The sequence below is a fragment of the Equus przewalskii genome, chromosome 19 (assembly GCF_037783145.1).
Source record: "Equus przewalskii isolate Varuska chromosome 19, EquPr2, whole genome shotgun sequence".
Lineage (NCBI taxonomy): Eukaryota > Metazoa > Chordata > Mammalia > Perissodactyla > Equidae > Equus > Equus przewalskii.
In genome coordinates, this window is record NC_091849.1 from 50966661 (window position 1) to 51032947 (window position 66287).

At 44.2% G+C, this 66287-nt stretch overlaps 1 protein-coding gene across 1 annotated transcript; it reads right to left on the reverse strand.

The window, feature by feature from the left end:
- Nucleotides 1-23259: 23259 nt before the first annotated feature.
- Nucleotides 23260-48699, reverse strand: GCM1 (glial cells missing transcription factor 1). Its single transcript, XM_070584800.1, has 6 exons — nucleotides 48563-48699; nucleotides 39683-39893; nucleotides 29232-29484; nucleotides 27767-27879; nucleotides 26575-26703; nucleotides 23260-24841 (listed from the first exon to the last, which is right to left on the reverse strand). Exons 2-6 carry the CDS (start codon nucleotides 39755-39757, stop codon nucleotides 24104-24106), a joined length of 1308 nt encoding a protein of 435 aa, XP_070440901.1. The 5' UTR covers nucleotides 39758-39893; nucleotides 48563-48699; the 3' UTR covers nucleotides 23260-24103.
- Nucleotides 48700-66287: the final 17588 nt, after the last annotated feature.

Below are 66287 nucleotides of genomic sequence, written 5' to 3' on the forward strand. Positions count from 1 at the left end.
CCTCCTCGTCCACTCTTGCATTTTCCTCCCCAGTCCCCTCTTAGGCCTGAGTAGAGGGCAAGGGAGAAGCGCTTGGGGCCTTGGAGGCAGGGGGTGCAGGGCTGAGGATTCACCTCAGTCCTCCCTCTGGCTCCATAGTAACCACTCAGCCTTGTGGTGTTTATCTTTTGACTATTTATTATGTGCATCTATCAAAAATGGGATTATATTGTACATAATGCTTTGTAAGCTTTCTTTTCCCACGTAGTAATACCAGGTACATCATTTCATTATTCTTAAAAACTACGTGGTCCAACCTTAATCTCCTCCTTAGATAGTTCCACTTTCTGATTTAATGCCAGTATAAATGTTTCTGGAATGAACATTCCTGTGGCTAAATCTTCACACACATCCTTAATTATTTCCTTAGGATGTTTCCAAGAAGTGGAATTGCTGAATCAAAGTGAATGTTTTTATCTTAACCATTTTTTTGTTAACATGTACACTATAGAAAAACTGGAAAATAGATGAGCACAAAGAAGCAAATGTAAGTCACCTGTGGGCAGCTCACCAAACTGAATCCACTGCTCACCTTCTGGCGTCAATCCTTCTGACCTCTCTCTATGTGCAATTTTTCATTCCTACGGTGAAACACTTCCAGTTCTGCCTCCTTTAGCTGATGTTCTCATGCCCCAGATCTTACAACCTGGCCCATCGTTTCCCCAGTGATGGGTGCTGCCAGCCACAGCTCTAGGTAACTTGACTGTGACACCGTAACATGGGCTAGGGCTCACTGGGGCTTCTGTGGCTACAAAGAGTCTACTGGGGGTCAGAGCAGAAGCTGGGGCGATGCAGTGGGTCTCTGTCTCACACTGATCATCCATCAGTCAACGTGACCGGTTGAGATAGCCACCTACATCCAAAAAGTGATTTCCATCTTTGGTTATATATGGTGAATGAAACCTGCACATTCATCTCCCCTCTGTCCTGAAACCCCGCTGAAAGGACAGAAAAGAAATAACAGGGCTTAAGTCCTCAAAGACAAGAGCAGGAGAGGCCTGATAGTATAGTGGACAACAGAGGTTAGGATTTGGGAAGTAGAAAGCAGATTGGCAAGTGACACAGTGGTTTGAGCATGGATCTGGGTGGAAGTGCTGGATCCACAACTTTGTGACTTTGAGCAAGTCACACTCTCCATGTCACAGCAATAAATTGGAGGGGGGCTGACCCCGTGGTCGAGTGGTTAAGTTTGCACGCTCTGCTTCAGCGGCCCAGGGTTTCGCTGGTTCAGATCCGGGTGCAGACATGACACCACTCTCTGGGCCATGCCGAGGCGGCGTCCCGCATAGCACAGCCAGAGGCATCACAACTAGAATATGCAACTATGTCCTGGGGGCCTTTGGGGAGAAGAATTAAAAAAAAAAAGATTGGCAACAGTTGTTAGTTCAGATGCCAATCTTTAAAATAAAAAATTAAATAAATAAATAAATTGGAGGAAATAATAGTACCTACCCACAGAGTCACGAGGAGTAAATGACACACTCCATGCTAATTGCTTAAGACAATGCCCCCTGATGGAGTTGGTGCTCAACAAATAGCAGCCATTATATGGATTATTACTATTAGTGCTGCTGTTGTTCCAGAGAGACTCGAGACCTCAGCCGGAAGCAGGGGGAGCTAAAAAAAAGCAAATCAACTCAGCTGACCTCCAACTGGAGGTAACGAACCACACTGAACGGTGAGACTCCCCAGGAAGGACCCCCAGTCAGCCCCCAGAACTTACGTGCATCAGGCAGGAAAGAGGAGGCTTCCTCTCTAGGAAAACAGCCCCTCCCCTCAAATAAAGACCTACAGATACTGACACTGAGGCGTCCCATGCGCCACCTCTCAGTCAACACGCCCCTCCCACCCACATGCTCCAGTCAACGTCTAGTGCCTCAATGCTTGAATAGCAACAATGGACAAGCAAGGAACACCAGGCATGTGGGGTGAAAGTCTCTCTAACACGGAAGACAGAATTAACCTTATTAAATAAATAGAGACAACGAAGGCAGAGGAAACAGAAAAATGAAGGTAGAAGAAAATTTTAAAAACAAAGTTAATGTATCTTCAGAGAGATGAAAGAAAGAAATATATCCACGAAACAAGAAAGCGACTATAAACAGAAACCATCGGAAGGCAGATCTTTTGGCTATTACAAATATGATAGCTAAAAAATTTTAAAATTTCAGGCCAAACGTAGATAGTCAAAGCTGGAAATTACCTTAGAAATCATTGCTTAACGAGCCATCTCAGTGTGGAGGTGAGGAAACGGGGCTCCAGAGAGGTGCAGTGGTTTGCCTGAGGTGGTAAAACTAGGACCCTGAAAACTACAGAAAAGAATTCCTACCAAGGGCCCAGCAGGAGGAAGCATTCAGTCAAGTTTAGTCTAAATACTGCTCATTAAGAGTTTACTTGCAAATAACATTTCAATAAAGCTGTTTAAAATTTTTAAGAGCTTATATGTAGGTGTGGAGCAAAAGGTTGTATTTATGCTTGCAACACATAGGTGTTATTGTCTCCAGTTTATAAATAAGAAAATTGACATTGAGTTTAAATAAACTTGCTCAAGCTTACCCTGGTTACCGAGTGATGGAGCAGGGCTGACTCCAGAACCCTTGCCTGTAGCCAGAGCCAGGAGGCCAGTTCTGAAGGAATCCCATGAAACTCAAAGATGTTATCATTCCCACTGGAGGTAAACCGATGGCTTAGACCAGCCCTGCCCAGGAGACATATAACTTGAACTACATATATGATTTTAAGTTTTCTAGAGCCACATTAACAAAAACTGAAAAGAAACAGGTAAAATTAATTTTATTAATATACTTTAATCCGATGTATCCAAAATAGCATCATGTCAACGTGTAATCAACATAAACAGGCATTCATGGGATTTTTTTACACTCCTTTTTAATATTCTAAATCTTGGAAATCTGGAGAGTAATTTATACTTACAGCACATCTGAATTCGGACTAGATATATTTCAATATTTCAGGCGCTCGATAGCCACCCGTGGCGAGTGGCCACCGTAATGGACGTGCACATCACGAGAAAGCGAGAGCGATGGGTGGTTTCTGCTGAGGTCCACCCTCTCGATTTCTCAACCTTTGCAACTGGCTACAGGGCCCGTCCGCCAAGCGCGGAGCTAATTAATTCCCGCTTCAACGCAGGCTCAGCACCTCTGTCACACATTCCCTGACTCCACCAGAAAGTGCCCCTTGTCTGTTTCCCCACATTCCCTCTACCCCAGCAGTTATCACACTCTGTTCTAATGCTGTGTTTACACGTCATTGATGCTCCAGCAAACTCTGGGTTCTTTGAGGACAGGACCATTCCTTGTAAATTCCTGACTGCCAAGCACCTCCGTGTTGAGAACATGAAATAAAATAATCCCTAGGAAGCTCGGGACGCGTTCCACGGGCCTGGGGACCAGCTTTATTGACAGACACGAATGAAGGCACGCTCTTGCCGCTAGGTGGCACTGTTGCTCCTCTTTTATTTTTGCTTTTATTCCCTGTAGCCAGTGCTGGGGGATCTGACGTTTCACATTCACAGGAAAAAAGGAGCGCCCCAGATCTTTCTGATTGGCCTGCACAGCTGCAGATGATCGGATCTAACACTTAAGGTGTGACTCCAAAACGCAATGTCATCTCTGTGACAGAGCTCTGACTCCTGCCAGGCCAAACTCCTCAACAACCAGCCAAGGAATCCCAGCTTTCTTGGCCAGAGTTTATCTGGCCAATTTGTCTTAGCTGTTTGAGGAAACTGAATATCCTGCTTTGGAATGAATAGGAAAGGGATCCTGAAACAAGTCACCTGCAGGGGGTGGGGGAGAGGGGAAGGGGCGGAAGAAGAGGCAGCCTGTCCCCATTTGACAGCAAATGGCCCGATTTGTGACTACTTTATACTCGGGAGGCCTCGAGCCCCTCTCCCCATAGTCTTGCGCCGGGTACAGAGGTTTGATGCATGACTAGTGAAGCTACAGAAAGCGTCCATATCTGCACCTTCTTCCTGGGAGTCCGATAGACTTCTGGCTGTGGAACTGAGATTCCCAAAAGCACGCCACACCATTCTAAGAATGTCGGCTGACACGAGACACTATGTGTGTGTGCGCGTGTGTGTGCGCGCGTGTGTGCAGTAGACTGAGAGGACAGAGTGTGGAAATTTCATCAGCAGCACAGGCTTCTTTCTGACAAAATGGCTGTTCTGCACAGACTAACTTCTTTGAACACCGGAAACATATGCAGCCCAATTGACTGTGTGCAGGCCAAAGGAACACTAAGTTGAAACCTGCTGTTTAAGCAAGGTGACCACATAGTTAGTTTACAGTCAAAATCGGGACACTTTTCAGTGGAAAGAGGAGTGTGTTTTGTAGTTACACTGGGACAACAAGCATAAGCTGGGACTGTCCTAGGCAAGTTAAGATGAACGGTCATCTATAAACCAGGCGTTATCAATGTCCTACAACCAGCTTTTCATCAGACTTCACTTGGAATGGAGGTTATGTCTTCTGTTCTGGCTGCTCTTCTTCCTCCTGACAGAAAAGAAGAAAATGCCTTCAGAGTTCTCCAGTGGGTGAAGTGGAACTGCCGTTGGACGCCGCCGATTTCCCTCAGAACGCTCACCCACGTCTGCATTTGCCCACCAGAGGCCTTGGTGCCAGGAATCACCAACAGCTTGAAAGTGTATGTCAGGTTCTACCTTGCTCATATCTGTTCTTGATTTCAGAATGATTTTGCTGACGTCTCGCTAATTGCTTCCGGGCCAGGACTGTATTCCCAGGTTAATATCGACAGTCGCCAGGAGAGAGCTTCCCCTCGCCTTACGACCCACATACCCTTGAAGTGTCCGGCTGGGAGCCAAGTTTCTCCCCTGCCCTGTTCCTTCTTCCGTCCCGTCTTTGAGACGCCGCCTCTGTACGACCGCTAAGGGGTGGCTTTATCTGTAGCCCTATGATGTGAGGAGCTAGCTGCCTGGTGTGGTGCAAAGAGCACCTGTTGGATCAAAGGACATGAGCTCAGACCACCTGGCACAGAGTCTGACACGTAGTAGATGCTGGATAAACACAAGCCAATTCCCAATCAGACCTTCATGGTTAACACTTGCAGTGGAGGGGAGGCCTCTGTGGCCTTCTCCACCGACAGCCTGTCAGAGGAGGAGTTCCTTGCCTGGCTGCCCCTGCTGCAAGCCTACAGTAGTAGACGCCAGTACCATTTGGAGCAAGCGAGAGCCACAAACACGGGAGTTTCTACAGATGAAGGGTCTTTCAGTTCTGCATCCTTCAAACTTTCAACATGATTCCTTTGAGTCTTTGGGACCTGGCTCAAGTAAGGCAAGAAAGGATTGTATTTGCCTAGACATAAAGGAGTAAGGCCTTCCCTAACTCAGAACTTGAAGGGAAAAGTAAGGAAGTAGCAAAAAACAGTGGAAAGACACTGCTTGGGAGTCAGTCAGCCCTGGCTTTGAGCTCCCACCCTCACTAGCACTTATTATCACAGTCAGAGCCACCTGATACCTAGAGCCTTATTTGCAAACTAGGAATGATGATACCTACCAGCACAGTTGCTGTGACAATAAAATACTACAGAGGTGAAGCCCCTCATGTAACAGGCCGTCTATATGTGGAAACTCTCATTACGTAGGATTACCTAAAAGAACAGTAACACTCAGGTGGGGGAAGGTAGCTCTGTGACTGGGAGCCCCCAGAAAGAAGCTTCTAAAATCATAAACCTTGGAAAAACAAAAAAACCCTAAGACCATACTTGTGACCTATCTTAACTGGGTAGTTTATACCAGAAATCCCCTAATAGTAGGCAGGTTACCTTATGTCAAATCAACAACAGGGCTTGATCAATTGGTGGGGGCTACCTGAAGTTATGGTTGAGAAAGATGCTGATGTTGAGTCTGAACTCAGTAGGGAAGTGCGCCGTGGCTGATTGATTAGTAATGCCTGCTCTGGGTGAAGGACTGGGGAACACATGATGACCCTCTGTTCCTCACGGACCATTGGATAAGACTACTCTTAACACAAGCAAGAATCTGGAAGTCTAGAGCATCACTCAGGCTTTGGGTAGCTTGGGGAAAAAAATGGAAGGCAGTGGTGCTCCCAAGACTGATACACTAGAAAAGGTGTGGAGATCATGGGAAATCTTTGGTGGCATATGAGGCAAATTTCAATGATTTCCTAATTCTACCCTGGAGCAGCCCAGGAAGAGGAGCCAGAAATGCCTGACAAATTACCTGAAAGAGTCAAGAGAAAATTGGGAAACTTTAAAAAGTTCACAGAACCAAGGTAAAGAGCAGGAAGAGAGGGGAAGCACAAAAGAATACATACAAGGTAAAATTCAAGCAAATGCCAACCTTGTCCTTGGGAACATTAAAAAGCCTAAGTTTATAAACAGTCAAAGTAGTCAAGAGCAAGAAAGGCTTGAATTTCCCCACATTTAATGCCCCTTCCAAAATCCAGTGGCCTCCTCTAATTGTTGAATGATGTCTCAGTGCATTTATTCTGAGGACTCCAATCCTGAGAAGAATTGAGAAAAAGTGCAGTCTGGGTCGTCCTTAATTATAGAGAACAAATGATGACCTTTTTAAGAGTCACAGAGACTATAAGTAGCAAATCCCTGTTCCCAGCCCTGTGCTCCCCCTGCCGCAACTCAGCAAGAAATAGAAGCACAATCACGTGCAGTAAAGGGATGTGTCAGTCAACAACAGGCCACATATATGACAGTGGTCCCATAAGACTAGTACCATACAGCCTAGGTGTGTAGTAGGTTGTACCATCTAGGTTTGTGTAAGTCCACTCAAGAGGATGGCACGATGATGAAATCATCTAACGATGCATTTCTCAAAACATGTCCCAATTGTTAAGCGACTCGTGACTGTATTTGAAGCAGAAATAGTAGTCTCAAAGCAGACCTGAGTTAGGAAGGATAATCCTGAAGAACCTGGAAGAGTCAGGAGAAACAGAAAGATCAAGAAATTTTGTTTTAAGAAGGAACAAGTTTTGGAACAGGCTTTTCTTCTTCTACTGAGACTGTCATTAAGCAGATTTCTCTGAGTGTGAGGACAGTGGCCCACATGGCTGCCATATTGTTTGTACTCCTCAGGGTCAGCCATCATGGAGGGACCATGGTACAGCTCTCTCCCTAATCTTTCTGGGACAGGCAATGTTCTTTTGCCTTTTCTTCCTACATTTTCCAATGATACAGAAGACTGGGAAGTACCTATGAATTTTTCAAATTTTTTGGCAACTGTTATTGAAAACAAAAGTTTACAGATCCTGGCTCAATTCGAAAAGATGTAGGTTCTAGATTCATTTCTTTCCTGTATTATTTTTCAGAGAATATATATTTCAATACCTTTTTTCTGATTATAGAATTAATATATCCATCTTGGAAAACGCAGAGAGGCATTCAAAGAAATTAGCATTTACCCATAAACCTTCCACCAGAGATAACCACTGTTCACATTTGTCAGCCTATTATCTGTCATTGACTAAGAGTACTCTGGCCATCCTGTCCATACGTGCTGTGGGACACTAGTATGTTGGGATGATGTCCTTTGTGTCTCCTTGCCAGTTATTCACCAGGAGCAGGACTGACAGGGTTTGGAATGGAGGAAGTGAGGGGGAATAATAGGGATCAGCACAGTGGTGAGAAATGGCGTGATGGAAAGTGAATGTTTGTGTGCAAACGGTAAATTGAATGCATTATGAATGTAGATGTGATAACACTAATTGTTGGGCGGGGGAATCATCTGATGAAGATTCGGCTTCTCTGATGTATCCTGGCAGGTGTTTCACCAGCTAGAACCACTGTCTTTCACCGTTTGAGAAACATTGTCTTTCAAAGCCTAGTTTCCTTGTTTGTATAGTGGGGAGACCTCTGTTTACATCAGGTAAATTGTGTGAAGTTCCCTGCAAACTAGAGGTAAAACAATTATTTCAAAGCCTACTTATTGGGACACACACAGACAGGGCCTTTAAACCTTAACCATGGGCTCTGCCCCTCTGCCCCGCTGCTAGACCAAGTTTCTCTAAGTGGGCAGTGACCGCCCAGTTTACTGTGATGGGTGGGGACCATGGGGAAATCCAGAGGGAGAAGGACTCTGGGCAAATCAGAGGCTGTCCTAAGATTAGCTCCTCTTCCTGATCATTGAAATATTCCCTGGAATTCTCTGCTCAGTCCTGGGAAGATGTGGTCAAGGGGATAAATTGCTGGAATGGTTCGGGCACGTCCAGAAAACAGTAGGTACACTGACCAGGAGATGAGGCGATGCTTTACAGAAAGATCACCCCTTGGCAGTTAGTGGCTACTCAGAAGCGAAACTATCTCTTTTCAGTTACCCCAATCACAGCCTTTCATAAACGCCTCAGTTGGAGTTGGTCCCATATGTGGACAGAGGAACCAACCAGACTTTCAGGACTCAGGCAACTGACTGAGGGATGGCTGTCTTTCAATGAGGAGCCAGAGAAGCAGGGTGGTTCCTCACTTACCAGCCATGTGGATTTTAACTCATTTCTCCCAGTTTCCCCACCTCTTGGTTTGTCAACCTTGGCACTGTTGACATTTGAGGCTAGATAATTCTTTGTTTTGAGGTGAAGAAGGCTTTCCTGTCCCTTGTAGGATGTTCAGCAGCATCCTCGGTCTCTCCTCACTAGATGCCAGTAGCAATCCCCTCCCAGTTGTGACAACCAAAAATTTCTCCAGACATTGCTAAATATCTCCTGAGGGGCAACACCACCCCTGTCTTTGGCCTTTTGAGGACCACTGAGATATCCTGAAGGAGGGAGAACCACCCAGAAGGCTTGGACAAGTTACCCAGCAGATGAAGAGATGGATTCAGAGACAGCCTGTTTTGCGGGCTCAAACCCCCTCATCACCAAGGCCCAGCTAAAACTTGGCTCACATGTCCTTAAATATATTACCCTAGGTTTGACTTTGGCTCAAATGACAAGTTCCTTGTCACCACTGAACTGGCCCAAACACTTAGATTCTCTGAAATCTCTCTGTACCGCTTTCCTATCTTCCTTGGTTCTAGGAGAGTTTTCTGCATCTTGATCTGCCAGCCGCAAACTGGCACTAGCCCTGTGTGCACCTGCTTTACCTGTCATTGAAAGGTTTCAATCGTCTTCATCCAAGACCATTCCCACCGATGGCTATTTTTTGTCTCCCGATCAGTTTTATCCTCCGCTGTTGTGTTAGTTTTCTATTACTAGTGCAATGAATTACTGCAAATTTAGTGGCTTAAGACAACACAAATATATTACCTTACAGATCCGGAGGTTAGAAGTTTGACGTGGGTCTCACTGAGCTAAAATCAAGGCGTCTGCAGGGCGGAGCTCCTTCTGGATGCCCTAGGGGCGAATCCATTCCCTGGCCTTTTCCAGTTTCTAGAGGCTGCCCACATTCCTTGGTTCATAGCCCCCTTCCTCCTTTTTCAAAGCCAGCAACACTGCATCTCTCTGAGCACTCTTCCTTCGTCATACCGCCCTCTCTCTGACCACAGCTGGCAAAGGTTCTCCACTTTTAAGGACCAATGTGATTAAATTGGGCCCACCTGGGTAACCCGGTTTTGTCTTCCCATCTCAAGGTCCTTAACTTCATCACATCTGCAAAGTGCTTTTTGCCATGTAAGGTTTGGTCACAGGTCCTGGGGATTGGGATGTGGACATGTTTGGGGGCCATCTTTCTGCCTACCACAGCCATGAAACTACAGGCTATGTCAACATCACTCCAACTCTATGCCTCCATTCCTCGGGAGCTGAGTGCAGGTTACCGGCTCAGAGTTTTTGGCAAGCAGCGTCACTAGGTGGCTATCAGCCTGTGCGCAATACCAGCACTTTCACCCATGATCATCCTGGCCGGCATCACACATTGAGTCTACCTTCCTTCAGGCACCTGGAGATGAGTTTTGCCACTTCCACCAGCCCCCAACCCCCTTCCTCTGGCTGATCCAGAAATAGGGAACTCCAGGCCTGCCCCTCAAGGAGGAGGATCTAAAGGTAGGCCATTCCCATCCTCTCTCCAGCACCCATAACAGCCCAGATGGCTCAGGACCAACTGGTGTCACCTCCTGTCAGCAAACACTGTGTGGAGAGGGTTATGCCAATCCCCCTGCCACATCCACACGCATCTCCTCCACCATCCCTTCCATTCTCCGCTCATCCCAAGACACCGAGGGCTGTAGACTGGCTTATGAAAAATGTGGATAACAGTAAGCAACCCACACATTAACTCACTGAATCCTCACAACAGCCCTGTGAAGTAGGGGCTGCTGTCCTTTCTTATAGGAGAGGAAACTGAGGCAGGGAGTGTTCAGTAACTTGCCCAGGCAGTGGTGGTGATGGGACTCACACCCAGGCAGGCTGGCTCCGAGCCTGTGCCTGGTCCCTGTGCTACAGTGCCTCTCCTAATGGAGACTGTCACACTGTCATTGGGAATTGAAGTGCATTCTCCTGCCTGGATGTCTTCGCGCTTTTAAAGAGCACGGAGAGGAGCATCTTGTGTGGCATGGAAGAACAAACCCAACCAAGGTAGAGGCGTTCCCATCGGGAGCCCCACAACAAAGATTTGTTCTGCTTCCGCCCTTTAGTGGATGAAGGTTTTTAGGCAAATAACGGACCATTTCTGAACCTCCATTTCCTCATCCAGAGAATAGGGGTGACAGTAACAATACTGCGCTCATAGGGTTGTGGTGAGGATCATTTGACGTGAAACGATCTGGTACAAGGTACTCTGATTGTTTGAGCATGGACTGCATGCTTGTTGAGGATGAATTTGGGACAGAGCCCTTGCTGGCCCTCACATCACACCACGAGGCAGCACTTGTTCTTTGGCACATAAAGCCCCCTGTTTCTTTTCATTCATTGCCACCACCTAGGTCAGGACCTTGCCACCTCTTGCTTGAACCTATACAGCAGGCTCCTATCAGACACCCTGCCTCTATTCCTGCCCCTTCTGATCTAAACACCACCCCAGATTAGTCTCACTGAGCCACAACCTTGCTCTGTTCTTCCGGAGTCGTGACCTTCTGTGGCCTTGCTCTCTCTGGCAGGGGTCTGCCTCAAATGAGCCAGGAGGGTCAGTTGTGCGGACAGACTGGACCCCGTGTGTCTCATCACAAAGGGAATCAGCTACTAAGCTCCCGCTGATTGTCTCCATGAGGACAGATCTTCCCATTTCTAAAGGGAAGATGGAAACCTGGGTTTTATGGGAGATGTCTATATTTTTTAAAACTGGCTCAAATTAAAAAACAAAACAAAACACACTATACAGACCAAACAAAAGCCATCTACAGGATGAATGGGATTGGCCCGTGTTTGACCTTTGCTGTACAGCCTAAACCTAGTCATGAGTTTTGCCTTCTAGGCTCCGACCGATTGAACAATGACCTACCTTTCCAGTCTCCCTTCCTGCTCTGGTCCTTGGCTAGCCAAGAATAGTTCTGGTTCCCAGGACACCCGAGGCACCTCCCCGCCCAGACACTTTTGCTCTGCCGTCTCTGGAATGTCCATTCTCTCAGCTCCCCCAACTCCACCTCGAGAGTTCTACCGGTCTTCCCAGAGGTCTTCCCTAATTTATTCCAGCCAACGAATAATTAAATAATTACATACAATCTACTCCCACTGGGCCTCCAGGGCACTCTCAAAGGCTACATTTCATCTCTGTTGTACTTTCTACCACATCCCGGCATGCACCATACATCATAAGGCTTCAGAGAAAAGTTGTGATGCTAAATTACAAGCAACTGTGTGCAGAGCCCTTTCCCAGCTTCCCGCCTCCAGCCCCAGAATCTGCCTTGTAGGTGCCAGATGAACGTCAAGATTTCTTGAAAGCTTTTGCTTTAAGGGACCAAACTGAGTTTATCCCAGTCAGGCTAAACTCAAATCTGGAAGACTAGGGCTGAGTGATTCACTGGGCAAAATTCCACCTTCTCTGCTCAGCCCCTCCGTAGGGCCAACATCTCTTCCCCACGTCCTTGGTCACTCAGGGTCTCAGGCCAGGGGAGCCGAATGAACAGAGCACCCTCACCCCTCTGGAGAAGTGGATCCAGGTGCTGGCCTTGCTGACTGGGGGAGATGCCAGCACCACTGGGAGCAGGTAGAGACGCCCTGAGGGAGCAGCGCCTGGATTTGGCTAATCCAAATTACTGCTGATAGCACCCTTAAAACATTAGAGACCAGAGGCACCTTATAGACATTAAGATCAAAGCGGGAAATTGAAGCCCAAAGAAGTATGGCTTGCCCAAACAAGGCAGGGCGTGCCCTAGATAGGATCCAGGACATGGAACTCCAGCTTTAAGGACTGTTTTCCATGAAGCCGTAGATTTGCCACTATCATTTGAAATGTTCTGATAAAAACCCAGCTGAGATATCACAAGGCCACGTTTTCAAAAATTCCATTCTATAGCTGTGCAAAAAAGGGCTTCTAATTTGTCTTGTCCTTCCTGCCTTCGCGAATGTAGCAAGCAGAGTACAACATTCTCTGGTCCAGCCATCCTCAGCTTGGTGCATTTCCTTAGCAGAAGGAGGATGAGTGGTATGTGTCTGTGTGTGCATCCACACCTTTCACACTCCTGCAAAACATGTCACAGGAGCGGACGAAATGAGAAAACTCTCACAGGTATTTTGCTGCGATGTGTCTTGACCTGCTCTCCATCATAGCTTGCCATTCCCTGGGAACATTCAAATGAGGAAGAGCTACCATTTAAGGCAAGAAAAAAAATTTTTTTACACTTAGGTATTTTTTTCAAAACCAAAGATGATACTGTTCCCTTCTCACGTCCATCCTGAGAATGTCTGCTGCAGAGTAAGTCGATGTAGGAAGAGGCCTCCTGATGCTCAGACCAGAGCATTATCTTCATTTTGCAGATGGGGAATGGAGGCTCCAAGCAGCTCAGAATCATTCATCCCTTAATTTGCAGTCAAACAAATGGGTCAGGCACTGAGCTAAGTTCTGGAGATACAACAGTGAGCGAGACAGACATGGTCCTTGCCCTCAAATTGCTTCCAGCCTAGCAGGAAAGAGGCTGTCGATAAGCTATATGAAATTGAAAGGAAACAATATGCCACCCCAAAGTATGCCACTTTGGTGTAAGGATTGTTTTGAGCTGAATGCAACTGAGAAACAAAGACTGCAGAAAAGGCTCTCTATCTTCCCTCTACTTGCCTAAAAGCAGGATGTAAATTTCCCATCATGAAGGTATCGCCCTCCCCTCTCTTGTCCAAGGAAGGGCAGAACGACTCCTGATCACTGGAGAGGACTCTGGACTCATCAGTTCAAAGATGGCACTGTGAGGAAGCTACATAACAACCTTCCTAAGACAACCCTTACCTTCTATTTGTTTTCCCATATATTTACCTTCCCAAAATTACCACCCCTAGAAGCTCCAAACCTTTTCCTACATCTTGTCACTTTTCTACAAATGTGTTTTCCTTTGTAGAAGCCTGTGGGTCTGACCGCTTCTTTGGGGGTTTCTTTTCACTTCTGTGAAGCCCATCATACGCACGTGAAATAAACCTTTTTATGCTGTTAATCTGTCTTTGGCAGTTTAATTTCCAAAGCCCCAGCCAAAGACCTGAGAGAGTAGAGAAAGTTCCACCCCCCCAAAGAAAAAAAGTCCTGTGCCCTTTCTACTGCTCCATGATGCTGAAACCACACTCCTGCGTCAGCGGTGAATGGGATTCCCCAGGTCAGTTGCTCAGTCCTCAATCCTTATCAGCTCCCTTTACCCAAACTTGACCTTGTCACACCCTGGCCGTTTCCGTAAAACATGATTTATTTTGTGAGGCCAGGCCAGAGATCTTGATCTTCTTGGCCAGCATTTCATGGGTTTCTCACCAGCATCTTGCAGGGTCAATAGCCCAAAGCAAGCTGCCAGGCCCACATCATCAATGTTGTGATGATGTGGCTCAGCCAGAGAAACCAGAAGCCAGAGAGAGAGACAGCTTCAAAGAGTTTCTTGTTTGCGTTACAATTACGTAGCCATGCAAACAACGCCAGGCTTTGACGGTGTCTAAGAAATGCCAAGCATTTCTAGGGAAGCTATCATTTAAAGTCAGCCTGTTGACCTCTGTTCATCCAAAGCATGTTTTCACATCCAGGCCCAGAATTCTTCACCCCAGCCCAAGTGCCATGTCTCCATCCTATGGTTAAGCCCTGGCAGCATTTGCTACCACAGAACCAATAAAATCCAGCAGGAGAAACCACTACTACTCTGATGAAACAGGCTGATGGAGACAAAAAGACAACTACATCCAAAGGCATGTGTGTCTGTGTTGGAACTTTGGGGACACCATGAAATATGGCAAAAGGGGCTTTACCAGGCGCAAAGGGCAGAGCTTCAATAAATGTCACTGGATGGTGTGAGTGCCCAGTCGTAGTCCCTGTAGCAGCACCCTAGTTCTGGGTGACAGGTGTAACCCAGGTGTGCCTGAGGCTCACCTGCTTGAGTGTCAGGGACTGTCAGTCACTTGAGCAGTTGTGCTAAAGTCTACCCCACCTGCCGCGAATTAGGTCCCCAGAACTTATTCATCTTCTAATTGTGAGTTTGTTCCCTTTGACCAACATGTCCCCATTGCCCCACCCCCCATGAAGACTCGTACTCTTAACTAGCCCTTACTCTGTACTGTCTCCTGGGTAGCCTAGGAAGCTACTTAACATCTCGGACCCCAGTTTTCTTGTTTGTGAAATGAAGGCAATAACACTTTCTACATCATCGTTTTGAAGATTAAATAAGGTAATGCATAGAAAGCATTTGGCACCATATTTGGCACGTTCTATGCTCTCAATGTAAAGTATCAGAGTATTTAACCTCTCCCAGCCTTCATGAAAAATTTTCAGTGTCTCAGGATGGAGTTTCAACAGCTCATGGACTTCAGTTCCTCAAGGGAGGCTCTCCATCTCTCTTACACCAGAGCAAAACCCAATGGGTCCCAAGACGTGGGAAAAGGACAGTCCTTGAAGAGGCTTCCGAGGGCAGAGGAGGAGCCTCAGCTGATAGGGAACTAGAGACAAGCTACCCACTGTCTCGGAGAAAAGAGGACAGTGTGCTGTTCCCATTGTGTGCACAAGGAGAAAATTGTGTGCTGGCACGAAGTCACACGAAAGGAGTATGAAGGAACAAGAACTCCCAGGCCTTTACGTCTCACCCTGCATCAGCCCACGTGTCTCCAGGTTACTATGCAATTCTTGTATTTGTTTTACACAAGATCTCTATGACAGTTACATAAAAACACAAGTTCTCTGTGACAGTTAGATAAAAAACCCCGAGGCGTAGCAGAGGATGCTTTGATTTCCAAAATAATTTTTTCTTAGCAGGGCAAAGGGGAGCTGGGAAAAGAAACACAGGAAATTTGTTTCTTCTCTCCTGGTCAAAGAAAAACTGTCCTGGAGATGGCCTCTATGTAAATATTTGCAAGATGAGAAGATAAAACCACTGAAATCACCCAGGGCAAGAGGCTTTCTCCTCTTCTTATAGGACAATGCTCTACTTTTGAGGGAGGGGCTCTGGTTAGAAGCTGGATAACTGTTCTTTCTATTTTGAACATCAGAATAAAAGTTTGGGAGTTGGTTCTGGTTTTAAATTCATCCCATCCTTTTTTCCTCAACTACTACATGCAATTATTTATCTTCCAATGCGTCTCCCCCAACCCGTCCCTCACCTCATTTTTGAATGGTCTTCCTCTCTCACTCATCTTTTGAGCTTGGAAGGACCCAGTCGGCCACCAATACACTCATCTTAACATTCCAACCAAGCCCTGATATCCAGGTCCAGTTTAACTTTGACCCCTACTGGTAGGGGCTGGCTGACTAAAGAAAGCAGTAGCTGTTGAGTCACTGTCTGGAGTCAAAGCCACTTGCAGGCTGGCAACACCTAAACCAGTTGCCTTCACTCCCCATTCAACTCCACTGACCTGACCAGGGACATCTTCTCACTTGCCTCTCTGAGCTCACCTTTCTCCATTTACTCACTTCCTGACTAAATCTTATCTATGAACAAAAAGGGAAGCCCTCCCCCAAATGGAGGGCCCTTTAGCACCTTTCAGGACCAGCTAAAGTGTCTGTAGTAGAAACGTACAGAGTACAAGCACAGCTGTTACAACTCATGTAATAGACACACATGTTATTAATCATATATGATGAACAATAGAAGCGAATAAAAAGTACTTGTGACCAACTTACATTAAGAGAAGTTCATGTAGTGCTTTTAATTTGATTTGTTATTCTTAATTTTTCAATCAAAATAACATTTGTACATGGTAAAAATATATGTACAACAGTACATGCAAGGGCCTTACATTGAAAAACACTGCCCCCTCCAGGCTTCCCCAAAAGGCAACCAATTTAAACCAGGTCTTGGTTTTTCAGAGGTTACCCTCATAATGCTGAGTCATATTCTTATTCTTCTACTTCTTAGTTGATCAAATTTGGATATCTATGGATTCTCCAGATTGAAAAACGAGATTTTAACTCACTTGAGCTGTCACTCCCTTCTCTCCCCTCCGCTCTCCTCTCTTTGACTTTTCTCAGTCATATGTTGTTATCTGACTATTCTCCATGCCTCTAGTAGATATCTCTGAAACTTGACATAACACATTAAACCGCCATTTACTTACTATTCCATCAACGTCAGTCAGCGTCTCTTGATTCCCCACATGGATATAAATGACGCTACCAAATTCTCCTCCACTTCTATTCCCCTTTAACCTCTGTCAGCTACACCTTTACAACAGTTATATTCTGTGCTGTAGCTTTTATGAGGTTTTCTGTATTTTTCCTGTGGTTAATTTTAAAAGTTGGAACTCAATGAATATTCTTTACGTTATCATGTCTGTGTAACTAGCTCACTGCGGGGCCACACGGTGGGCAAGGATTATCTTTCCTTGTCTGCGGGTTTGAGTTTCTAGCATCGAAATCAAATGCCAAACAACCTTCACTTTAGGCCTTGTGCCTTTAGATCTTGGCCCTCAAAAGGCGAAGATGAGAAACGTTTTATTGTGGGGAACAAGCAGCCTGGTAGAAGCCCCAGTTGTCCTAGAATAGTTAGTTCAGTATCTTTTGAGACAAGTCTTAGTTTTATGGGAGTTTTTTAGTTTTTTCTTCTCTAGGATCCATGTTTGGATGAATGGCTGCTGGAGAGAGCCTGATTGGTAGCAGCTGATCTGTAGAAAGACCCTCAGGGTAGGCCTTGTTTCCAGGGCCCCCATCCCTCCTCATTCCTGGCCTTCCACTGGGTGACATCAAGCCCACAGCCTCTCCAGAGTCCTGCCTCCTTCATTTCCACTCTTCGCGCCTCCTCAACCTGGGTCAACACACGCTCTACTTCCCGTCTCCCAGACACTTGTTGACATTTCTTATGCTCTTATTATCTCCCCATGTTCTCTTGGCTCATGAGTTCATTCTTTCTTTTGAACTTCATTATTGACATTTATTGACAAGGAGAGGTGGAAAAGGCATAAATTCGGTCCGACCCCTTGAACTAAATGATAAATGACTTCAATGTTTTTATACAAAATGAAGGTAGTAGAATTAGTTCCTATTTTGAACATTTTGTCCTTACTACGTGTTTATTAAAGTCAGTATAGTAGTCCCCATCATTGCTTTTGATTGGCCTTTGATATTTCTTCACATTTGAGCTATTTTAAGTTGGTTTTACACAATGAGCATTTCTAGGAACCTTGCTAAACAGGATATTTACCGGTTACACATATGGATCATGACAGTATCAAAGACAATAAATTTTAGTGCTATAGTAATTGGTAATATCCATGTTCCCATTTTATTTTCCTTTTATGTTTTTCTATTCTTATTTTATCTTGACCTTAATAAGCTTGGATCCCTTCGGTCAGGTATTATGACTTGTAAGTTTCTCTAGGCTCAAGTGTCGTTCTTGTGATCAGCGAATGCTCAGTAAACAGAGGTGACACAGTTTTGCCTGACACAGCAGTGAACATGAGCATAGTACCCAGGGCAAGTATATGAGTAGATGCTCAATGGAAAATTGTTGAGTATCATACCCAAATAAAAGAAATTCCAAAAACAGAGCCAGGAAAAGAAAGAAAAGGAAATTATTTTTAAAAAAATACAAGAACTTGTCTCAGAAACAAAAGATACAGGTCATTAGATTGAGAGTCTCAAAAGGGCCTTGTGAAAAAAATAAAAAGATCCACACCGACACTCATTATCATCAAATTTCAGGTAACAGGAAATGACAAAAAATATCCTGAAAGCTCCTAAAAAGAAAAAGTAGGCCACATTCGAAGGATCAGAAGTCAAAATGACATCCAGATTTCTCAACAGTAATGCTGGGGGCTGGAAGACAATGGAGCAGTAACTTCAAATTTTTGAATGAAAAGTACTTCCAACCTAAACTTCTGTTCTCCCCTACCCTCTCGGTCAAGTATGAGGATAGAATTAAGACATTTTCAAATATGCAGGGGCTTGGAAAATGTATCTCCCATCCATCTTTGCTTAGAGAACTAGCAAAGCATGTGCTCCATCAAAACTAGGGAATATACCAAGAAGGAGAAAGATGTGGAAACCCACAGAGAGGAGAGGGAAGAAGGACCAGAGACGATGGTGAAGAGAAACAGCACGATGACAGCAGAGCAGCAGGGTTAGACAGCAGTCTGAACACATTTGAGGAGACATGGAAGTCTTAGGAGGACTGTCTTCAAGAATAATATGAGTTACTATAGAGAAAAAGAGTTTTATAGCTTGGACAGTATTTGAGGATAAACTATTGTTGGTTATATAGAAAATTAAGCAATAAGAGGGGACAGTTATCAACTCCAGGAGAAACGAACTGTTGTCTAAGAAAGGAAATGTAATTATAGTATACCAAATGGCTTGGCTGTAAATATAGTCATAAAAGCAGGAATTCTGAATATTCATTTAACCAAAGACTATGATAAAACTTTGATTCAACAAATGGTGCTAAAACAATTTAATATCTTCATGCAAAATAAGATGAAGCTCAATCCTTATACTTCATACCATGGACAAAAATTAACTAGAAGTGGAGCGCTAAACTAAATGTAAGAGCTGAAAATATAAAACTTCTAGAAGAAAACATAGGAGAAAATCTTGGTGACCTCAGATTAGATAGGACACAAAAATCGGGAAAGAATATTTGCAAAACATGTATCTGACTACAGACTTTTATCCAGAATGTATAACTCTTACAACTTTTTATTAGGAAATCACTCTAATAAAGAAATGAGCAAAATATCTGAACAGACACTTCACCGAAGAAGATAGACAAACAGCAAATAAGAACACACAAAAAATGCTCGACATCATTGGTCATCAGGGAAATGCAAATTAGGACCACAAGGAGATACCACTACATACGCATTAGAACGGCTAAAATCGGGAAGACCTTGAACACCAGGTCAAAAAGCAACTGGAACCCTCATACATGATTGGTAAGAACGCAAAATGTTATAGCCATTTTGTGAAAACAGTTTGGCAGTTTCTCCTAAAGTTAAATGTGCATTTAACAAATGATGAAACAATTTCACTCCTAGGTATTTAGCCCAGAGAAATTAAACCACATATCCACAAAACAACCTGTGTGTGAAAGTTCATAGCAGCTTTACTCATCATTGGCAAAACTGGAGATAACTCAAATGTCCGTCAACTGATGTATAGATAAGCAAACTGTGGTACATTCATACACTGGGGTAAAAAGAAATGAGCTACTGATACATACAAGGATGAATCTCAAAAAGCATTATGCTGAGTGAAAGAAACCAGATACAGGAGACTTTATGATTCCATTTGTATGTCATTTTAGAAAAGGCGAAACTGTAGAGACACAAAACAGATAGTAGTTGCCAGAGGCTGGAACTCAAGCAGGGGATTGACTGCAAAGGGGCATAATAGAAGTTCTCATGGTGATAGCGATGTTTTACATCTAGATTTTGGTGGGGTTTGATAACCATATACATTGACCAAAACTCATAGAACTGTACACTTAAAATGAGTGAATTTCATTATATATAAGCTGTACTTCAATAAGGCGGATTTTTTAAATTTATTGGGAAAATTGCAGGTAAAGGGTTGGGACATGTGTCCTAAATCCTAAAGTGTTATCAGAAAACAGCAGATGTATAAAATTGAAAAACAGATGTGTAAGCATGTGATCTAGTGGCATAGAGGTAAGCTTAAGAAGAAACGGCTAAAAGAGTTAAAAAGTGGAGGGTTGGGAAGACGACCGGGGACTGAGAGGGAGTGAGTAAAATGGCTGGTGTTTGTAATAAGCTTTGTGGTTCCATCTGGACTTTTAAACTATATACATGTTCTTGCTTTGATAAATATCAAGATCACAGTTTTCTGGAGTGAGAAAGGTTTGGGAAGGCAGTGCGCCTAGTTTACCAGATGTCAAATGTTTGAAATATCCAGAAAGCCTTGGACCAAATAGAAACTAAAGCTCCCACCCAGACAGTCACTGTTTCCTGATCGCTCACAGTGCAGCGGGAACCTTCCAGGCCTACGACTCTCCATCACGCCCATGGCCTCATCCCACAGCATAAGCAGGCCCAAGCCTGTCCTTGCCTTTTCGGCCTCCTGTAGAGCCTAAGTTAAAGGCCATCCTTTGTGATAGCTGTGGCTGCCAGACTGTCTCTAATCTAAAAGGGGCTTCGGATTCTGTCACGTGAATTCCATCAATTATGTAAGTTTGAAATTCCACTTACTGGGGTCAGTGAAGATGTTAGGGTATTTTGACCACAGCGTCTTAGTAAGGACAAGCATTTTCAGGGCCCTGCACTTGGCTTTGTGAGTTACACAGACCTGGGTGTCACAATACCCAAGTCTGTAGTCAATTTTAATATTTTTGAACTGAAGATCTAGTTCTTCTCAGGGAACAGTTAGGCATCCTTGAAACAACCTGAATACAAAGCAGCTGGTGAAATTACTATGATGCCTACACTCTGAAGGAAGGAATTTCTCTTGTCTGCAAAGAGAGAAACACACGCTTGATTAGCTTTCATTTGGAAGCTGTTAGGGAGATTTGTGTCCATTCAGACATTTGCACAAGTGACCTCTCATCTTTACTCAAACCCTTGGATCCAACAGTGATAGGTCTATAACTGGTTGTTTATACTCAAGAATTGCGCAGGGTGGAGATGCAAAATCCTGGAGACCCCTGAGGGGAGCTGAATTTCATCAGACACTACTGCCTGGAATCCCTTTCTTTTTTTTTTTTTAAAGATTTTATTTTTCCTTTTTCTCCCAAAGGCCCACCGGTACATAGTTGTGTATTTCTAGTTGTGGGTCCTTCTAGTTGTGGCATGTGGGATGCCGCCTCAGCATGGCTAAGATGAGCGGTGCCATGTCCGCACCCAGGATCCGAACTGGTGAAACCCTGGGCCGCCGAAGCAGAGCACGTGAACTTCACTACTTGGCTGCGGGGCTGGCTCCTGCCTGGAATTTTGAGCCAAAATTTTTAGCAAGTGGAGACACCCATCTTAAGCACGGAGGAAAGGCATTTTAGGTGAGAAGAAAAAAACTTGATGCAGCAATGAAAATAAACTATAGCTACGCGCGACAATATGATGATTCTTATGGACACCATGTTGAGGAGAAAAGGCAAGACAGGAGAGCATGTGCACCAGGTGGCAGCTGGACTGGTGTGCTCTTGCGACAATCTATTGAGCTGTAGGCTATGACTTGTGCACTCTTCTGTGTGTACATTATACTTTAATAATTTTTTTACAGTATACCATATAATTCTATTTGTTAGGTTCCCTCCAAAAAGCAAAACCAAACTATTGTTTAGTAATACATATAAAGGTAGTAAAAATATAAAGAGCCAGCCTAGCGATCACCTTGGGGATGCAGGAAGGAGCTTGTGATCAGGCGTCGGGCGCTGCAATCCAGGACCTTCTGAAGTGCCAGGAAGTTCGATTTCTTGGCCTAAGTAGTGCTTTTACAAGCATTTACTTTATAACTCTGCTAAACTGAATATATAAATTCTACACATTTAGACTAAAGAATTTAGTAGATTCAAACCAATCTAAATGTCTATCAATAGGGAACTATTTAAATTAATTATAAAACAGTCATGGAATGTATCATGCGCCATTTAAAATGAGGCAGCTGTGGTCTTTTCTCCTTATAAGGATCTGATGCCTAAATTGTGTTCTACAAAGACAAAAGCCATATTAGAAATGAATCTGATATGAAACCACTCATATATATATTTACAGACTCTATCTCTTATCTCTGGAAGAATAGACAGAAACTAGTCAATGTTGTCTTCAGGGGAGCGGAAGCCAAATTTATATCATGTGCATTTGTTACAGTTCAAATAAAAAATATCATTTATTTTGAAAATATTTGTTTATTGCACAGTTCTTTCCAGATTTCATGTTTAGGCTCATCTTTATTGTAAAGTACTTCAGCAAAAAAGAGGAACTGGCATTCAAATATGGCTGCCCGACTACGGCCGTGTTAATTACACAAGGACTTTTCCACGCAAACATTTCTGAAGCACATATTTTGAAGCTGGCTCTGAGTTAGGCACTATAAAGAATAAAGGAAATGGGATGAAATCTAAGCCCTCAGGGAAGGGGAAGACAGTGAGGAGAAGGAGGAAAGAAGAGAGGAGATCGTTTGGCACCACTGGAATTTCTCTTCATGCGGCCATTTTATTTATGAAATGAGGTTAGGTCATATTCTTAGTCTCAACAAGTCTTAGAAGTCAACTAGAGAACACCTATTTTGTACACTATCCTGCGTGTTTAGTACTAGACGAAGTATTCCATACTTCGGTGATAGAATCTGTCTTTCTGCACCTCCACAGCTCTTCTACCATCTCTCCTTTCCCTCATCCTCAGTTTCCGAGGAGGTATAGATGTGTTCCTGGTTAGGTGGGCTTTTCACACCCCTGCTCTGTTCAATATGCATCAAGGACAATGAAAACCCAACAGATGATGCAGCTGACCTGCTGAGAGCCCCAAACAATGAGGGAAAAAAAAAAGCAGAGGACCCCTCCCCCTCTCATTGGACCAATTTCCATTCCTCGCTAAGGATGGGAGGACTAGAGTTGGGGGGTGGGAGGGGAAGATACTGGTGTGAAGAAAGACGTCTTGCCTTCTGCTTGTGACTGATTCTGATTTATCTGTGGTTATGTTCTGAAAACTGTTTCCTAAGGAAATTCTTCCAGTCATTTACCAAAACAGCTTTTTTGAATGATTGTAAAAGATTTCAGTCATCTTTCTCCCCCAGTTTTAGTGAGATATAATTTTATTGAGATGTAATTGACTTATAACATTGTATACATTTAAAGTGTACAATATAATGATCCAATACATGTATATACTGCAAAATTTTTACAATAAGCTTAGTCAATATCAATCACCTCACAAAGTTACAGATTTTTTTCCCTTGTGATGAGAATTTTTAAGATCTACTCTTTTAGCAAGTTTGAAATATACAATATGATATTGTGAACTATAGTCATCAGGCTCTATATTCTACCTCTAGAACTTAGTTATCTTAAAACTGGAAGTTTGTACCTTTTGACCACCTTCACCCAATTCTTCCACTCTTTACCATCTGCCTTTGGCAACAATAAATCTGATCTTCGTTTCTATGAATTTGGGAGTTTTTAAATATTCTACACATAAGTGAGATTATACAGTATTTGCCTCTCTCTCTCTGTCTGATGTATTTCACTTAGCCTAATGCCCTCAAGGTCCATCCATATGGTCGCAAAAGACAGCATTTCCTTTTTGATGGCTGTGTAGTATTCCATCGTGTGTATACATGTATATATATACATATACATATATATACACCCCACATTTTCTTTATCCATTCATCCAGTGATGGATACTTAGATGTTTCCATGTCTTGCCTATTGTAAATAATGCTGCAAGGAACATGGGGGTGCAGCTACCTCTTCGGGATAGTGATTTCATTTCCTTCAAATATATACCCAGAAGTGGGACTGCAGGATCATATGGTAGTTTTGCTTTTAATTTTTTGAGGAACCTCCATATTGTTTTCCACAGTGGCTGCACCAAATTGTCTTCCTGGACCTCACAGTGCACAAGGGTTCAGATTGGGATCATCTTAAAGGACAGAAGTTTAGAAGCATTTCCGTGTTGCAGTGATCCAAACCCATGTACCTCATTTCTTCCTCAAAATCCCATTTGCTACTCTTGCCTGGCAGCGAATATTGGTGGTGAGGATGAGGGGTGTAGGTGAGGAGAAAGGGGTCTTCCTGAGGGGGATGGCCTGTGGTGGAAGGGTAGTAGCTGTTAAAATCTGCATGCACCTTCTCTTCGTAAAGATCACCCCCTGGATTTGGCCATAATGGGTGACAGCTAGGTTTGGCTGCAGGTGGTTCCACTGGAATCTGTTGGAAAAAGGGTTCTGCAGAGTTCTGGGAAGGGGAGAAGTCGTAAGGCCAGTTGGTCAGAGGAAAAGTGTAATTGGGACAATAGCTGTCATTAAGAGGATTTCTCCCCAAAGCAGCATTTTTATTCCATGGCTGCAGATCACTGTAGTCAGGGAAGACTCCGGAGACCGGCTGAAGCAGCTCCCCACTGCTGCAAAGCCGACCACTGGGCAACTTGCACTTCTCATAGAGCTTGGCGGGGCCCAAGGTGGAAGTGGGGTCTGCCATATTGGCGGCTCCCCCCAGACCATAACCCTTGGAGAGGGATAAGCAATCATTCAGTGACTTCTGCTGGGGCATGTTACCTATTAAATGTCCACTGTAACTGCCCGACAATTGGACGCCTTCTTGGAAAGACCAGGTTAAAGGTAAATTTCCCCAAGTCTGCATTTCCCCTGGAAGAGACTTGAAAGAAAAGCGAAAAGCTCACGTTAATAAGTCAAGCAAATCAACACTACTACCACTGGTACCCCCGAGTTACTCTGGACAAGCCAGCACTCTGGCGGATCCCCATTCCTCACATTCTTGAAGCACAAACACACAGCACAGTTTTCCACAACCACTCAAGACCTGAAAGAGGCTAAGCCTGCTGCCATTTCCACTGTAAGCCTCCAACCCAGGGAAGGCGGGCTCTCCCTTTATCCTGAGGAGACGTGAGTGTGTTTACAACATTCCACCCTCAAACGCAAATCTGATGTCCCAACGGCCTTGGTGAGAACTTCTACGGGCTTCTTTAAGAAAACTCAAACTATGGCTTCAAAGGTTTATTTTATGCTCAGTACAACTGTCAGGGGATCTCTCTCTCTCTGTCTCCCACACACACACACGCACACATTATCATTTCCCTCCTTATCTATCTTTTAGTGCTATTTGGAGTCTGCGACATTAGGGTTGTTCTTTTTTCTCTCAAGAGACTTTTCTCTGAATTCACGGGAATTTCGTTGGATCATAAATAGGACCTCTAGAATATGAAGTGGTCAATTTATTTTTATAAATGAAGGAAGTATATTGTCCTCCAGTGAGTCACAGGAAAAGAATCTGGCTAAGAATTAAGTTGTTTATGCAGACTATAGACCAATAAGAGGATAGAGGAGGAGAGACTCGACCAGAGAGAGTAAGGGAGGAAACGCCCTCCACTTGTCCCGTGGCTGGGAGAAGAGATGAGGGACCAGCCATTTGGGCTCGGGGCGCACACTTCCCTACCACAGACTCAAATTACATTTTTTTTCCTATGTAAGCTACATTTAGAGCCTCCAGGGAGACCAGCTCCATCTCTGTTCTCTGAAAAGAAACGTGGAGCATGAAACTGTAGGAAAGTGTAGAAGGTGCTATCACTATTAAGCCGAGAAACCCACAAATCTATAGTCATCATAGAGCCGCAGCCTTCACACCACAGTGTGGCTGCAGGGAGGGGCCTCCAGCCCCGCCCCCCCGATGACCATCATTTCAGAAACCTCCTGGTTATTTCATCTGGGTAGAATATGCTGAGGAAATAAACTGTTTAGTGAAGAATAGAAATTTGGGGTGGGGGGGAAAGCACGAGGCTAATATTTTGTGGAGACCATTTCAGTTAATTTTGATTCTAACAGAATCAAAATACAGAGTGCCAAATATAGATTAAGGACTAATTCAAGCCTCTTTTTTTTTTTTTTTTTTTGAGGAAGATTAACCCTGAGCTAACTACTGCCAGTCCTCTTTTTGCTGAGGAAGCCTGGCCCTGAGCAAACATGTGTGCCCACCTTCCTCTACTTTATATGTGGGACGCCTACCACAGCATGGCTTGCCAAGCGGTGCCATGTCCACACCTTGGATCCCAACCAGCGAACCCCGGGCCGCCAAGAAGCAGAACATGCGAACTTAACCGTTGCACCACCTGGCTGGCCCCTCAAGCCTCTTTTTAATTATTGTCGGGAAGATGATTTTAGAATTCCATGGAATTTACGGTTGACAGTATGCCACCAAGATGGTAGAAATTAAGAGGAAAACCTCACATTCCATTTCTTTGGTGGATGCTTGCTGGTAGATGAGCCTGTAAGATTTTTAGCTCTCATCCATAGGTAAGGGACCTGGGAAATCTACTGCCCCCGTCGTAGGGGTGGCAAATTGCCGCATGTTTTCAACACACAGGGGAGGGTTACCTTTGTCTCGGGGCCCCCCTTGAGCTTCAGGGAGCCGGAGGAAGATGCTGACTGTGCCTTCTTCATTGCTCTTCTTGCCTCCGCTTCCAATTTGGTTTCTGGTCTTGGATGATCATGCTCTCCCTTTGACTTAAAGGAGACAAGGAGGGAAATAAATGACTAGATTGTACGTCACTGTGTGTCCAGTTTCACCCTGTGCTCTGCCATCTGACTGGGTGTTGCTGCCACCAACCACCAGAACCAGACGGGACCAGCCTTTGCAATTCCTCCAAAGCCCGCTATGTGCCTTCTGGCCCACCTGCCTGTGCCCTTGAGGCTGCTTCTCCCCGCGGCTCCTCTCCCCCACCTGGCAAAGTCACCTTCGTAGCGATAACAAGGAACGCTTATTACACACCGTCTCACGCCATCTTCACACAATCTCGGGAGGTCCAGCCCATTATTATCACCCCCAGTTTACAGAATAGGAAACTGAGGCATGGAGAGATCCCACCACCTAGGTAACCTCCCCTAGTAAGCTGGGAGCTAGGATTCCAAGTGTGCCGGAGCCAGCTGAGCCGAGAGCCAATTGTAGACCTTCAGGAAATTCATGAGCCGGTTGTTAAAAATGGCTGGGAGCTTGAAATCAGCCCTGGTGGGAACGGGTTACATCACAGAAACGGGCAAACCCTATCAATCAGCGCATTTCTTTTTCAGAGGGCAGGTCAACCAGCGCTCCGCTGACCCAAACCCAGGCAGCCTGCTGCCAGATGCTGCTCTCCATCACTGTACACACCTCCGCCCCCATGAGAACTTCCTCCTATCCACATTTTACAGAAAACTGGGGCTCAGGGGAGTCAAGTAAGGGGTGCGGGTCTACAGAGCTGGGTGGAAGTGAGTGGTGTTCAGCCTGGGAAGCTGTGGAAGTCTGCCACCTGCCGCAGCCCTGAACCAGCCCCAGAGGATCAGATTACTGAGCACCGCCTCCCCTACAGAGGCCGAGGTGGAGGCAGCTGCTGCCCTGCCCTCCAAGGGTCCAGCACCTGATGCCTGTCGAGGGGTGGGGTACAGATGGTTGCTCCCCCGACTGGGCCTCAGGGGTGGTGCAGCTTTTCATTCACCTGTGCACCTCCTGCATGAAACTCCTCCTCACACCCTGCAAATCCTTCTCGAATTAAAGAGAAACCCTATCTCATAACTCGAACTCCAAGCCAACCTGGAAAAAGATGAAGCGTCCGTCGTGCCTCCAGAAGTTGGTGACCGGGAAGCCCCCGTGGCCTCGGCAAGGAATCAGCTTCAGAGGAGCTTCGCAGTTGGGACAGCGTTTCCCTGCAAAAGAGCAGAGGAAGGGGACCGCGGCCGCTGAGCCATGCAGCTGACGCCTGAGCCTGCGCAGTGCTGACGGCTTCAGCCTCGCCGCCAGGATCAGAATGGCAGCGAATACACATGGGCAGAATTTTCTGGGCTTCCATCCACTGGGCACTACTCCTGACCCCAGGAGGCTGGCCACCCAAATGTCCCAGAAGCATGTCACCCGTGGGGAGAGCCAGCAGATGCCACAGAGTGGGAGAGTCCCCAGGTCAGAGAGAGCTCTCCAGAGCTGAAACTTCATCCTCCTTCTTTACTGATATTCGAAAATCTTTGCAGAGAAGAGGAAAAAATTATTTCATTTCACGATTAGAACTAAGGGTCAAGGGACAAAGCCGCATGGGAGAGAGAACACAGCTTCTGAATTTTCACAAAGTGTAGGTAACCGATAGCAGATCCCGCCCCGAGAGCAGGTCTTGAAGACAAATTACAAGGAAAGGACATGAAGTAACTTGAGGCCTGAAATGGGCAAGGCGCAGGGAATGCTGAACGCATCTATTTCACAATCTGATGAATCTGATAAAAAACCAAAATGAGCAAATATTTCAGCATGTGATTACGGCATGGAATGGAACATAATCTCAAACCGAGTCCACTGCTCCCACCCCCCATCAAAGCACTCACTGAGATCCTTCAGGGACCCATCCCCCAAGACGGGGGGTGGCAATCTGATAAATGACTTTCTCCTAAACTTTATGGGGGTGCAGTGATGAATCAATGCTAGTCCCCTAAGTGACACAGTTTCCTTCGAACAGACACCTTGAGTCAGGTGCCTTAATCCAAAGGAGCAGTTTTGGGGGTTTTTTTGGGGGGGGGAAAGATTAGCCCTGAGCTAACTGCTGCCAATCCTCCTCTTTTTGCTGAGGAAGGCTGGCCCTGAGCTAACATCCGTGCCCATCTTCCTCTACTTTATATGTGGGACACCTACCACAGCATGGCTTGCCAAGCGGTGCCATGTCCGCACCCGGGATCTGAACCGGCGAACACGGGCCGCTGAAGCGGAACGTGCGCACTTAACCGCTGAGCCACCAGGCCGGACCCCAAGGGAGCAGTTTTAATGGTGGGTGCTCTGGACATGGCAGATCTGTGGGGCAGATACCCATGGGGGACCTCTGGGCAGTCCCCCATGGGGGACAAGGGGGCTGGTTGGCTCTCCTTAATATGTTCTACCTAAGAACAGCCTTGTTCCTACACAGGAGCACTGCAGTGTGAAGGCTGAGCCCTCGGGATGTACTGGAATGTAGTGGCCCATTGGGGTAGGAGCATCTATATGGATGCCAGCTTCCTCTCCAGTACCAGGGAGCCCCACTCACTCTGCTGCTTCTGCCGGGCTTTGTCACAGATGGCAGGTCTCAGGTAGATCTTGCGCCCCTCTTCCACAGAGCAGTTGCGGCTGCACACCACCACGCCCAGGCAGGACTTCTTGAGGATGCGTGAGTTGTGGTTGTTCGTGTTGCGCATGGCCCAGCTGCTCAGGTGCCGCTGCGCGTTCCTGTCCTCTGAGCTGTAGATGTGCTTCTCGTAGGAATCTGGCCATTCCTGGAACCAGTCGGTCTTTTTCACATTCTGATAGAAACACAGAGAATACCATTATATTTTAAGCTGGAAAACACAACTGCCCATCATGGTGGAGACAATAGACGTGAAGGTTGTTTTGGCCCTCCAGAGCTGAGTGACAGGTGGGCAAAGACCATCCTGGATTTAATTCTGTCGGTGGGATCTGGGCGCACAGGACAGCAGCAGCGACGCGACTGCCGTGCCTACCGAACGTTTGCTCCCTGGACCAAAATGAGCTGCAAGTGAGCTCCTCTGAGCTCTACCTGGTTGATATTTCTCTAGCCCTTGATAACAAGTGTTCTGACCATTTCTCACTCAGAATTTTTGACGGTGAAGTAATATTATTGTGCTCTTACACAATTACTGTGGAAAACATTGCGGTGGGGTAGTGAGATAATGTCTCATACCACATGGTAGTTACCTTATTGGGAATGCTAAGGGTTTATGTCAAGTCACCAGATAAGCAGTGGGAGGACTAGAGAGCTGCAGTCCAGGAGGGTGCTGAGAGCTATTTCCTCCCCTGCAATTCTTCTTTTTTCTCTACTCCCATATTCGTGCGCCTCCAACAAGGCAGAAGAGTAAGGAGAGTTTACTTTTACTGGAAACTTCTATATTCTTGCCCAGGACTGACACTATGAACATCTAATTAAGCTCTCCTTTAAAAGGTCAGGGACACAGACACTCAATCCTTACGGCCTAAGTTCTTTGGCTCTCTGTGCTTCTGTTTCCTCATCTTTACAATAAGGATAACGAGACTTGCCTACCTCCAGAGCGGTTCTGAGAATTAAATAGGATAATATATAAAAAATACTTAGCACAGCACCCAGCATGGAATAAGCTCTTAGTTCCTGATGTTGTCGCTCCCATTTCTTAGGCCCTGCTTTGGTGCACAGATGCTCCATGTAACAGATCCCACCTACTTCTTAGAGTGAGAATCATTAAGCAGTCTCAGAAGACAAACTCAGGCTGTGCCCGTCCCAACAGCTTCCAGAGATCTGGCATGGTCTAAAAACATTTTTCAAGAAGATTCTGGAAGGTCAGAAAAGAAGATTCTAGAAGGTCCGGAAGGGGAGATCAGGCTGCCTCTCGTTTGCTCCTCCAACAGGAAAACCCAGCATAGAACATGAGAAAGGAAAGATAAGACGTTTTAGAAGGAAAAAAAGCAAACATCAGCATCAGGATGGAAGGGCAGCACAGGGAAGTTGGTATTTATTCGGTTAGATTTCAAGTTTACAGGTGCCAAAGAACTTTGTAACATAAGACTGTCTCTGAAGCCTCATTATGCTCTTCCATAAAGTGGAGACATTGATAAAACATGCTTCCAAAAAGTACTGTAAAGAGCAGATGTGTTGTCAACTGAACTTTTATGTAATGCTAGCTGTCATTTGAATGGAATGTCATGGGAACTGAGGTGGGTCTGAGGAAATATAAATGAGAGGTTTCACATACATGAGAGGTGGTACTAGTTAATGGCTAAGGGCTGGGGTCTGCAAATTAAGGCCCATGGGCCAAATCCAGCCCACTGCCTGTTTTGGGGGGGTTTTTTGTTTTATTCTGTTTTGTTTTGTTATTTGAGGAAGACTGGCCCTGTGCTAACATCTGTTGCCAATCTTCCTCTATTTTATGTAGGACACCACCATGGCTTGACAAGCAGTGCTAGCTAGGTCCACATCCAGGATCCAAACCAGCGAACCCCAGGCTGCTGAAGCAGAATGCATGAACTCAACCACTACACCACCCAGCCAGCCCCCCACAGCCTGTTTTCATAAACAAAGTTTTATTGGAACACAGCCATGTTCATTCATTTAAGCATTGTCCTTGGCTACTTTTACACTACAGCAGAGGAAAGTCGTTGCAGCAGAGACTGTTATGGCCCACAAAGCCTAAAATATTTACTATCTTGCTCTTACAGAAAGCTTGCCGCCTCAGTGCCTCCACTTTCTACTCTGTAAGACAGAGGTAACAGGAGTACTTACCTCACAGATTGAACCAGTTAACATACACAAGGCACTTAAAACAGCACCTGGCACATAGCAAGTTCCGTATCGGTGTTAGTTGTTACTCTACTAGATCTGGGGCCACACACACTCAGACAACGTGGTTGTAAAAGCCACCGGCATTCAGGAGCGAGAAGACCCACAGACAGGTTACGTCATGCCTTAAACCTTGCCAAGCCAAATCCAGGGCAGGAGCCCAAGCACCTACAAAACAAAAGCTTAATTGGTGCAACTCTTGTCCCAGGACCTCTTTCTCAGAGCAATGACAACGGCTAGCCCTTCATGCACTGCACTGAACTGCTGTGGTGCAGGAAGGGGAAGTTGCTCAAGAAGATAAGAGATGAAGGAGTGTGGGGTCTGGAGAAGTCCCCTCTGGTTCATCAGGGAGCTACAGCAGAGTCACCAGCAAAGAGCCAAGGCCAGGCCAAGATGCTCAACGGACCGTCTGCTTTTTCCAGGTCTTTCCCTCTCTCCCTTAATTCCCTGGTAATTCTGAGCTGGAGAAGACTCGGTGTCCCAGGCTGACAGAAACAGCTCCGCAGCCCCATCTCTGCTCTCTCCACCCAGCTCCTCTTCTCTTCCTCCGACCTCCAGCTCCAGATGGTGCTCTCTTGTTTTCTGTCACAAAAATGCCATAGAAAGCCTACTATTTTATCTTCGGAAATAATAAAAATGCAGGTTAAAGTGTTAAAATGTGCACCTTTCCTAACAATTTGGACTATAACAGTATACTGGTGGACTTGAATTATTCAAATACGAAGCATGGTTGTAGGGTAGCATAGACAAGGGCAAGATGGACTTGGAGAAAAGCTGAGATTTTCCTATCTTAAAGGTGAGCAGTCTGTTCAGGCTGGTCAGAGCCACAAAGCCCCCAAACCAGGAAGAGGAGAGTTATTTGTGAGAGCACATCAGATTTTCCAGTAAAAGCGGAGGCTCTCTGGCTACTGCAGAAGATAGGATCTCCACCATCTTTGTTTTTTCACTTTCTCTCAGTTTAATATATATTTTGATCTCCCTTCCAAAGGCTTCCTCTTTGACCCATGGATTATCGAGGAATACATTATTTAGTTTCCATATATTTACAGATTTTCTTGTTGCCTTTTGCTATTAATTTCTAGTTTGATTCCATTGTAACTGGAGAACACAGTGTGTTTCCAATTATTTTAATAATGTCGAGGTTTGTGAGAGGGCTCACAATGTTCTCCATTCCACCATCTTTTTAGCTTTTTTTTTCAACAGCCCATCACTGGCAACCTAATTTTCCAATTCTATTAATAATGAAGTAACGATTTTGACAACATATGGACTCGAGAAAATTCCTAGGAGTAAATGTGTTGACACCAAGCTATTACTTTGGCTGTTTATTCATGCCCAGTCTTTTGATGTGGACTCTTACTGGGATCTGTGACATCTTCTGACATTGAAATTAAGAGAAAACACAGATTCCAATAATACAAAGCGACCCAGATGTCAAAAGAATGATAGCGACCTCTGAAAGCCGTGTAAATGTAAGGCACCAGAGAGGTAAAAGTTAAAAAGAAAGAATAATCATTTCTTAATCTTGTTTTGCAAATCCTCACAAAACATTTTCTTCTTTTCAGGTCTTTTGTTTACTTTAATTTCTAACTTTTCATGAGTAACTCTTTGTTTTTCCTCTTGGTTAAGAAGTTTATAATTTAAAGGGAATATTCTCAAGGTTTCCAACATGTAAATCTAACTAATTTATATTTTATAATCTCATGAGTAACTTCATTGGGGGTTTAATTAATATTTCTATGACTTCTGTAATTTTTTTACTGAGACAATCTTCTAGCTCACTCAAAATCTTTGAAACGCTATGCAATCATAGAGCATTCTTCATTCTCCCCTCATTTTAATTTACTTAACTAGTTGAAGCTTTATATTCATTATTATACTATTATATAAAACTAATAAATTAAAATCAATATTCTGAAATAAGGTATCAAAAATATCTATGTTATCATGTTATTATATTAAAAGTGGTTTTCACTTGGAATATAGTCCGCTTTCATATAGAGCAATTATCTGCCGGGTTTTCTCTAAGGACAAGTATAGCTTATTAATTCCTTATAAATAAATGTTTCCAAATAAAACAGGGATAGCAAACAGATACGGCTTTAAGCAAGTCAGATAGAGGGAAAAATTAGATGTTTTTTATGGAACACAGAAAAAAATTCAACCGGTGTTTCAATGTACGTATAACTTCTCAGGAACATCTACTGAGCCAACTGGAAACCCAACTCCAAGTGGTATCAAAGGGAGAAATTCAATTCAACAAATACAGTTGAGTTAATGCAAGAATTACTCCTTATGCTAATCCTGCAATTTCCTCCCTTTGTTAAAGGGTCAAGATTCAGGACAAAAAGTTCATTTGCTCAGACTACGCTAAGATTACCTACTTGTCTTTTATCTTCTCCCTTCCCTTTCCCATTCTACCAAGTAAGGGACCTCCTGGCAGGCACCCAGAGGAGAATCTCTGCTACCAGAGATGTGGTAATGCTCCTATCACCGTCACACCAGAAGCACAGGGTGGCAGAAGAATTCTGGCCCCAATAGTGGGGGAGTCAACGACCATGGGGGCCCATTTGGGTGGAGCTGTCTCAGGAAATTCAAAAGACCTTGCGATCAAGGAGAATGCTGGCCGAAGAGGACAAAGTCATGAGTGTCCTGGTCAGACCAACAACAACATGACCTGACCAGGCAGTCAGATAATAATTGACAAGAAATCCAGAGTCTGGTTTACCTGTTAGCTCCCTAGCAACAAGACACATCTGCGTACTACAACCAGCTCCTTCTGACTACATTTAGCCACAGGAATTCACACCAAGAGCTCAAAGATTCACTTTTGCTCATAAGTTTAAGGCAAAGGAAATTTTGCTGCCTAAACCATGGTCCGGGAATCAACTAAGTGAAGATGTGGCCTCTTTGTGCTTGACTCACTGGGTTTTGGGTTGGCCTGTATTTATGTTTAGCCGATGTATGTTTTTATGTGTTGTCTACAAAAAATATACTTAAACCTTGGAATTTTGTGAAAGACTTAGGGTGGCTTGGGCCATGAGTTTTATCTGAAAACTGCTCATTCTTAGGAACAAAATGATTCAGGGTGTTTGTGTGCTGTGGCGCTATGGAACACCCTGTATTTCTGCTTTGAGAAATTCGCTGGTGTTAGGAACAGAGTGGGTGCTCTTATCTGAAGTGGGTACTAATAGGGGGGAAAGGAACTGATTTTCTTCCTAATTTTCCATCAGAAGCAAAACAAAGAAATTTCTTAGGGAATTCAAGCTCTCAAGTATTACAATCAGTATTAATAAGAATATGACACTTTTCAGGACCATGTAAGGAATTTTTTTTTTTTTTTTGAGGAAGATTAGCCCTGAGCTAACTACTGCCAGTCCTCCTCTTTTTGCTGAGGAAGCCTGGCCCTGAGCTAACATGTGTGCCCATCTTCCTCTACTTTGTACGTGGAACGCCTACCACAGCATGGCGTGCCAAGCGGTGCCATGTCCGCACCCGGGATCCGAAGCGGCGAACCCCAGGCTGCTGAGAAGCAGAACGTGCGAACTTAACTGCTGCACCAACGGGCCGGCCCCAGGAAGATTTTTAATGAAGCTGAGTCTAAATCAACACCAAACATTTGCTGCTTGGACCGAGCAGTCTCTAAAGCAGTTATATTTGAGCTTTTAAAATGCAAATGTAATTTAAGGGGAATAGGAAGGGAAAGCAAAATGGGTGTAATTACGTTGGCCTGGAATAGAGAGCTTTATCAAGGACAATTTTGAGTGAGCTAAGTGCCCGCAGTTCTGGGCTAGGCTCCCTGGGGGCTGGATTAAGGAGATAAGCTATCAAAATAACCACAAGTTAGGAGTGTCCAGAAACAAGTGAAACAAAGATTTATAATGACATATATGCAGGTGAAAGGAGGAAACGGACATGAAACAAATATACGGGAGGAATGATTCAGCCAGGGCAACTAGACTCTCTGCACCCTGGATCTGATCACACTTTCCAGCCGCGTAAGCCCCGTGGCTTCACACTGCCTATGAATTAACCAAATCCTCTCAGGACGGCCTGCGTCCAAACCACCTTTCCAGCCAGTAGCCTCCCTTATCTCCTTGCCAAAGGCCTGTGCACAATCTCCCTCAAATGTAGACTTTGACTCGCCTTCAGACTTGGATGCCCTGCTCTGCCCCCATTGTCTTGTCTGCTTTCTTCACCTGCCCTAATCCTCTCACCTTTTACGATGTTCGTCTCCAGAGAAAGCGCACCGCCACATGCTCTGCTTTGCTCCCCAGGCCTGAGTCACGCTGAATTACGTAGTCCCTCTTTCAAGCACCTCTAGCTTTTTTCTATATGGCTTTGATTCTCTGTTTAGGCACTGATCTTGTCCCACTAGCCCAGAAGATCATGAGCCCTTCCATGGAAGGTCAACAGCTTAATGGCCCCTGCATCCCTGAGCCTGCTCCAGCATCTGGCACATTCCAGTCACTCAAAAATGCTTGATGACCTAACGAGGACATCATCATTCACTCTGGCCAAAATTAACCCATAAATCTGAACGTATCCGAGATGTCAAAAGGATACGGCGTTTCCAGGACCAGAAGATGCAATTAGCATTCGGGTGACCATTCTGAAACTTGAACCATGTGAGTGGATTAACAGGAAAGCAATTTGTCTACAAGTTGAAGGATTTGCCCACGTGTTGCAGAAGTGATAATTCTGGCAAGAATATAAAATTATGAAAAATAAACTATAAATTCTTTGTATGAATGGAACAGAGGATAAAATTAGGGGAATTAGAATAATAACAAGCCATTGCATTTGATCCTGTAAACCACCTTTTTATGCCCAAACAGGTGGTCTGGGAAACATTAATTGTCTGAAGGGCTCCCTGAAAAGAAGGCTCCATGGTCAAAACCAAGCTAGGACAGTATCGCCTACCATGGCCTCCTCTTGGAGAGCCACCAATGCACGGATGATGAGAAGTCTCTGAGTCTACACTAAGGAAATCTGCTTAACTGTGTCAAACATAGTATTTCTCTTTTTCTTTCTTTACAACACCCATTAAAATTCTTTGTAACTTATACTCTACAGAACATGGCTTGAGAAACACTGTTCCAAACAGCTTAGAGATTTAGGTGGGTTATATAAGAAATTACTATTTTCATTTCACAGAGGAGATAACTAAGACTTTAAAAAAATTGGTTTGGGGGCCAGCCCCGTGGCAGAGTGGTTGGGTTTGCACGCTCTGCTTTGGCAGCCCAGGGTTTCACTGGTTTGGATCCTGGGCGTGGACAGAGCACTGTTCACCAAGCCATGCTGAGGTGGCGTCCCACATGCCACAACTAGAAGGACCAACAACTAGAATATACAGCTATGTACTGGGGGGATTTGGGGAAAAGAAGGAAAAGTTTAAAAATAATAAAATAAAATAAATTGGTTTGTTTCGAGTCTCACAGACTATGAGCAATGGAGCCACTCATTAATGAATTTCATATTTGTTGTTCATTGTTTACTATGTGCCAGGCATCGTGGTGGGCACCAGGCTGACAGTTCTAGAATGCAGGCCACCTTCCAAATCTCAGGTCACGAAATCCTAGACTATTAGAATTAAAAGGGTACCTGAGAGAGCATTTAGTGCAACCACCTCATCTTCAGAAGAGGAAAGAGAGACTCCGAACAGGGAATTGTCAGGGCTGGCCTTGTGGTGTAGTGGTTAAGTTTGTGCACTCCACTTTGGTGGCCAAGCGTTCACAGGTTCGGATCCTGGGCAGAGACCTAGCACCGCTCGTCAAGCAGCTCATCAAGTGGCAGCGTCCCACATACAATAGAGGAAGATTGGCAACAGATGTTAGCTCAGGGCCAATCTTCCTCACAAATAAAAAAAAAGAAAAAGGGAATCAACTCCCTGAGTCTCTACAATAAAAAGAGGCAGAACTGGAATTCAAAGCCAGGGTGTTGTCTCCAAGCCCCGTGCTTCTCCTGGTACACACTCAACCTCCAGATATGCTCACAAAGTATAAAGGCCATTATGCTTGGAAATCTTTCCAAGGCCTTTTATTTTTCACCTCAACTGGCTCTTGATAAGATTTCAGAGCTGGTATGAACCCAGCCGAGGATGGCGTTGTCTCTGCTCAGAAAATGTTAAGGGACTTTTGCACTGTTAATAATTTCCCTGGCATAATTAACAAATTGAGGGGCACTTAGCAATTTCCACGAGCAATCGAACCTTTCCTATGAGCTACAGATGATATATTTCCAAACCTGAATGTGTATTTTTGTCACTCATATCTCAGTTGAGCATCTTGGGTAGCTGAGAATGCTTTTATTCCTGGAAACTCATGTTGGAACATGAACTTTTATGAGCCCCGAGTTTCCCTCCGGGGAAGTGGTTCTTCCTTTCTTTACCTACGGATCTGATGATTGATACAGATCTTCTGTCCCAGAAAAAATGCATGTTAGTACACAGTTTCGCCCGCCATTTCAGGGGTTCTCAGACTCCCATGAAACCCCTGTGCTGGGATGTGACATTGCAACCTCTTCTCTGTACCTGCTTACCTAAACTCTTGATTTTGAGGCTGCCCAGCTTCCATTTGGGTGCTACAATCATGAAATTAGGAATAGGCGAACATGTGGGTCCCTGACCCAGGAATGATTAAAATTTACCTTAAAGTTTCCCCTAAAACAGCTATAATAATCATAATACCAATTAAGGGCAACTACAAACATAAACCGCTAGCGTAGATATTTGCACGATTTAGCTGTGGTTTATTCAACCATCCTTAAATGAATGGAAAGTAGGGCACACTTTATGCCCTCCAGCTCTCTCGAGACCCACCAAGAGAGAATGTAGGGGGGAAGTTAAGGAGAAACGTAAAGAGAAACAAAAGAAAACCTTCAGGAGCCGGCCCTGTGGCCGAGTGGTTAAGTTCACGCGCTCCGCTTCGGCGGCCCAGGGTTCAGATCCTGGGCGCAGACACGGCACCACTCATTAGGCCATGTTGAGGTGGCATCCCACATGCCACAACTAGAGGACCCACAACTAAAATATACAACTATGTACTGGGGGGATTTGGGGAGGAAAAAAAAAGCAGGAAGAAAATCTTCATTAGAGTGAAATTTGGAATGATCTGGAAGTCTTCAGTAGCATGAAATCTGGAATGATTATAAATCAAGCCTGTGGAATCTCCATTCCCTCTCCCCTGTTTGGGATAATTCAAATTTCTTGTTCCCCAGACTCGGCAGACTACCTCACCGTTTCATTACATGGTGCTGGTGATCTCCAGTCTTAGCCTTCTTATTTATCTTTTCAAACAACTCCCAGTGAAAACATTCTTCAAACGCCAAAAACAGAGGTCAAGGAAGTCCGCTTTAAATAACTAATGTTTTCCACCAAAATAAGAGTTAAAAAGTCGATTGCCAAAAATGAAGGCAAAGAAAATATGAAATGAAAGTCATTCTATAGCTGGAAAGAAGCCCAGTGTGCAAGTACTGTGTATTACTTAGGAAAATTCTAGAAGAGCATGCCATATGCTAGAAGAGCACTATCATTTGGACATTCCAGTTACAGATTTAGTTTTAAACCATTATTATAGCAAATAAGGTTGTATAAAAACTTGCACTGGGGCCGGCCCTGTGGCCGAATGGTTACGTTTGCGCCCTCTGCTTCGGCGGCCCAGGGTTTCGCTGGTTCAGATCCTGGGCGTGGACACGGCACTGCTCATCAGGCCATGCTGAGGTGGCGTCCCACATGCCACAACTAGAAGGACCCACCACTAAAAATATACAACTATGTACCAGGGGGCTTTCGGGAGAAAAAGCAAAAATAAAATCTTAAAAAAAAAAAAACTTGCGCATTACAAAGAGTTAATCTACAGGCAAATACATTATCACGGGTTTTATCCTACTAGCTGGCCAGGGCGGGTGCGACCTCAGCCAAGCCAGCTTTGAAAGAGAAGGGAGGTAGCATTTTCTTTGCTTGAGTCTATACCTGGGGCAGTCTGGTCGGCAAAGACTCGCTCAAGTTGTAAGTCTCGACATCTCTTAAAATTCCTCGGCCAGATGTCCAGCCGCAGCTCTGGAGGAGTTTGTCTGCTCGGGACCCTCATCAATTTCCTTCCAGGTCTTAGCACGTTGACAGTCAAGGCTCCAGAGCCAAATGCTGAGGGCAGATTCTTACCGCAAGTACCTACCTGTGGCAGTTTCATATCATTAATATCCCAGCTTAATATCTCTTTGTCCTCAGAACCAAAGTCTTCAGGTTGCATGATAAAGTCAGGTCACCCACAGGGTCCGTCTATTCAGCTCCCCTCAGAAGTGCCTGAGAATCTGGCTCTCAAAGGCTCTTAATACGGTTGGATCAGTCCGCTCAAGCAGCTTAGACCAGGAGACTGTTTTCTGACACTAAAAAACAAATGATAGTAATACTGACCATTAAAGAGATCCAAATCAGGGCTTGTCTGCCAGGAAAATCTGTTTTGTTGGCATTTTTGCAAGCACTAACGTACGAATAAAAACAAAATGTAGATGCTGTTAGCAGTCTTGCAGAAATAAAGCTTGACCATGGGGGACCAGAAGCACGGCGATCATTGCTTTCTCCTTCGGGTTTGGGCTTCCTTTCTCGTTGCTGGACCCAGGCTGTGAGGCCTTGGTAGGGACTGTTGTCACCTGTAAGCAATGGTTAGGACCTTTCCCTCCGTATACCTGTGTTGGGTGGAAGGGAGAGCTGGCTTGGAGTTGCTTCCACAGAAATGCCTTCATATGTTAGCGAAGGTGTGGTTAAAGTTACAAGAGAGAAACATCACAACAGAGGTGTCTAGGAGTATTTTTTAAATCCAAATTACCATAGGGATTAATTTTGGTCTCCTCAATAAATCCAGTGTGCACTTTCCAGCTTCAAATATTATCAAATGATATCCTCATATCAGATTCCTCTAAAACCTCGGTGTTATTGACATTTTGGACCTGATAATTCTTTATTTGGGGGGTTATCTTGTACGTTGTAGGATGTTTAGCAGCATCCTTGGTCTCTGCCCATTAGACGTTGGTAGCATTCCACTCTTACTTGTTGTGATAACCAAAAATTTCTCCAGACAATGCCAAAGGTCCCTTGGGGAGGGGGAAAATTGTTTGAGCACCACCACTCTAAAATAGCGTTTCTCAACTTTGTTTAACTCAAAGCACCCTTCAAGACGCTCTGACTTTTATCTTAGTGATCTCCTTCTTCCCTGCGGCCCACAAGAAAATTCTGCATCACTTTACTTTGATTAAATTGGATTATGTAAACGATAGATATTCACAAACGTTTGTGCCAACTTCATTCTTTACCCCATGAGAACTACTGCTCTAGTTTCTAGCTATAGTTGGTTAAAGAGGATTTAGAAAGAAAGAAGGAAAGAACGAGAGGGAGGGAGGGAGGAAGGAAGGAAAGAAAGAAAGAGAAGAAAAGCAAGAGAAAGTTCTATCCTGAGAAAAAAACTAATCATTTTGCAGATGAAAGGTGCTTGTTAGTAGAAGATGAAATGAACATGTTGACATGCGTAACATTTCTATCCGTTGGTGCTCTTGTGAAAACAGGGGAGAGGATGTTACGTGGAATCACTTACTAGTAAACTCAAACTACAAATTGGATTAATAGTCTCAACCTTAGGAAGTCTCGTGTGCTCTGTTCTTGGTTATTTAACTTTATGTAACCCGAATACTTGTCAATCACTGAGATGTATTGAGCGAAAGTGTATGGATATAGGGACTGTTGACTGAACATATAAATGAAGTTCTCAGCCATTAAATAACAAGCTAAGTGGAGTCTCTTCCCTCCCTTGCCCCCCCACCCACACTCACCTGCAATCTAGTGGTTGCAGACTCAAAAGGCTTGAAGTCGTTGCCCCCCCCCCCCACCCCGATACAAATGCTGACATGCAAGATTAAATCCCCATGACTTTTAAATCAAATTCTGTGTTTGGGAAATAGACACTGAGTAACTGAAGAAATGGTGCCGCAGGTTGACTTTAATTCAGGAGACTTAAGTAACAAGTTTATTAGACACAAATATCAATTGTACATGTGATAGCAACTTTTTGTGTACTTACCTCTTTCGACATTAACAACAGTAACTCAGGTGGCCTAAAATTTGTTATAGTTAATTGGAATAGATTGATTTTTCTTTTAAAAACTTGAATAAGAAGATTCACTTTTCGGAAAGCAGACAACATTCTTTTAAGCCTAGGCAATGTAGATATAATTCTTTTGCTTTTAAAGCAAGGAGAGCAGAATCAAAAATCTTGCTGCAGAAAAAACGACATTGCTTTTTAAATTTTCCTGATATAAATGTTTGCCAAATAAATGAACATTAATTTTGTATTTCCCTGAAAATGAAGAACAAAACATAAAAAAGAAGACTTTTGCAGCCCTTAAAACATAAACAACTAAACTCAGTTTTCCTCCAGGACCAAAAAACTAAATTCATCAAGACTGTTTTTTTTAAAGCAACTCAGGCCAAAGTGTATTCAATTTTCATCATTTCTACAGAAAACCAAATAGAACAAATAAAACCCTGTAGAAATGGGGAGGCCATTACCGTATCCCTTACATTTGCCTCTCCCCAGAGTTTGTGTCTTCCTTACCTTCTGACTTCTTATGGAGATGCAGACAATACCGTGTTATAAAGCTGTCACCTCTGGTTCAGGTCCCAGCAGGCTCTGGTCATTTTCTAGGTGAGCTGCTGTTCCCTAATCCAGGTCAAGGTACACTATGCTAATGAGCTCTGGCGATAGTCCAATCAAAATCTAGATGCTCTCAGCTAGGGATAGGTAAGGCCAAGGGGGCCGCTTCACCAGCCCAATTCTCTGCAGAATGCCAGCAATGTGATGAATATTCTATGGTGCGCCCCTGAACTTTCTCTTCCTTTATGCTATGAGGACATTTTAACTGAAATAGACATTGAAAAGAGCCTTATGAGAAAGTATAGATGTTTCCCTTCTTAAAATTTCATAGGTTGGGCTCAAGGCAGACTGATTAACAATCGATTCTAATTCTCCCATCATTTACCCCTCCCTGTGTACAAGAGAGGACAGACAGACACCGGTAAAGAGCTGTCACGCTGATGGAATTTACTGGGATAATGGATAGTCAACATCTCCTAAACCAGAAAAAGCAAAATGCTATCCTGCCTCTAACAGTGATGTCCCACTAATTCGTTTTTTTTTTTTTTTTTTTTTTGAGGAAGATTAGCCCTGAGCTAACATCTGCAGCCAATCCTCCTCTTTTTGCCGAGGAAGACTGGCCCTGAGCTAATATCAGCACCCATCTTCCTCTACTTTATACGTGGGACGCCTACCACAGCATGGCTTGCCAAGCAGTGCCATGTCCACACCCGGGATCCGAACCGGCAAACCCCAGGCCACCAAAGCAGAATGTGCGAACTTAATCGCTGCGCCACCAGGCCAGCCCCCTGACTAATTCTGAATGTTCTACTTCCACCCAAATAATACAATTCTCCCTTCTAGAGAGTCCTCAGCAGTCTGGGCACATCCCAAGTGCTGTGTTCCAGGCAGTCTGCTGGGCTCTGGAGATACAAGGGAGAATGAAAGCCATTAAGAAGTTCAGGGGCCGGCCCGGTGGCACAGCGGTTAAGTTCTCAGGTTCCGCTTCGGCGGCCTGGGGTTCGCCGGCTCGGATCCTGGGTGCAGACACGGCACCGCTTGTCAAGCCATGCTGTGGCAGACGTCCCACATATAAAGTAGAGGAAGATGGGCACCGATGTTAGCTCAGGGCCAGTCTTCCTCAGCAAAAAGAGGAGGATTGGCGGCAGACGTTGGCTCAGGGCTAATCTTCCTCAAAAAAAAAAAAAAAGAAGTTCAGTCTAGTGGAAAAGATGAACAAACACTAAATAAGCCTAAGATAACTTGATGCATGGAATAGAGACAGTCTAGAAGGAGTGCAGAGGAGGAAGGTGTTAAGCTGGAGGGAAGAGAATCAGAGGAAACTTATTCCACCAACATGATGCCTGATCAGCCTTTTGAAGGATAAATAAGGATACATCAAGGCATCAAGGAATAGAAGACGGTGTTCCGGTAGTGGCAATATCATCGGCAAAGGTAGAGTGCTAAGAAAAGTGTGGTGTGATCGGCATCACAAGAAGTCGGGACCTTTCAGGAAGGTCTGGACCATCAGAGTTACGCTGTGGAGGAAGGAATGAGCAGGCCAGAAGGCAAAATGCTTAGGGAGCCCCATAGGCTGTGTGAGGCAGTCCCTAAGAGGTCTCCGACAATGCTGACATTTCTCACCAGTCTTTCAGTTCATGAAGGAACTCCTCTTCCACCTGGAGGTTAAGACTCTGCATTTCTCTTTTGCAGTCCCTCTTTGGTCAGTAGGTTCTCTCTCTATCTCCCGAACACACTGTAGCAGGACCGAGCCTAGCGGTGCGCCAACTGGCAAAAGAGAAATGTCTACGGGGTCCAGCTCCAGAATCACAGAGCAGGGCAAAGAGGAGCTTTAGAGCTGAGAGGCAATAAGTTGATAACAAGAACACCTGTCAGGATTATCCACTAGCTGAGGACCCTCCAGAGCGTCTGCTCCCACCCACATATCTATCCTTAAGGAACCCCCGAAATGCCACCCCTTTATGAGAACGTCCCACACTAGTCTAGAACACATGATGTCTCACTTCTGTGGTGCTCCAGAACTCAACTAAATTCCATGCTGTCTTAGATCACTTAGAACTAACATTTTTTCTAATTACAAAATAAATTCACAGTCTTTTAAAAAGTCCTGTTCTGATCTCCTAGAGATTCCCACGGTTTACATTTTGGTCGTGTCCTTTCAGACTTGCGTTTTTCCCTACATCCATCACCAAACACAGGTATTCTTTGCCTAGTTGTAATGCTACTGTACGTACTGTTGCTTTAACTGTTGATTGAGTGTTAGTCCTGGCTCCCCGGCTAAGCTGCTATGGTTCCCTCATGGTGAGGTTGGTATCTTCCACTTGCCTTCTCACAGAAGGCCCTGCTGGTATCCCAGCTACAGCGTCAGATCCATCCTTGTTCCAAGAACCAACCCTACTCTGACATAGACAAGAACTGAGATGCTGTCTCCACACCCTGATTGAGCTATGACCTTATGTTCAGGACTGGTAATAACAGCACTTCTGCTTTCTGAAGGCCATGGTCCTACCTTCTTACCCAAATTCTCCTAATTGGATCTCTGTCCCTGTTATTAATAACAATAATCATAGCAGCTTCCCTTCACCAAACACTTACAACGTGTCAGGTGCTAAGCACTTGATCTTTACAGCATCCCTGCGAGGTAGATGCTATTTTTATTTTCCCCCTTTTGCAGAGAAGGAAACCAAAGTTCAGAGAAATAATACCTCACAAGCACTTAGGCGACACGGCTGCTGGCCACAGTCCTGCGTGAACTGCCCGATGCCGTTCAACGTCTGGAGTCTTTGTCTCTGCTCCTATGTACTCGGAGCTCCACCTCGCTCTTTCCGGCCTCTGTCTCCTCCCTGAAGACAGGAATCCTGCCCTAAAAGGCAGGTGGCTAGAGGCCCTATTGCTTGGTGACCAACCTCAACCACTGTAGCTTGGATTTCTCAGTCTCTCTGCTTTTAAATTCCCTGTCCCTCTGGAGCCTGCCTATTGAGATCTTTCTGGGTTCTTTCATCATCAGTGGTGCTTTAGGCATTTTAGGAAGGATAATTCTTTGTGACTGTCCCAGGCACTGCATCCTCAGCCAGGAAGCCTGACTTCAGAGCTGCTATGGCCATCTCTGGTGGCACATGGCAGAATCTGAGAGATGAAACCAACAAGGGAGCAAAAACCAGAGGGGAGAGAGAAAGAAAGGGAGAGGAAGAGGAGAGAGCTGGATACAGGCAAGCCTGAGGCCAGCTCCAATCCTCTCCTTTCCAGTTATGTGATCCACAAATAGTGTTTACACTTTGACTCCTTTGAATTGAGTATCTTCATTTTGCACCTATTAGAGATCTACTAACACATCCCCCATCGAGGTAAGCCTGAATATAGCCAGGACCTCAAAATAAATCTCTTTCCTCTTTATTTATGCTTCTAAAGGTTGGCACCCAAATGGACATATCTGACACACCATAAAATCAGAAAATGCCCCATAATGTCTCACCTGAGTCAACATTCAGGGCTCAGAGGGTGGCCATCACCAGCCCTATGAGACACTTACCAGCACAGGCAGTTCTTAAAGCACGTACTCGAGAGACCTCTCAGGGGTCACTTCTCTGTGCTGTGTAACACTGAACTTTGGATTTTTCCTTTAGAGTTTCTCAAATTTTAAGTCATTTGTGGCTCTCATGTGGAGAGTCTCCATGTTCTGTATAATATACTTCATTTCTAAAGACCAACCTGAGTCATCTTAAATTGGATTCTGAGCTGCATCTGTTCTGAGAAAAGAGACTGACGTAGTGGTCTTTCTCTATATCTCTGGGCAGACAAGACACACACGGTTGGCTGTTGAGAGTCCCCAGTCGGTGGTTCAGGTGGGAAAGCCCCTGCACGTCAGGGTGCCCTTTGGAAAACATTGTGAAATTTTAAAATATTTACTTCATACAACTTAAGAACTGTTTTACTAATAGAAACTATGACTAACATATGGATATGTAATACCAAAATCACAACTATGAACCCAAGGGTGAACCCCCTAAAAGGGGAAAAAACAAGCTCTCACATTTATCGTGGTAGATTGTTTCCCATTTCCTATAAACATTTTGCTGTCCTTTGGTTTTGTGCTAGACGGCAGGAAATGAGGTGTCCTACAGGTTGATAACAACGTGGGTAAATTCAGAATTGAGAGAATTATTCTATTTTTTTAAATAATTTTGCAAATTAGGAAACCAACATCAACTTTTTCAAAGGTAAGCACCACAGCCCAAACAAAGCAGGAATATGATCCCATCATTTCCATGAAGAAGCGAGGTACCCCAATTTTTTTTTCATAAAAAATATAATTTTTATGGTTATTCTCACTAAAATATGGTTTTATGGTTCTATTTCATTAAAATGTTATTTATGTAAAAATGTAATGAGTTGCTACTGTTATTTTAGGTGAATCAATGAATATTTCAAAAAACATTGAGTTCTAGTTTCTAATATGGTAAATATTGAGAGATATAACCACATAAACAAAAGGTACTTGAGGTTCTCATTAATTTTTAAGAGTGAAAACTCGTCCTGAGACCCAAAAGTTTGAGAACTGCTGCCATAAAGTATTAAATCCTAAAGTACTCCACCTTGGTCATCAGGCAATGGCTGTTCCTGGTGGTACTTAGCACTCAGAGTGTAAACCGCCCCCTCTCTAGGCCCCCATGGGCTCGTATTCAGGACGAGCATGGAAAGGGGAAGATGATGAACACGAAGAGAGATGCTTTCAGTAAAACCGCACACCATCAACTCACACAGGACAAAATACCACTTGAGGAGGCAGGCCCTGCCCACAGCAAGGGTTTTTGGCACCCAGCACCGATTCCAGCAGACCCAGCACCCTAACTCCTGCAGCCCGGGAGCCCCCATCAGCGGCAGTGGAGGCGCCCAGCAAAGGTAGAGGCGCCCAGCCGAGCCTGTTTGGGGATGCGTGACCCTGGCAACTGAGTTATCCTCTGCAGCAGGCTGTGGAGACCTTAGCAGCTCCCACCACCAAAGGGGCAAAGCAGGAGAGGAAGAAAATGGTGGACATATGTGCCATGTGAAGACTCAGTGATGAGCACACAGCACACACCGGAAGAAGACACAACCAGGGAGCCGAGATCCTGCAGGTGGGTCCAGGGACCAGCAAAAAACAGCCTAACTCTCCTCATGTCACCTCAATTTAAACTTTTGAAGCCTCGTGAAATCAAAGATCACTTATTTACAATTAAAGAATACCGAGGCAAATGCAACAAAAACGGCAACAGCTGTGTTTTGTGTTATGGGATTACTGATAACATTTCTTTCTTTTTTGATATTTATCTATAATTTTCTAAATTTTCCATAAGAAGCATGCATTCTTTTTTTTTATCATGTGAATCATTTAAAAAAAAAAAAGGCCAATGATACAAAGTCAAAACACCTATTTGTACAGTATAGCAGCAGTTCTCAAACTTTTGGGTCTCAGGACACTCAAAAAATAAGCAGAATCTCAAAGAGCTTTTGTTTATGTGGTTATATCTGTCAATACTTACCATATGAGAAATTAGAACTGAAAAATATTTGAAATATTAGTCTAAAATAATAGTAATAACATTACATTTTAACATTTTTATGAAAAGTAACTATATCTTCAAAATAAAAATTGAGAGGAGACACATTGTTTACCACTTTTGCAAATCTCTTTAGTATCTAACCTAACACAAGACAGCAGGACAGCTGATATCTGCTTCTGCCTTTGGTCTGTTGCAATCGCACATGTCATGTAAGTTCTGGAAACTGCACCGCATACTTGTGAGAGATTTACAGCAAAAAAAGGGCAAATAACATCTTAGTATTACCATGAAAATAGTTTTGATCTTATAAACATCCTGAAAGGCTCTAGGGGACCTCCAAGACTCCCTGGGCCTCACTTTGAAAACTATTTTCTTTGAACCATACAAAATACATTCACAAACAAATCTCATTTGACTCTCAAAAAATATTTTGAATTGGGCATGTTTTTAAACAGATGAGGAATCTGAGATTCAGAGAGGTTAACAAATTCATCCCAGATCACACACTCAGATTCCTCTTCAGATTCTGAATTCAGGACTCCATTCCAGACAACCAGCACATCAACTCTGGAAAGGCTTTTTCACCACCCACCTTTCCCAGATAAACCACAGCCTGGGACACTCAAAAGAACTTTCACACAGTAATTAGGATGGCTAATATTTTAACTCTAGAATGTGGTAGAAAAATGGAGATCCAGAGAAGTTACGTGAAACAGAATATGACATAGCAGAAATAAGCACAAGTCCTGGGATGCAGCAGACCCGATTTGTGGACGTCACCCGCCACTTCTATGTGACTTTGAGACAAGTTTCTTTACCTCAGTGGGCACCAGGATTGCTTCATCTGTAAAATGGGATAATGATATCTTACCTGCCTCAAGGCATGGGCTGGACCAGATGATTGCCCAAGGTCCCTGCTAATGGAAGGGCTGTCATTTACCAAAAATCCCAGTCATTTAGGAGGTTAGGAATACAGCCAGCTGAGATGGACTCTCCTTTTGAAAATGCAGTCCCTATAAATTTTTTCTTTTTCTCTAACATAATATCTGGAACTTAGTATTTATTGAAAGCTATTTCAGTTATCTTTCTCATAACTCCTTCAAACTTTGTCTGAAGATCAGCCTGGAGAACAATTCACTGAAACCACTTGAAAAGTTGATATGTAGAAATCAGACGCGATCCACAAGCCCAAGTATATTGAACACCTAGTTGTGCAGTAAACGTGTAAGACTAGCGAGGCCTGCACATCCGATTTTATTTCTGGGCGTGCTACTGGATTTGCACATTGACAATGCACTTAAGCTGCTTTATTGTTCCCATTGTTTTAACTGTGGTAAATATATATATTACATGAAATTTACCATTTTCACTAGTTGTAAGTGTACAGCTCAGTGGCATTAAATACATTCATATTGTTTTGCAACCATCACCATCATACAGTTCCAAAACTCTTTTCATCTTGCAAAACTGAAACTCTGTACCCATTAAACAATAACTCCCCGGGACTGGCCCAGTGGCTTAGCAGTTAGGTTCACATGCTCCACTTCAGCCACCTGGGGTTCATAGGTATGGATCTGGGTATGGACCTACTCACTGCTCATCAAGCCAAGTTGGGCAGCGTCCCACATATAAAAAATAGAGGGAGATGGACGCAGGTGTTAGCCCAGGGCTAATCTTCCTCAGCAAAAAGAGGAAGATTGGGAACAGATGTTAGCTCAGGGCCAATCTTCCTCACCAAAAAAAACACAAACAAGCAAAAAACAATAACTCCCCTTTCCCTCAGGCCCTGGCAATCACCATCTACTTTCTGTCTCTATGAATTTGACTACTCTAAGTACCTCATCTAAGTGGAATTGTACATTATGTGTCTTTTTGTGACTGGCTTATTTCACTTAACATAAATATCCTTAACGTTCATCCTTGTAGTGGCAGGTGTCAGAATTTCCTTTCTTTTTAAGGCGGAACGATATTCTGTTTATTGTATACCAAATTTTGTTTATCCATTCATCTGCCAATGGACATTTGGTTTGTTTCCACTGCGTTCAAGATTTCAAGCCTGCATTTAAAGGTTAGAGAGATTCCACCCAGGCAAAGAAAAAAGAAAAATAGAGCTAATGGCGCTAGACATGGATCACAGAAGTATGCACTGAGTTTTTTCAAATCTGAGGAGTAAATTCCAGTGTTTAAAAAAAAAGCCAGATTTTTGTCTTTGTTATTTTCCTCTCTCCTCTAAAGATATGCTACTAAATTGTAAGTTTCCTAAGATCAGGGAATGTACTGCATCTAACTTCGCATTCCGCGTAACACACAGCAGAATTCCAGGCAAATTCCATTACCTTATCTTCGAATACAGCAATGTATTGTACAATTAATGAAATATTTTGATCTGAATTGCTACATTTGATTTTACAACAATCTTCCGAGAAGGACAGGGCAAGTATTTGTGCAATTTTATAGACAAAGAGGCTGAGATCCTCCACCCTTAGCTTACCGCTAGGCAACATGGGATCCAGGCCACCACCAGAGGTCTTGTCACACCAACGCCAGCTCTGGCCCTCTGTCCCTACCATCTGTCGGGATTTGTGAATGAGCATTTGAAGTCACTTCCATGGAGGCACAGAAATATAAGCCAGACAACATCTTAAGGTCCTTCTAACCTTACAAAGTGAAAAACTTTATGAAAACTAAAATCAGGGAAACTTTCCAACCAGAAAGTTAAACCAAAAGTCAAAGAGAACAAAAATAGGAACTAAACTTAGAGGCTCAGACTAGAAAAGTCTACTTAACCAAAATTAAAAGCTGCCAGATAAAGAAATAGTTGAAGGAAGAAAAAATAAAGAGATACAAGAAATTTTTCCCGAGTTGAAGGACGTGAAACTCTGCACTGAAGCTTCTAGAGGATGCTCACGTGTAACTGAAGGCAGATCTGTCCTGACGTATGGCTGGGAAAGTTCATTTAATTCTTAAACTTTCAGAGAGAAAAAGCAGGTTTCATGCAAAAGATGGGAAATCAGAATTTCACGAGATTGTTCCAAAGCACTCTCTCCAGAAAAACCAGAAGTTGATGGAGGAATCCCTCCAAAATTCCAAGAGAAAAGTATCTCCAAGCCAGAATTCTAGAGTGAGCCATGTCAGTCAAAGGTGAGGAAAGAAGAAAAACATTTTTAACACGTAAAGGCTTTAAAATTTTACTTCCCGTGCACTGGAAGCTACTGAAGGATCCACTCCACCAAAATAGAGGTAATTGAATGAAGAGAAAGGGCTCCAGGAGAGCAATGAAGAAAAGCCCAGGACGACAGTGCAGGGACGTCCCAGCAGGGCAGGTGCAAGAAGGCCCTATGCATGAATAAAGGATTCTGGGAGAGAGATTGCGATGGTTAAATTTTTTCTGTTGTGTGATGATTATTTTATACGTCAACTTGGCTAGACCAAGATCCTTACATATGTGGTCAAACACCACTCTAGATGTTGCTGTGAAAGTATTCTTTAGATGAGATTAACATTTAAATCAGTAAACTTTGAGTAAAGGAGATTACCCTCCATAATGTAGGTGGGCCTCATCCAATCAGTTGAAGGCTGTAAGAGAAAAGACAGATGTCGCCTGAGGAAGAGGGAATTCTGTATCCAGACTGCCTTTACACTTGAGCTGCAATATCAACTCTTCCCTGAGTCTCCAACCCAACAGTCTGCCCTGCAGATTTAGGATTTGCCAGTCTCCACAATCATTTGAGCCACTTCCTTGAAACTAAATTTTTCTCTCTCTGTATGTACACATACATCCCATTAGTTCTGTTTATCTATAGAACGCTAACTAATACAGAAGTCGACAGGAAAAAATGAGAGGCAGTGCTTTTGTGAGTATGGAAAATATTATTGGTCAGTATGTGGCAAAGTTTCAATAAAGTAAATTAATTATGAGTACATAGGAAACCGAGCAAATGAAAAAATGAGGCAATTTTTAACTCCAGGAAAAACAAAGGATTGTACTTCAGCAAGAAACAATTATTTGTTTGTCAAAGTAACGCAAATACCTACCATCAACTAGCCAAAAATGCTTTACGTAATTATCTGGGGAGAGGAGAATGAATCAGTAATATCTAAAACTGATAAATTGAGAAACACAATATAAACATATTATTCAGAACCATGGAGAAAAACGCTAAGACAAATTGTGAAAAAAGGCAAGAGTCATTTCCCGCAAATACAGGGGAGGGAGGCAAGAAAAGTCAGATCCTTTTTGCAGGGTTTCATCGTAAGCCGTTTGACAATTTGAATTTATGTTCAGGCATTGCTCAGTGAACATCTGACATGGACTGTCATAGAAAAGCACAAAACTCCTGCTCAGGATTACTCTGAGTGCAGGGCGCGTCTAGGGGGCAGTATGGGGGCGGGTGCGGCGACAGGACAGACCCTAAAGTATGTCCCGCACTGGTTTTCCACAGACGCTTGAAATTCAATGACGATCTCATTTCCTTGGCTCTTGAAGGCTTTTTGATATTTAAAGTTGGCTCCTAAGACAGAAACCTTCCCAGGAAAGGAGCACCCCTTAGTAGGGATTACTCAGCTTGCTACTGAGAATGAGAATGGAAAATCGACCGGGAGGGAAAGGCGGCGGCCGTGGCCACACTGGACTAGCCCTGGGCCAGGTCCCTGTTTTCACCCGGCACCGCGCCGGGGCAGGGAGAAACCAGCTGTGGGCCTGGAGGATTTGCAGCAGCAGCAACCGGCCAGGAGGTGGCAGCCCTGTCTCATCTGGTGCCCCAGCCTCGGTCCCTGCAGCGCCATGGAGGCGGGGAGGGCAGGGCAAGAGCCGGCAGGGTCACCTGAGAGGCAGAGAAACTTGGCAATTCTGAGCCACAGAAGTAGTTTTATGACATTCCTGCTGCGATTGCAGTGAGCATGCAGCAAATATTTGTTTGAACCCATCAATTCCGCGACCGGTCATTCAGATTGCTCCCTTGAATGCACCCTCGACACCAGGGCGGGGACCACAGCCCGGGGTCATCCCACTCTGCTCACCAGACTCCCGGCCCCTTGCAGCCAACAGTGGCCAGAGAAACATGGCGCAGACTGCTCTCATTTAAACTCATGTCCCTAAATGTCACCTGGCCCTTAGTCATCCTGTACTTCCCCAGTGTGCTCATTCTTCCACTCTCTCCTGAGACAAGTATTTGACACTTTCAGCTCACTTGGCAGACCTCCAACGCCTCGCTCTGCTGCTGGCCTTCCTTCCCACTTCACTGGGAAAATGAAGCCCCCAGAAGGGAACTTCCATGAGGCCCCCGCCAACATCCACACCTTGGAGCTGGCTTTCCTGCCTGTTGTTATAGACAAACTGTCCTGGCTCCTAAGGGCAAGCCAGCCTGTGCCCCGGATGGAATCCCCTCTCATCTCCATGGGAACATGACTCCAGCCATTTTCCACCTTGTTTTCCCTCAGCATCAATTTTCCTCTCTCTACTGTGTTATTCTCACACAAACCTGCTATTATCTGTCCCATCGTTATTATTTATAATCCCTCCTTGGCCCCAATTACATATCAGCTGTGACCTCATCTCTGTCCTCCCTTTTCCAGTAAAATTCCTGGATTTTCCATGCTCTCCGATACTCGCTGTCTCCGAAGCTTTCCTGCCGTTCTTGGTTAACCCCACGGCTATCAGGCTTCTGCTCAGCCCATTCCAGAGAAGTTCCCCTTGCCCTCCACATCGCCTAAATCCAACGGTCAACTCTTTGTCCTCATCTTAACCTTATCTATAGAAAGCACTTAACACAGCTGACTGCTTGCTTCTGGAAACATGTCTGCATTGGCTCCCAGGTTGCCATCATCTGGCTTCTCCTCTTCCCTTCCTAGTTCCTTGCCAATTCCGTCTTTTCTCCCCAGTCTCTTATTCTTAAACTCAGTCCTTGGACTTCTTTTCTAAACATAATCGCACTCCCTTGGTGAGCTCCTCTAGTCCCATGACTTTAAATACCACTTAGATACTACAAGTCCCAAACAGACACCTCTGGCTCAGACTCCTGCCCTGACGCCACACTGTGACATCCAGCTGCCCACCCAGCACCTCCCTGTGACCTTTGAATCGACGCCCAGATTGAGATCCTGATAGTCCACTGTCCTGCCCATGGTCTTCCGATCTGTTAACGGCAGCCCTATTCTTCCGGTTTCTCAGGCCAAAATCCTTGCAGGTGTCTTTCATTCCTTCCTTCCTCTCACATCCCATGTCTAATCCTGCAGGAAATCCTGTAGGCTCTCCCTTCAAAATATATCCGGATTCCAACCGCGTCTCAGCACCTCCACCACCACCCTGGGCTAGCCACAGTCACCTCTCCCCCAGTTACTGCAATAGGCTCCTGACGGGTCCCCCCACTTCCACGTCGGAGCTCCTACAGTTTCATCTCAATACAGCAGCGGAGCGATCCTTTTTTAAAAAGGCAGATCATGTCACTCCGCTCCTCTAAACTCTCCAAAGCTCTCCCCATCTCAATCAGAATAAAAGCCAAAGTCCTTAGAAAGGTGTATAAGACGCTAGACCAGCACCATCCAATAGAAATATAACAGGAGACACGTGGTATTTTCAATCTCTTGGCAGCCACAATAAAAAGGTAAAAAGAAACAGGTGAAATGAATTTTAAGGGTACGTTTTAAGAGTGTCTCTAAAATATCGTCATTTCAACATAGAATCCATATAAAACTTGAGAAATTTTTCATTCTTGTTTTCAAAGTCTTTGAAACGTCGTACATCATTTAGTCATATAGCACGTTTCAGTTTGGACTAGCCGCATTTCAAGGGCTACATGTGGCTAGAGGCTGCTATGCCAGACAATGCAGCTTGAGCCCACGTCTCTCTGATGGTACCTCTGATCGGCCTCCTGCTCCCCTCCACCTTGCTCACTGCTCCAGCCACCAGGCGGGCTTGTGCCTCAGGACCTTTGCACAGCCTGTTCCCTCTGTCCCCCCCAACCCTCTGCTCTTTCCCCTGATAACCTCATGCCTGCGTTTTTGACTCCTACTCCTCCTCCTCTTCACTTACAAGGCCATCCCACTTAAATTGAAGCCACCTGACTTCCCATGCTGATACTCCCAACTCCTCTTACCTGCTTCAATTTTTCCCCCTTAGCACTTATCACCTTCTGGAAGATCATATATTCATTGGGTATTCTCTATTTTCTCACAGAGAAGATAAGCTCCACAAGGGCAGAGGCCTATTGTGTTCCCAACAGTGCCTGGTACATAGTAGGCACTCAATAAATGCTTCTTGACGGAATGAATTCACGAGAGCATAACTCTATCCCCCCACGAGGGTTTTCAGGTTAGGGCTTGGAGCCAGCATCTCACACCAGACCACAGCAGCACTGATCTTGGAGTGATGGAAACAGAGCCATCTCATCTGTTAGCAATCCTGGCGAGAAAAGGCAAGGCTAGGTTCAACAGGGCAAACGTTCTCTGAGCGTCCACCGTGTGCTCGGCCGTAAAGCAACAGCCATGAGGACACGGCCATGACCTTCAGCAGGCCTGGATTTCCTCCGCACAGCCAGAGGCCAGAGCCAGCACCAAAGGGGGAAACTGACAGACTGATTTCAATTTGTTGGAAAGAAGAACGTTTGACTAATCAGCACAATTCAAAATGAATTGGATTGTCTTAGGAGGTCTAACCATGGCCCAAATCGAGAAACCACCATTGCTAAGAAGATCTGGGCTCTGGGTGGGAGGCCGGACCAAATTTCCAAAGTTGCCTTAACAGGCTAAGATGCTTAAGCCTACATTCTGATGTAGCAGAAATGATATGGGTTTTGACATCCGACAGCCTGGGTTCGAAGTCTTGTTCCACTGTTCGCCTGCTGCTGCTTAACGATTTGCATGTTTGTTATATATTTTCAGGTTATTGCCTGTCCCCAAGGATTTTTTCCAGATCATGTATGTAAAACTGTTTTCCACACGAATTGACATCCAATAGAAAGTACGTCATTTTTTCAAACTTTTCTTGGAGGACTTTCTCTTAGCTTCCAGGATTTCCAAAATTTTCAAGGTTTCCTCCCCCTTTATTTTTGAATTCCCAGGCTATTTCTAAAACTCTGCTCTCACCACATGGCTCTCTCTTCCCCTCTCTTTTCCCATCAGCAACAACCACTGCTCCTCAGTGTCAGGAGCTATCTCATTTCATCTTTGCAGAGGGTGTGGAGGTGTTAGCCAGAATTGTCTCATTATTCAGATGAGGAAACAGAGGCTCAGAGAGGCTAATTAACTTGCCCAAGGCCACGTATCTAGTTAAGAGGCCAAAGGTAGCCTAGGAGATCCCAAAGATTTTCTTTCACTGTTCTGTTGTCATTTGTTTGCTCAACAAGTACTCACTGATCTCCTGGTGCAACAGTTATTGTGCCAGGAGGTCTGCTAGGAACTGAGGACACAGCCACGTGCAAACCCCTTCTCTGCCCTCTGCGCCCTTGGACTCTGGAGTCAGGTTGGAGGCTATGGACCATCACCTGTCCCCATTCACGTAATCCCCTGTCAGCCCCTCCAGGCCCGGGCGGGATCTCTGTAGATGCTGCTGGTCTGCTGCTCTGCTGCTGGCTCTGCAGGATTTTCCTGAAATTATTGTAGCCATAGTTGTGCAAATAACCTAATCATTTTCCACTTCTGATTGGATAACAAGACGGAGGTTGGGGCCAGCCCAGGGGCGCAGCAGTTAAGTGCGCATGTTCTACTTCGGTGGCCCTGGGGATCCCAGGTGTGGACATGGCACTGCTTGGCTAAGCCATGCTGTGGTAGGCGTCTCACATATAAAGTAGAGGAAGATGGGCATGGATGTTAGCTCAGGGCTAGTCTTCCTCAGCAAAAAGAGGAGGATTGGCAGCAGATGTTAGCTCAGATCTAATCTTCCTCAAGAAGAAGAAAAAAAAAAGACAGAGCTTACTTTTGCTTAAGAAGCAGCCGCACATCTTAGCCAACATCTCGCAGAGTGGACTGTAATTTGAAAACCTGAGAACTCCGAAGCCCCCTTCATGTCTCCTTGACTTCCAATTTGTTTCGGAATCCCAGTTACAAACTGTGCATACCTTGGGGAAGGGTAGTTGTGTGTGCACACTGAAGTGGGGCGGACATTCATTAGCAAAAAACGTTTGCCTGCTCCTCCCCTCTTCCAAAAGGTCTAAGTCACACCTCTGTTCCTGTCACAAACCCAGCCCTTGCTGGCCCCTCCCTGGCCCCTCCCGGGGCCAACTTCGAAGGCCAACCATAGGCACTCAATGCGTGTTTTAAGGGCTCAACCTTCCTCTTTTTAGTCAATCTGATTTTACTCACTTGTGCTGGGCAAAGTATTTTCTAAATTACTTTCATTTAAAAAGTAACCAGAGGGTCTGGCCCAGTGGTGCAGCGGTTAAGTGCGCATGTTCTGCTTCGGCGGCCGGCTTTCACCGGTTGGGATCCCGGGTGTGGACACGGCACCACTTGGCAAGCCATGCTGTGGCAGGCGTCCCACATATAAACGAGAGGAAGATGGGCACGGATGTTAGCTCAGGGCCAGTCTTCCTCAGCAAAAAGAGGAGGATTGACGGCAGATGTTAGCTTAGGGCTAATCTTCCTCAAGAAAAAAAAAAAAGTAACCAGAAGAGAGGCCAGCCCCGTGGCCGAGTGGTTAAGTTTGCACACTCCGCTTCGGCAGCCCAGGGTTTCACTGGTTCAGATCCTGGGTGCGGACATGGCACCACTCATCAGGCCATGCTGAGGCGGCACCCCACATAGCACAACTAGAAGGACCCACAACTAAAATATACAACTATGTACAGGGGGGATTTGGGGAGGAAAAAAAAAAGAAAAAAAGAAGATTGGCAACACTTGTTAGCTCAGGTGCCAATCTTAAAAAAAAAAAAGTAACCAGAAGATTACGAAAGCTTAAAAAGAACTAACTGTAGTTAACTCATGCCCAGGTCGTATGATATCCTAACATAATGTGTTTCAAGTATTTAAAACGCTTTCATATTCAGGAATGTCAAATGGGAGGAGGTGTGCTCATTTCATTGATTTTTCTCCTTTTCTCCATGGGGCAGGGGAGCAATAGGACATGAGGGGTCCTAAACTTCTTAGTGTAACATTCAAGGGCCTCCCTGATCTAGTTCTAAATGACCTTTCCAGCCCATACAGGTACCATGTCACTCTAGACTGGAACCCTCTGATGAATCTTTATTTCATGTCCCCACACAGTGCTGGACACATGGTAAGCATGCGATATTTTCAGTCATCGTATGGCATTATCAAGACACTATCAATGTATATGATCTCTGTGAACAGTCGGTTCCTTGACTTCTTTACCTCCAATGATCTTGTCCTCCACCCAATGCCACCCACTCACCCCCACGGTTGGACCTAAATCTTGTCTTGACCAGAAGCTGCAACTGCTCATGATCTCCGCGTCAAGCATTCGATTCCATCTCACCCCTTCTGGCAGCCCTCTCCAGCAGTCTCCCCTGGACTAGACCCTCCAATCCATTGATGCTCCAATTTGCAGTGCTCTTCATCTGCACTGTGTTCTCTCTCCCTCCTAATCACGGGACCTACTTATACTCGAAATTGTTGTTGATCTGAAATTCACATTAACTAGGCATCCTGCATTTTTATTTGCTACATCTCACAATCCTACAATCATTATAATCACTCTCTTATTAAACTGCCAACCTCTTTGGTCTGGTCCAACTTGAAACTCCCTTGGCAAAACCATAGCTTGTTAAAGCCCAGCTTTCTGACAACTGTATCGCCATCCACGCAGCTGATGGAGGCAGGAGAAAAGCACAAGCCCACTGAATGGATCTCGCTTGAACTTCACGACCGCAAATCTCAAAAGAGGTCTTAATGCTTCCTGGAGAAGCATTGGACTTCTCTGTTCCTAGTCAACTCACGCTCTGTGTTTTACGCCTTTACTTCTGAAATCTTCAATACCTTCTCTCTCATCCTCATTCACAGGGTCCTACTTCACTGAGAAAATCAAAACACTCAGGAGACTTCCCAGATGCTGCTCACCACACCTTCCCAGCTTATGTGTACTCACCTACGTTCATTTCTTGTCTGTTACATAGATTGAAGGTCGGCCACCGATGGCCTGTGGGCCCAATGTGGCCCACTGCCTGTTTTGGTACAACTTTTAAATAGTTGGAAGGGGAGGGAAAATCAAAAGAAGAATATATTTTGCAACATGTGAACATTCTATGAAATTAAAATTTCAGTAACCTAAACGAAGTTTTATTGGAACACAGCCATGCCCGTTCGTTTATGTGTTGTCTGTGATGGCTTCAGAGCTACAGCAGAAGAGTAGCTGGGACAGAAAGCGTATGACCCAATAATACTAAAATATTTACTATCTGGTCCTTTATAGAAAAAGGTTGCTGGCCCCTCATCTATCTGTACTCCAATCTAAAACTCCTTAATTCCATCCCTTTGCTCCTTTTCGAGAATATTGCCCTAGGAATTCTACCCAATCCTGCGTCATCAGGTTTACCCTCCTAAATCATTCCTACTAGTGTCCCAAAAGGCTGGTATTTCTCCAGTTCTGAAAAAACACAACCACACACCGCTCTCTGTCTTCCCCCTGCCCCCACCAGTTACTGCTCTCATTTGCAGCAAAAATCTCCAAGAATCATCTGCACTTGAGGATCACAATTCTTCCCCAAATCTCTCTTAAACCATCCCCATCACTCTAGTGAAATGCTCGCATCAGTTACCAACGGCCCCCGCGAAGCGAAATCCAGTGGCCAGCCGTCCATCTAGTCCATTTCGTCCATCTCGTCTTACCTGATTGATGGGTGGCATGTGACAAAGAGGATCTCTCTTGGCCTCAAAGCTCTTTTTGCATTTAGCGTCTGAGACACCACACCCTCTTGATTTTTCTCCTACCTGCTGGATGCTTCCTCATAGTCTCCTCTCCTTGTTCCTCTTTCTGTCCTCTTATCACTGGAGGGCCCCAGGACCTCCTCTCTTTTATCCCTGGTCTCTCCTTCGCAGCCTCCTTCAGTCCCACAGCTTTAAAGGCCACTTCTCATGCTTATGACTCCCCAACATATACTTCTGGCTCAGACCTCTCTCCTGAGCTCCACGCTTTATGATCCGGCCGCCTACCTGCCGTCACCACGTGAGCATTTAACAGACATCGCAAAATCAACATTCCAGTCCAAATATTCAGTCCAGAGCTGAAATCCAGGTTCTTCTCCATCCCCAACCTGTCTTTCCTTCCTTCTTACTGGCAACCCCACCTTTCCTTTCAGACCTAAATCCTTGCAGTCATTCTTGGTCACTCTCTTTGTCTCACACGCCACCTAGAATCTGTCAGGAAATTCTGTTGGTTCTACGTTCACAGCTTATCCAGCAACGGCCCGCTTCTCACCCTACCTCATCATCTCTCACCCAGGTTACTGCAACACCCTCCTAAGAGTTCTCCCTGCTTCCTTCCTTGTCTGACATTCTCCTCTCTACCAGCAGCCAGAAAAGTCCTCTTAAATGGAAGTCAGATCAGAACGCTCCTTGGCTCCCCATTTCACTCAGAGCAAAAGCCAAAGTCCCTTGATGGCTGACAAAGCTCTGTGTGACCAGGCTTGCTGCCTGCCCTCCCTTCACCTCTCTGACCCCTATCATCTCCCCCAAACTCACTCACGACAACACACTGGCCTGCCTGCTGCTTCTGGGAAAGACAGGGCTGCTCCCACTTGGGGCCTTTGCACTGGCTGCTCCTTCTATCTGGAATGCTTTTCCCTAGACAGCTGCATGGCCAACCTCTGTCACCTTCAAATCTGGTCACATGTCCCCTTTTCAGTGTGACCTACCTGACCAGACCCCTCAGCTCTGCTCTGCTGTATGATATTGCTCTATTAGCTTTGGACGTATTACACTATGCGCTTACTGTGCAGTTCACTAGAATGCTGACTCCAAAGCCAATATATTTTGTCTGTTTTGTTCACTTCGATTATTTGGTTTCAAGTGCTTGGAATTAAAAAGTGCCCAATAAATGTGTTGAGCGAGTGAAATGAGCGTCTACTTGCTAGACGATTTCGCCTTTGTTTTTCTTACTTAATTTTTCAGTAACGTTGAGAGTTATGTGTCGTCTTCATTTTACCTTGTTGAATTAAACAAGGAGGCCATTAGACCGAGAGGTGGCTCTAAATCTCTGGTGGCCTACAGAAGCAAACCCAAACCTAAGCCTGTAATGCCCACAAGTTAAGAAATCGGAACCTAAAGATAACCATTCACGAAGAGCCAATTAGGCTTTAGCGGTAGCCAATCAAATAATCGCCTTTCTCTGCTTTGCACCTCCTCTATATAATCACCAAAGCGCTCCCACCCACTTTCCATTGACCGCTGCCCCATTCGAACCGATTTTTGCTCAAATGAACTTTTCAAATTCTTAATATGCCTCAGTTTATCTTTTAACAACCTATAAGGATACCGATGCTTAAGAAGTTTAAGTAACTTGCACAAATCACAAGTCATTAAGTTGAAAAGTGAAACTGAGGACCTTAGTCTTTTTTTTTCACTCCACAAATAATGCTGTTTCCAGCTTTCTGCATGGCGGCCTCCCAGGTTCCAGTTCGTGAGGACGGAGGAATGACAAGTTCACTCACACCAAAGATGGACTCTTGGAGTCTGGGAGGAAAGCAAATTTCTGTAAATCAAAGAACTTCCCAAAATAATGACAAACGAAAAGTTAGGAGTCGACACTCGCTTGTGATTATAATTCCATTTGTCCCTAAAATAACTCACGCATTTAAATAACATAATTTTTAAATTATTTAAATAGGTAGAAATCTTTTTAAAATACTTAGAGAAGTAAACATCTAACAAATCACTTACTTTGATCAGGTTTAAAGGTTTCTTTGAGGGCGTTGTGGTTGTAGAGAATTGAGATGAACTTGATGAGACCTGGTTGGTGGCTTTGGGCCTCGAAAAACGGAGAATAAAAAAAGAGTGAAAGAAGACGGAAAAACTTAGTGGAAAGATGTTACCTAAAAACTTTAGATAGAAGACACTTTCTAGATCACTAAAGGTGATGATCTCAGAGAACCTTTCTTTGTTTTAAAAAATCTGAAGATGGTAGCACGCGCTGTCTTTTGCCTTCAGGAGAACCAAACGCTATAGTCCAGATCGAGAGTATTGTACCTAGAAGAGAAAATCAGGACAAAACCAGCAGAACATCTACTACCCTCTGGTCCCTGGACCTTTCAACCCAAAACTCAAGCTCCTCCCATTTCCGCTGTGGGAAACCCTCAAATTTGCATCAGAAGCTTTGGAGGAGGGATGTCTGGGGACCTGGTCAACTGAAAAGCTAGCTGTGCCCAAGGGTACACTCACTCTTCCCATATGTGGGTATGGCTGTAATTGGCCCTAAGATTTGTAAGGAGACGGGAGGGGGACATTTTTATATGTCATCATTAATTCTCATTTAAAATCAATATAAAAACTGCAGAATCTCTCCTAGTTAATAATTAAATACAAGAGCCATCAATCTAGCCATATTAGGATTATGCATTTTTAAAAATCAGATGCTGCAGATAAACAAGCACTGTCATTGCATGAATAACGCAATGTAAGAAACGATAAACAGGACACGTAGTTATCTTTTTTCCTCATTCCTCTCAAGCTTACTTGCCAAAGATGGAAAAAACAATAGGCAGCCACATACCCCAGTGGAGTAAGAGGGCGTGGGCTGGGCCATTTATCCTGAACTGCCCCTCCTTCCTAAGATCGTTGCATTTCAAGGGCTCCTTGAAATTGTTAAATACAGAAAGTTTGAAAAAGAATGTAAGTGATTTCCAGCCTGGGTCCCAGATTGGTTCCCCAGTTGGCCTACCCAAAGGAATGAGCCTCCCACCATTGCTGACAACGCTTAACTCAAAACTAGTCTCTGCTGGGGATTCAGTTGTGGAAGAGATACTGCACAACAACTTCAGCTGAAGCAAATCTCCACCAAAGCACCAGAAACCAGGAGCCTGGTATGTTCTATCTGTTATGTCATCACTAGAGGCTAGAGCACATCTCCTATGGCTACACCTGGTAAACACAGTTAAGTAAACTATTCATTTAGTAAAGTAAATGGGTAGTAATCTAAGAACTATGTTCTGGTCTTATCTATACCACATCTGTACAGACGTGGAAGATACTACATTGAACAGATCCTTAGCAAATGTCTGCATATTGACTCATAATGGATCAATAAAATATTTTTGCTTAGGGCAGGCCCCATGGCCGACTGGTTAAGTTCCAGCGCTCCACTTCGGCAGCTGCGGGCTTCACCGGTTTGGATCCCGGGTGCAGACATGGCACCGCTCATCAGGCCACAGTGAAGTGGCGTCCCACATGCCACAACTAGAAGGACCCACAATTAAAATATACAACTACGTACTGGGGGGATTTGGGAAGAAAGAGCAGGAAAAAGAAAGATTGGCAACAGTAGTTAGCTTAGCCGCCAATCTTCAAGAAAAAAAATTTTTTTAAATATATATATTTTTGCTTAAAACATGTTTAAAGTTGGCTAATCTAACTCAACTTAGGAAGATACTTAGATCTAAAATATAACTTTCCTAAGAATCATAATGATATTTAGCAAATTAAGTCATTACCACTGAAAAGCTTATTTTTAGTTTAGTTTTTTTTTTAAGATTGGCCCTGAGCTAACATGTTGCCAATCTTTCTTCTTCTTCTTCTCCCTAAAGCCCCCCAGTACATAGTTGTATATATTGTAGTTCTAGGTCCTTCTAGTTCTGCTGTTTGGGACACTGCCTCAATGTGGCTTGATGAGCCATGACGTCTGCACGCAGGATCCAAACCGGCGAAACACCAGGCTGCTGAAGCAGAGCATGCGCACTTAACCGCTCAGCCACAGAGCCAGCCCGTTTTTAGTTTTGAGCAATTAATCTAAAAGATGATGGCATGGAGCTTGCAGAGTAGAGTAAGTTCTATTGGGTTATATGGCTAAATAATATTGTTGTTGACTGCCTTTGTGCTAGACACACAGTTGGACAACTGGAATGCCAATCCTGGCTACCCTACTTACTGCTTATAGACCTTGGGCAAGTCGCTTAATGTCTTTGCATTTCACCTGTGAAATGGAAATGATAATACATCCCTGCCTCATTGGTTAGACTAATGTAGGCGGAATAACTCTATGACTCTAAAGTTCTGTACAAAAGTTAGTTATTTTTACTATCAACTACTATAATTGCCAAAATGGCCAATATCAGCCAAAAGCCACATGGGAGTGGCCCTAATCCCTTGAAATGGATTTTTTGATCACATTCTGGATTATTATATTTTATATGTTCCCAGTAGATGGATGACAAGAAAAACTTACTAATGTCTTTCAGCTTCCATTTGTGACCCCCAAAGGAAACAATCTATATAAAGTCTTAATGTCTTCATTGGTGGTGTGAATGAGAGCAAAAGATTGGAGTCAACCTAATTGTCCATCCACAAGGGCTGATAAAATAAATTATGGCTTATCTATCCTATAGAATACTGTTCAGCTTTCAAAAAATAAAATAGGGAAGCTCTTTCAGTATAGTTATATAAAGACTTCCAACACACATTGTTAAGTGTAAAAAACAAGATGCGGACCTGTATGTATGGTATGCCACTATTTAGGTTAAGAAAAGGGAGAGAGACAAACTGATTCTAAAACATACATGGAAATGGAAAGGGCCAAATATAGCCAAGGTAATCCTAAAGCGGAAGAAAGCCGGAGGACTCAAACTACCGGATATCGACTTATTATGAAAAAAAAAGATCAAACTCCTTAAAACTCAGTAGAAAGGTGGCTGCCAGGGGCTAGGAAGTGGGGGAAATAAGGAGAGGTGGGTAAAAAGGTACAAACTTTGGGTTATAAGATGAATAAGGTCCGGGGGTCTAATGTATAACATAGTGACTCTGGTGGATAACACTGTATTGTATGATGAAATCTACTAAGAGAGTAGAACTAAAATGTTTTCACACACACAAAAAGGTAAATATGTGAGGTGATGGACGTGCTAATTAACTTGATGGGGGGAATTCCTTCACAATATGTACCGTATTGTCACGTTGTGCACTTTAAATATATTACAATTTTATTTGTCAATTACAGTACAATAAAGCTGGGGGGCAAAATACTTATTATGAAGCTCTAGTAGTTAAATCAGTGTGGTATTGGTGCAACGAAAGGCAAATAGACCAATAATATGGGCAACTCACTTATAACAAAGGTTATTGCAGTGTGGTAGAGAAAAGAGAGCCCCTTGCAAAGATGGTGTTAAGTGAATTGGATATGCATGTGGAAAAGAAAAAATGAATCTTGACCGCTAGCTTACAACAGACACAAAAATCAATTTGGATGGATTGGAGATCTGAAAACATAAAACAATCGAGTTAGTAGAAGAAACATAGATAAATATCTCCATGAGCTTAGGGAAGGCAAAGACTTCTTAAAAAGGAAACAAAAAGTGCTAACCATAAAATTTCCCAATTGGACGACATTAAAACTAAGGACCTCTGTTCCTCAGAGGACACCACGAAGAGGGTAAGAAGGAGACCACGGAGAGGAAAAGCTGTTTGTAATACACACAATAAACGAAGGACTTATAGCCAGAAATGTAAAGAACTACTAATCAGTGAAAAAATAGAAAAACCTGTTTTTTAAAATGGGCAAAAGGCCTGAATACCTAAAGCTATCCTAGTGACCTGTAAACATGAAAAGGGGTTCAACTATTACTCTTTAGGAGAATGTACAGGAAAACCACTCCGCAGAATGACTCAAATGAAAAAGACAGTCACTATTAAGTGTTGGTGCGGATGCAGAGCAGCCCTGAAGGGATTGTAAACTGGAAAATTGCTTGCCAGTAGATAGTAAAGCTGAATGCACATGCCCTGTGAGTCAGCAGTTGCACTCCTAGCTATACAACAGAAACGCTACACGGATTCACAAAAGGCAGGCACAGTTACAGCTGCGCTCTGCACTACAGCCCCCCAACTGGAAATGACCCAATGCCCACAGACAGCAGAACAGATAAATAAAATGTGGTATATTATTTATACAAGGAGTACTATTTAGCAACAAGAATAAATCAATACCACTACGTATCACAACACGGATGAATCTCACAAACGTAACGTTGAGGGAAGGATCTGGGCACACTGAAATACATACTGTATTATATAAAGTCCAAAAGCAGGCAAAATGAATCTATGTCGTTAGAAATTCATGTGGAAAGGGCGTGAGGTGAGCCAATGGGCTGGTTATTGACTGCATATGGACTTTGAGATTCCGTAAAGTTTTCTTTCTTGATCGAGGATTACATGAATGTATTCACTTTGAGAGAAAATCTTGAGCTGGTCACTTACGACTTGTGCATTTTATCATCCAGGCGATTATACTTTAATAGAAAGTTTACATTTGAAAAGTAAGGTAAGTAAACATTCATATTCATGTGCATTAAAATCCCTGGAAGAATACAGAAGAAATTTGTTTCAGGGTGCTGGGCAGATGGAGACAACTATGGGAGAGAAACTTCTCACTCTAATTTCTTCCTATCTTTTGAACCATTGGCACAGATTACGCACTCTAACATTTAAAAAATAAACTTAGGGGGCCG

What these genes read in the sequence shown, in the direction of transcription:
- GCM1 (XM_070584800.1), bottom strand. Translation starts at nt 39,757, where the DNA reads ATGCAACCTGAAGACTTTGGTTCTGAGGACAAAGAGATATTAAGCTGG. An exon ending in ATGATATGAAACTGCCACAG is followed by an intron (nt 29,485 to 39,682) that starts GTAGGTACTTGC and finishes TGTTTCTATCAG; the next exon opens with AATGTGAAAAAGACCGACTG. An exon ending in AGGGGGGCCCCGAGACAAAG is followed by an intron (nt 24,842 to 26,574) that starts GTAACCCTCCCC and finishes TTTTCTTTCAAG; the next exon opens with TCTCTTCCAGGGGAAATGCA.